At 46.0% G+C, this 72089-nt stretch overlaps 1 long non-coding RNA gene across 1 annotated transcript; it reads right to left on the bottom strand.

Moving 5' to 3' along the window:
• Positions 1-50752: 50752 nt before the first annotated feature.
• On the bottom strand, positions 50753-67142 carry LOC134356505 (uncharacterized). The gene is made up of 3 exons (XR_010020374.1): positions 67017-67142; positions 59555-59866; positions 50753-51274 (listed from the first exon to the last, which is right to left on the bottom strand). It is a non-coding gene; the product is annotated as an uncharacterized LOC134356505 (long non-coding RNA).
• Between the last annotated feature and the right edge of the window lie 4947 nt (positions 67143-72089).

Raw genomic sequence — 72089 nt, 5'->3', positions numbered from 1 at the left:
TATTCCATCTTTTCCCTCTTTATGACTTTTCTAGTTGCCTTCTGTTGGTTTTTAAAACTTTCCCAATCCTCTAACTTCTCACTAATTTTTGCTCGATCAAATACTCTCTCTTTGGCTTTTATGTTGGCTTTGACTTCCCTTATCAGCCACAACTGTGTCATCCTGCCTTTAGAATACTTATTCTTCTTTGGGATGTATATATCCTGTGCCTTCCAAATTGCTCCCAGAAATTCCAGCCATTGCTGTTCTGCCGTCATCCCTGCTAGTGTCCGCTTACAATCAATTTTGACCAGCTCCTCTTTCATGCCTCTTTAATTCCCTTTACTCCACTTTAATACTGATGCAACTGACTTCAACTTCTCTTTCTCAAGTTACAGGGTGAATTCTGTTATATTATGATCACTTGTTCCTAAGGGTTCCTTTACCTTAAGCTCTCTAATTAATTCTGGTTCATTGTACAACACCCAATCCAAAATATCTGTTCCCTCTAGAGGGCTTAACCATGAGCTGCTCTAAAAAGCCATCTCATAGGCATTCTAGAGATTCCCCCTCTTGGGATCCAGCACCAACCTGATTTTTCCAATCTACCTGCATATTGAAATCCTCCATGACTATTGTAACGTTGCCCTTTTGACATGCATTTTGTATCTCCCGTTTTAATTTGTAGACCACATCTTTACTACTGTTCAGGGGTCTGTATACAACTCCAATCAGGATCTTTTCCTTAGCTCTACCCACGATGATTCTACATCTTCTGATTCTATGTCACCTCTTTCTAATAATTTGATTTCATTTTTTACCAACAGAGCCACCTCAGCCCCTCTGCCTACCTGCCTGTCCTGTCGATAAAATGTGTATGCTTGAACGCTATAGCCACAATTCAGTGATGGCCACAACATCATTCCTGTCAATCTGTAATTAGTTCATGTACCTCATTCCATAATTTTTTTTTGTATATTACATTTGCATCCTGTATGATTGGGAGGTTTAGTATGTGTCAACTGGGTTTATATTTAACTATGTCAATCATAACAATGTAATCCCAACAACTTTGTATCAATACTATAGTATGTTTAGCATTATAAAACTAATTAAAAGATTGAAAAAGAAAGAACTGCCAGTGGAAGTAGAAGATGCAAGTTCAACTGTAATGCTTATGCGAAGTTTGGATAGGTATATGGAAGGGAGGAGATTGTAAGGATATGATCCAGATGAAGGTAGATGGGACTAGGCAGAAGCTCGTCAGCATGGATTAGATGTACCAAAGTGCCTGTTTCTGTGCTGTGGTATAACTACAACCTAACTTCCCAACTCCTATACTCAATGCCCCACCTAATGCTCCAGCATGCTGAGCATAAAGGAACATGAACATACATTTGAACATGAAGGATTTCCATACATTTCCAGTTGTGATTGCTGAATATTGTGGCGCTCCGGGGGAAGGGAGGGGGTTGTGGTCAACAGCCCACCCAGCATTCCTAATGACCAGTGCTATTTATTGTTCCTGTGTTAGAATGCTTTCGTGAGATTATGGTGGAATATTCAAGTTCATTTATTGTACATTTTAGCTTGAGTTATACAGTTGTTGGTATGTGTGTTTGTTGGTCACCCTGACTGTAACTGGGGTGTGTAATAATCACTTCCCCTGTCTGTATGTGACTGAGTGGGTTCCCTCCTCAGGTCATAGTGCCTGATCTGTTTTTTTGATTGTCACAATAAGAACGGCTGTTGAGTTAAACAACTTTTCTTGTCTGTCATCATGGACCAAATGCTTGCCACAATATATTAATTGATAAACTCATGAGATTTCAATTTCCCAATTTTGTTAACTAATCTCGATAACTTACAATGATATCAAACCATCTTTTGGATACATATAATTTTGGATACATCTCAAACAGGGTAATTCAACATATTTAATGTTCCATAATCCAATTCTAGCAAATTACAAATTTGCTACATGCAGATCTGTCCATTGTAACATTATAATTATTAATTGCAAAACTAATAAGATCCTCAACAAAACAAGTCTCTCTCTTCCTGCATTGAACTAATAATGTGGGTAATATTCATTACAAATGGACTAGACCATCCTCTGTCTGGTTGACTGGTAGAAGTAAATACAATACCATTTATAAGTAGTTTGAGACTCCATTGCAAAACTTTACCCCTTGGAAAAATAACAAATGTTTTGAGTATAACAAGCTTTTAAGAACACTCTTGCAGCAAAATGCAATTTTAATATGAGGCAGGAGCAAGTGGATGTAATTTTTGTCTGCTGTAGCTATTGGCTGAACCCCAAATATGACAGCTCATTTGACCACATATGCACATTGAAACTCCTTTAAAAAAGGAACAGTATATCCAAAATGCAGTATAGCCCAGATTTTGCAGGAGTAATAATGTTGAAACCATTACCTAGTTGGTTTGTTTTCTATGTGTAGCTTATGTGGAACTCCCTAAGTCATTGTTGGTAATCAACATACCTTCATAGGTTGTTTTTTTGTCACTTTCTCCAGCGTAATCAGCCTTAGTACTTTTCAAGAGGTGTTACTATTTGATTGAAGTGTGTTAAATTCTGAGATATCTACATGTGGAGCATGTTTCTTCTGTGAGGTATCTAGTACCAGGAAGCCCTGTTTAAAAATAAGCAGATCACCCATTTAAGACAGAAATGAGGTGATTTTTGAGGTTTGTGAGTCTGTGGAATTTACTTCCTTAAAGGAGGATGGAAGCATAGTCATTTTATAGCTTTCAGGTGGAGCTGAATAGATTAGTGATGATCAAGGTGGTGTAGGCCTTCTATTGGTAGAAAGGAAAACAGAACTGAGTTTTCATTTGGAATATCTGTGACATTATTTAATGGGAAAGCAGACTTGAGGGACTAAGGAGCCTATTCTTCTGATTTCTAACCACATCATCTCTCCCCTCCTATCCTATCAGTCCTGTATACCTATCCTATCAGTCCTGATAAAGGATCTTGGCCCAAAACCTCGACTGTTTATTCCCATCCACAGATGCTGCCTGACCTGCTGAGTTCCTCCAGCACATTGCATGTATTGCTCTAGGTTTCCAGCACCTGCAATATCTCTTGTTCTATTTGATGACTCTCAACGTAAAGTGGTGGCGCATTCAGTCGCGGTGGCCTCTCTGGCTCCATCTAATGGTGTAATTGTTTGTCCTTTATGTCTTTCTTTTGATCGCAAGACACTTCTGGATATTAAGAACACTAAATACTGCAAGTCTACCTCACTAGCAAGTTGTTGGATAGCATATGAGCTCCACAGCATGGGTTTATTGTGTACTGTGTTGTCACCTGCTACAGCCATCCAGCGTTGGAAGTGGTGCGCAAGTAAACGGAAGCGTGGAAAACACGCTGGAATTTGTGCGAGACTAAAGGTAAAAACCTATAGGCCAGCTCTCCCATTGGCTTTGCTTTCAAACATTTGATTCCTTGAAAGCAAACGAGGTTACCTGTGTCTGGGACTGAATCAACGTGAGATGAAGGACAGCTGTGCGCTCACTCGGACTGAAACGTGGCTCCAGGATACCACCCCTGAAGCAGCCTTTCAGCTAGACGGTTTCCTTTCTTTTCAGGCCAACAGAATTCCTGCAACACACACAAAATGCTAGAAGAACTCAGCAGGCCAGGCAGCATCTATGGAAAATAAGTACAGTATTGTTCCGTAGATGCCGCCTGGCCTGCTGAGTTCCTCCAGCTTTTTGTGTGTGTTGCCTGGATTTCCAGCACCTGCAGGTCTTCTCTCAATTCTGATAGAATCCCTGTGCTCTCTGGCAAGACCCGTGTTGGCGGTGTGTGTACCTATGTTAAGAAGAATTGTTGTGTGAACACTTTGGCAGTGCTCCCCTTTGGTAGAGTTCTTAATGGTGAAGTTCGGGCCCTTCTATTTACCGAGAGAGTCTAATGCTATTGTGACTGTGGCTGTATATAAACCCCACTTCCCCCGCTAATTCTGGGAAAGCACTGCATGAACTGTACGGTGCCATCAGTGACCACCAAAACCACACACCCCCGCGGTTTATTTATTAAACTGGCGACTTCAACCATGAGGATGCATTAGACATGGTGCATACAAAGCTGCTCCCTCCAATTTGGTAACACTGACCACTTATCTGTTAAGTTAATTCCTGCACTGATTAAAGGAGTCAAACCAGTTCAAAGGGAGGAAAAGACCTGGCCAAAAGGAGCAATCTCAGCATTATGGGCCTGTTTTGAAAGCACGGACTGGAGGATGTTCAGGGGGCCAGCTACCTCTGACCATCACATTAACATTGATGAATACGTGAGATCTGTGGCAGGCTACATAGACGTGCATTGACGATATCACTGTATTAAGCACATCTTTGTGAGGACAAATCAGAAGCCATGGCTGACAGCTGAGGTCTGGGCATGGCTGAGAGATTGGGATGCTGCCTTCAGATTGGGGGATAAGACAGCACTCGGGTCAGCAAGAGCTCCATCAGGAAGGCAAAATGGTATTATTCACAGAGAATATGCAGTCATTTCTGTGAGACCAGAGACATGAAGTGCGCGTGGCAGGGCATTGAGAGCATCATGGACTACAAATCCACTCTGCGTGTGAATGACAGTGACTCCTCTCTTCCCAGTAGGCTGACTGTACTTTACACTGGGTTCGATGCATGGAACGAAATGCCGGTGAGGAAGGCCCCTCCTTCCCCGCGCCTCCCCCCCCCCAAAGAGCAGACACTCTCTCTGACCGCAGTTGATCTGAGAAAGATGCTAGCCAGGATCAATCCACACAAAGCTGTAGGGTCTGATAACACACCCGGCCGGGTGCCGAGGGATTGTGCAGCCCACTTGTCAGAGGTTCTGACAGACATCTTCAACATCTCTCTAGATCAGTCCACTGTCCCCTTGGGCTTCAAGGTTGCCACCATCATCCTGGTGCCCAAGAGGGTGACAGTAAACTGCCTTCATGACTACCGTCCAGTAGTACTGATCTCAACAATAATGAAGTGCCTCGAGTGGCTGGTTATGAATCGCATTAAATCCCATCTTCCTGCTATATTGGACCCTTTCCAGTTTGCTTATTGTTCATATTGTTCCCTGATGATACCATAGCCTCTGCCCTCCACTCGGTCCTTTCCCACCTGGAAAATGGTACCTCATACACCGCGATGTTGTTTATCAAATTCAGCTCGGTGTTTTGTACGATCTTCCCTCAGAAGCTGGTGGGTAAACTGTCCTCGTTGGGTCTCAGCACCTCTCTCTGTAACTGGATCTTGGATTTCTTGACAGAAAGGCCACAGTGAGTCCACGGTGATGGAAATCATCTCCAACTCCATCACACTGAGCATGGGCACTCCCCAGGGCTGCATGCTCACTCCGCTGCTGTTGGTACTGCTGATGCATGACTGCATTATTAGATCCAGTTCAAACTGAATAGTCAGGTTCGCTGGTGACACCCTCATCAACTAGGACGAGACAGTGTACAGGGAGGAGGAAGAGCAGTTCAGAGAATGGTGCGAGCACAACAACTTGACTGTCAACATGGACAAGACCAAAGAAACGATTGTAAACTTCAGAAAGGTGCAGGCTGAAAGGACCACTCCTCACTGCGCATAAACGAATCCTCGGTGGAGGGAGTTAGGATCACCAAGTTTCTGGGAGTGCACATAATGGTCGGTCTCATCTGGTCCCTCAACAGCACCTCTTTGGTCAAGAAAGCACAACAGCGCTTCCACTTCCTGAAGAGACTGAGGTGAGTGAAGATACACCCGCCTCCCCCCATTCTAACCAATTTTTACAGGAGCATCATTGAGAGTGTCTTGACCAGCTGCATTACCATCTGGAATGGGAATCACAAGGCATCTGACCGAAAATCCCTACAAAGCATTGCGAGGACTGCTGAGACAAACATTGGGGTCTCTCTTCTACCCTTCAGAGATATTTATCAGGAGTGCTGCACACACAGGGTCCTTAGCATCATCAGTGATGCCTTCCTTCTGTCCAACAATCTCTTTGACCCCCAAACCATCAGGCAGGAGGTACCTTACCATGAAGACAAGAACTGTTAGGATAGGAAACAGCTTCTTTTCCAAGGCTGTTAGATGACTGAACTCCCTGCCGCTACCCAGGCCTCATCGTGTTTGAAGTGCCAGTGGCATTATACTCACATGATACAAGAAAATATGCAGATGCCGGAGATCCAAAGCAACACACACAAAATGCTGAAGGAAATTAGCCAGCCAGGCAGCATCCATGGAAAATAGTAAACAGTCAACGTTTCAGGCCAAGACTCTTCTTCAGGACTGAAAGGGAAGTCAGAGTAAGAAGGGAGGGGGAGGGAAGGAAGAAGCACGAGATGGCAGATGGTAGGTGAAACCAAGAGAGGGGGAATGGGATGAAGAAAGGAGCTGGAAAGTTGATCGGTGAAAGAGATAAAGGGTAGGAGAAGAGGGAATTGGATAGGAGAAGACAGAAGATGATGGAAGAAAGAGAAGGGGGAACTGATGGGCAGGTAAGGAGATAAGGTGAGAGAGGGAAGCAGGAATGGGGAATCGTGAAGGAGAAGGGTGGAGCATTACTGGAAGTTCAAGAGATCAATGTTCATGCCATCAGATTGGAGGTTACCCAGATGGAATATAAGGTGTTGTTCCTCCAACCTAAGAGCGGCGTCATCCTGGCTGTAGAGAAAGACATGAGAATTTTACTGTTTACTTTTTAACTGGTATCATAAATACACATTATTATTTGTTAATTTATTTGTAGTGATATTACCTTATGCGTGTGTGTGTGTGTGTGTGTGTGTGTGTGTGTGTTTTATGTACCTCTTTGTGCACCTTAGTCCGCAGGAATTCTTTTCATTTGGTGGCTTACAACAGTGATTGTATCTTGTATCCAGTGCTACCGGCCAGGGATGAACTTCTAAGCTATAGTTTGCAAAGTACAATGCCAATCTTTGCAATAGATGGCTGTAACCCTCTGAGGATTTTGCAGATATTTAATGAAGACAGATGTGTAAATTTCTTCATACTCCTGCTAGCTACGCAGTAGAGTTGACACAGTTGATGAATTTACAAGTCAGGATGGTTTTTATATTTCCTCACGAAATAGGAGGAGGCTATTTTGGCACATCTAGTCTATGCCAGTCACAGGGTAATCACATTCCCCCACTAATTTTCACAGTAACCAATTCATTCCATATTTCCATCAACTGCCCCCGTGTTCTATCCCTCATCTACACATCAGGACCAATTTACAGTGACCAATTAACCTACAATATATTTTTGGGAAGGAATTTTCTGGGAATGCTAAATATACCCATTGTCCTTGACCTTCAAGGATGCTGAGGTCCCAGTTTAGGAACTGGTTTTACATAATGTTATTTCAGAGATCTATGAGAGTATTGAATTTGGGTCACAACAAGCATAGGCAAAATACAGTAAAAAAATTGCTTCAAAATTATTGAACAATAAAAATATTACTTATGTATAAGTAGAAAATACTGGAAAACTTTGCAGGTGAGGCCTCATTTGTGGAAAGTCAACAGTTTATGACCCTTCTTTAGTATTAGACACAAAGACAAACTAGCTTTCAGTCAGAAAGTAGGTGGAGGAAGAGGGAATGTGGAACAATCCTGTGTACATGTATAGAGGGATTGTCCCTGACAGGGTGAATCAAAATTATTTAATAGGAGTAGTGATCAGCACAATAAGCTTTCTGGTTTCTATAACAGCAGAGTTCTTGTACCTCCCCATTGTATATTTAATATTTCATGAATATTTGAGTAATATTTTATATATGTTGTTTCAGTAAGCATTTTTGTTGAGAAAATAATTCATGACAGGTTATATGTAAAATACTTCATGAAGCTACCACATGGTATGTACATGCCTCACTTAAGTAAAACCAATGTAGAATCTCATTTCGGATTCCCAACTTTTCCTTTCAATTAGTTTGATGTTTTGGTGTTACGAAACCATATAACCAATTACAGCACGGAAACAGGCCATCAAGGCCCTTCTAGTCCATGCCAAACTCCTACCCTATCCTAGTCCCACCGACCTGCACTCAGCCCATAACCCTCCATTCCTTTCCTGTCCATATATCTATCCGATTTAACTTTAAACGACAACATAGAACCTGCCTCAACCACTTCTTCTGGAAGCTCATTCCACACAGCTACCACTCTCTGAGTAAAGAAGTTCCCCCTCATGTTACCCCTAAACTTTTGTCGTCTAATTCTCAACCCACGTCGTCTTGTTTGAATCTTCCCCACTCTCAATGGAAAAAATCTAACCACGTCAACTCTATCAATCCCCCTCATAATTTTAAGCACCTCTATCAAGTCCCCCCTCAACCTTCTACGCTCCAAAGAATAAAGACCTAACTTGTTCAACCTTTCTCTGTAACTTAGGAGATGAAACCCAGGCAACATTTTAGTAAACCTCCTCTGTACTTTCTCAATTTTATTGACATCTTTCCTATAATTTGGTGACCAGAACTGTACACAGTACTCCAGATTTGGCCTTACCAATGCCTTATACAGATTCAACATTACATCCCAACTCCTATACTCAATGCTCTGATTAATAAAGGCCAGCAAGCCAAGAGCTTTCTTCACCACCCTATCCACATGAGATTCTATCTTCAGGGAACTATGCACCATTATTCCTAGATCCCTCTGTTCTAAAGCATTCTTTAATGCCCTACCATTTACCATGTATGTCTATTTTGATTAGTTCTACCAAAATGTAGCACCTCACATTTTTCCCCATTAAACTCCATCTGCCATCTTTCACCCCACTCTTCTAACTGTCCTAAGTCTCTCTGCAAATTTTGAAAACCTACCTCATCATCCACAACACCACCTATCTTAGTATCATCTGCATACTTACTAATCCAATTTACCACCCCATCATCCAGATCATTAATATATATTACAAACAATATCGGACCCAGTACAGATCCCTGAGGCACACCACTACACACCGTCCTTCAATCTGACACACAGTTATCCACCACTACTCTCTGGCGTCTCTCATCTAGCCACTGCTGAATCCATTTTACTACTTCCATATTAATGCCTAACGATTGAACCTTCCTAACTAACCTTCCATGTAGAACCTTGTCAAAGGCCTTACTGAAGTCCATATAGACAACATCCACCATTTTACCCTCGTCAACTTTCTTAGTAACCTCCAAAAAATTCAATAAGATTTGTCAAACATGACCTTCCACGCACAAATCCATGTTGGCTGTTCCTAATCAGACCCTGTCTATCCAGAAAGTTATATATACCATCTCTAAGAATAGTTTCCATCGATTTACCCACCACTGATGTCAAACTCACAGGCTGATAATTGCCAGTTTTACTCTTAGAACCCTTTTTAAACAATGGAACCACATGAGCAATACGCCAATCCTCCGGCACCATTCTCGTTTCTAATGACATTTGAAATATTTCTGTCAGAGCCCCTGCTATTTCTACACTAGCTTCGCTCAAAGTCCTAGGGAATATCTTGTCCGGACCCGGAGACTTATCCACTTTTATATTCCTTAGAAGTGCCATTACTTCCTATTCTTTAATTGTCATACTTTCCATAACTACCCTACTTGTTTCCTTTACCTTACACAATCCAATATCCTTCTCCTTAGTGAATACCGAAGAAAAGAAATTGTTCAAAATCTCCCCCATCTCTTTTGGCTCTGCACATAGCTGTCCACTCTGATTCTCTAAGGGACCAATTTTATCTCTCACTATCCTTTTGCCACTAACATAACTGTAGAAACCCTTTGGATTTATTTTCACCTTACTTGCCAAAGCAGCCTCGTATCTCCTTTTAGCTTTTCTAATTTCTTTCTTAAGATTCTTTTTACATTCTTTATATTCCTCGAGTACCTCATTAACTCCAAGCTGCCTATATTTATTGAAGATCCCTCTCTTTTTCTGAACCAAGTTTCTAATATCTCTTGAAAACCATGGCTCTCTCAAACGTTTAACCTTTCCTTTCAACCTAATAGAAACATAAAGATTCTGAACCCTCAAAATTTCACCTTTAAATGACCTCCATTTCTCTGTTCCATCCTTCCCATAAAACAAATTGTCCCAATCCTCTCCTTCTAAATCCTTTCACATCTCCTCAAAGTTAGCCTTTCTCCAATCAAAAATCTCAATCCTAGGTCCAGTCCTATCCTTCTCCATAATTACACTGAAACTAATTGTATTGTGATCACTAGACCCGAAGTGCTCCCCAACAAATACCTCCGTCACCTGCCCTGTCTCATTCCCTAACAGGAGATCCAACACTGCCCCTTCTCTAGTTGGTACCTCTATGTATTGCTTCAAAAAAACTATCCTGCACACATTTTACAAACTCCAAACCATGCAGCCCTTTTACAGAATGGGCTTCCCAGTCTATGCGTGGAAAATTAAAATCTCCCACAATCACAACCTTGTGCTTACTACAAATATCTGCTATCTCCTTACAAATTTGCTCCTCCAGTTCTCAGTCCCCATTAGGTGGTCAATAATACACCCCTATAAGCGTCATAACACCTTTCCTATTCCTCAATTCCACCCAAATAGCCTCCCTAGACGAGTCCACTAATCTATCCTGCCAGAGCACCGCTGTTATATTATCTCTGACAAGCAATGCAACACCTCCCCCTCTTGCCCCTCCTATTCTATCACACCTGAAGCAACAAAATCCTGGAATATTTAGTTGCCGATCACACCCCTCCTGCAACCACGTTTCACTAATAGCTACAACATCATATTTCCAGGTATCAATCCATGCTCTAAGTTCATCCACTTTTCTTACAATGCTCCTAGCATTAAAATAGATGCATTTAAGAAACTCTCCACCTCCCACTCTCTGTTTACCCTTAATTGAGCAAACAACTTTGTTATCTTCTTCTTCTTTTTCCCCTACATCAACCTCAGTAGCCCTCGCAAATCTTCCCACCAGGATATTGGTCCCCCTATGATTCAAGTGCAACCTGTCCCCTTTGTACAGGTCATGCCTGCGCCAATAGTGGTCCCAATAATCCAAAAACCCGAATCCCTGCCCCTGCTCCAATCCCTCAGCCACACATTTATCCTACATCTCATTGCACTCCTACTCTCACTGTGGCATAGCACAGGCAGTAATCCCGAGATTACTACCTTTGCCGTCCTTTTTCTCAACTCTCTTCCTAACTCCCTATATTCTTCTTTCAGGACCTCTCCCCTTTTCCAACCTATGTCATTGGTACCTATATGTACCACGACAGTGGTGATGGGGTATTTTTACCCTGAACCTGAGGTGACTACCTACCTGCGGAAACGCAGCAAGACATTTGAGTTTTAAAAAAGCAGCAGAGCACGTGTTCTTCGGAAGGGAAGATACGATTGAGTTTTTAAAAAATGGTGAAAAAGGTAAGAATTCACGGTTTCGTAAACAATGAGTGCCGGGTGATTTTAACCTTTAAAAAAAGAGCCACATCAGATGGAAGCATTACATTAGATAACTGGATACTGTATATAGATAAATACTTTATTGATCCCAGAGGAAACTACAGTGTCATAGTAGCATTACGGCTATGCAAATAGACAGATATTAGAAGAGAAGTAAGAAAGTATAAAAAATAAGTTACCTCAAGCAGTCTAACAGGAGGGAGTCATCACTTCCCTGGCTATAGGTTGACTCATTATAGAGTGTAATGGCCAAGGGTAAGAATGACCCCGTATGGCACTCTTTGGAGCAGCACAGTTGTCTTAGTCTGTTACTAAAAGTGCTCCTCTGATCAGCCAAGGTGGCATGCAGAGGGTGAGAAACATTGTCCAGAAGTGCCAGGATTTTCTGTAGGGTCCTTTTTTCTACGACAGCCTCCAGTGTGTCCAGTTTGATCCTATAACAGAGCCAGGCTTTCTAATCAGTTTATTGAGCCTGTTGGCATCACCCGTGTTGACACCAGTGGCCCAGTACACCACTGCATTGAAGATCGTACTGGCGACAACAGACTGGTAGAACATGTGAAGGAGAGGCCTGCATACTTCAGAGGACCTTATTCTCCTCAGGTAGTAGAGGCGACTCTGGCCTTTCTCGTACACAGCCTCTGTGTTGGTGCTCCACTCAAGTCTGTCATCCAGGTGCACCCCGGGTACTTGTGGGTCCTGACCACATCCACATTATCACTGTCAGTAATAACAGGGAGCAGTGCAGGCTTAGTCTTCCGAGAGTCCATCACCATCTCCTTTGTCTTACTGATGCTGAGCTGCAGATGATTCAGCTTGCATCACTTGACAAGGTCTTCCCCAGGGCCCTGTACTCATCCTCCCGTCCTCCCTTAATGAATCCAACTATTGATCAGTCATCAGAGAATTTTTGCAGATGTCATGACTCAGTGTTGTATCCAAAGTCGGAGTTAGACAGGGTAAACAGGACGGGAGCCAATACAGTCCCCTGTGGCGTCCCAGTGCTGCTTATAGCCATGTCTGACTCTGAAGCCGCACAAACTGTGGTCTGTCAGTCAGGTAGTCCATTATCCAGGATACAATGGAAGTGCCAATCAGCAATGAATGGAGCTTTTCCACACAGCAATGAGGGCTGTAGGGTATTGAAAGCACTTGAGAAATCAAAAACACACGATCCTCACAGTGCTGCCCTGCTTAGCCAAATGGGAGTAGGCTCTGTTCAGCAGGTAGATGACAGCATTGCCGACTCTAGTGTGCTCCTGGTAGGCAAACTTTAGGGGATCGAGAGCTGATCTAACCAGGGGTTGAAGGTGAGCCAGGACCAGCCTCTCTAGAGTCTTCATGATGTGTGAAGTCAGAGCCACTGGGCGGTAATCATTCAAGACTTTCAGTTGGCCTTTCTTGGGTATTTGGATCACACGTGATGTTTTCCACTCAGTCAGGACCCTTTCCAGGCTGAGTCTCAGATTGAAAATTCACTGGAGAGCTCCACACAGCAGTTCAGCACACGCCTTCAGGGCCTTGGGAATCACACCATCCAGTCCCAGTGCTTTGAGTTTCCCCAGACCACCTCTCACCTGCTCAGTAGTGAAGGTGAATCCATAATGATTGGGGAGTTGATGGAAGGTAGGAGCTGGGGGAGGTGAAGATCGGGACGATAGTCGTTGGTATGTGGAGATGTGGATAGTAGGTGCAGGGCAAGGAGGGGATGTAGACAGTGGTAGCCTGTGTTGTTCATTCATGTGTTGAACTGGAGGAGGAAGTTGGGAATACATTGGTGCTGAGGGAGCACTGGGTGCCTCAGTACCTGGACTGGTGTGCTGAGGAGGGGTGTGAACAGAAGGGCAATTGTCAAACCTATAGAAGAATTGGTTTAACTCTGTATCCCATTCACGGCTGCATTCCAGGGCTCTACAGCCAGGCTGATTGAAGCCAGTGATGTTCTTTATGCCTCTCCACACCCCCCATGTGCTACTCTGCCCAAGCTTGTTCTCCAGCTCGCTCCTGTATGCCTCTTTAGTCACCTCGAACTTCTCCTTTAGCTTCATCTGCGCATGTTTCAATTCCTCCCCACCCCGCCTCCAGATCTGAAGGCTCTCTTTATGTGGTTGAGGAGAGCCTTTAGATCACTGGTGACCCATAGTTTGCTGTTGGGGAAGCAGCAAACAGTCCTTGATGGTGTTACAGTGTCCACACGGAAGTTGATGTAGCCATTGCTGCAATCAGTAAGTCCGTTGATGTCCTCTCCATACGATTCACAAAGCACATTCTGGTCAGTAACCTCAAAGCAGTCCTTCAAGGCTCAATGGCCTCTGGAGACCACTTCAAAGTTTTCAAAGGTATATTTGATGTCAGAGAAATGTATACAATACACATCCGGAAATTCTTTTTCTTCGCAACCATCCACAAAAACAGAGGAGTGCCCCAAAGAATGAATGACAGTTAAATGTTAGAACCCTAAAGCCCCCCCAGCTCCCCCCCATGCATAAGCAGCAGCAAAGCAACGATATCCCCTCCCCTACCCGCAAAAAAAAATGCATCGATGCCCCCCACTGAGCACTCAAGCAGGCAGCAAAGCATTTCAATAAAGACACGGACTTGCTGTACCCTAAAGACTACTCATTCACCCGGTAGTTGGACATACCACAGGCTCTCTCTCTGTTTGATAAGGGAAAAGAGATGTCTCCATTTCACAGCAAGAGGGGAGATATAACAAACAATTCACTGAAATACGACGTTAAAAGGCTGTTGCACCTCTTTTTCCGAGCTCTGTGCCCAAAGAACTCAGGTCTCTGGGCACACAGCCAGCAGCCAGCTCGCTGCTTTCAATCTTCCATCTCCCACGACACACCGTTTCCTGCAGAGGCACCGACCAAAAGTCCGCCCGCCTCCAGAGCCATGAAATTCCAGAACCCTGAAGGCGCACTAGTCTCCTAGGCCGCGTCCTTGGTATATCGAATAACAGCCAGTCGTGAGACCCCGAGAGTGGGTCCCATTCCCACAAAGAATCAAAGTCAGTGTGTAACTCCAGGTCAAGGTCTTCAAAAGAAGTCTGAAAGGGAAAAATAACAAGCAACGGAGTGGCTGTTAAGCACCATCGTTCTCCTAAGCTCCACCATTTCTTTACCATCTTAATGGTAGCTAGCTGTTGCTGCACTTTGGGCTTATACAAGGACATGAGGTGAACCAGGTTGTGATTTGATCTTCCAAGTTGGGAGAGAGCTGTGGAGCTTTATGCATCTTTAACATTTGCATACCAAGAGAGCCAATGTTTTATTTTCTCTGGTATGACACTTGACAAACAGATCGAAGGTGAGTAGGATTGTCGTGAAAGAAACATACCTTCTCCCTCTCAAGATGTAGAGTAAGTTCATTCATATTGTGATCACTGCCTCCTAAGGGTTCCTTCACCCTAAGTTCCCTATCATATCTGGTTCATTACACAACACTCAATCCAGAATTGCAAACACGAGAAAATCTGCAGATGCTGGTAATTCAAGCAACACACACAAAATGCTGGTGGAACGCAGCAGGCCAGGCAGCATCTATGGGAAGAAGTACAGTCGACGTTTTGGGTCAAGACCCTTCGTCAGGACTAACGGAAAAAAGACCTTCCGTCCTATGACCTCCCCCTTTCTTTCTTCCATGACCTTCCATCCTAGGATACTCCCCCTTCTCCAGCCATGTATCCCTTTTGCCAATCAACTTCCTAACTCTTTGCTTCATCCCTCCCCCTCCTGTCTTCTCTTATCATTTTGGGTCTCCCCCTCCCCCTCCCACTTTCAAAGCTCTTACTACCCCCTTTTTCTGTTAGTCCTGATGAAGGGTCTTGACCTGAAACGTCGACTGTACTTGTTCCTATAGATGCTACATTCCACCAGCATTTTGTGTGTTTTACTCAAGCCAGAATTGCTGTTTTCTCTAGTGAGCTCAACCACCAACTACTCTAACAAACATCTTGTAGGCATTCTATAATTTCCTTCTCTTGGGATCCAGCACCAACCTGATTTTCCCAATCTCTCTGAATATTGAAATCCTCCATGACCATCGTAACCTTGCCCTTTTTACATTCCTTTCTATTTCCTGTTGTAATTTATATCCCACATCCTGGCTACTATTCTACTTTAATCATAGGGACTAAATACACTTTACTTTAATAAATATATAATAAATATTCTACTTGGGCTAAATTCAACCTTATTCAACAAGGGACGGAGAACATTATATTTCCAAAATATAAAAACAAACACACAAAATTGGATTGTTGGTCTTTGACATGTAATTAGTGCTCTTGAAAATATTTTTTCACAACATAGTGAATGTTATGTCATAACAGTTATTGCCACATACAAGAACAACATCAGGGATATTGTCAGTTAATGGAAAAGGGATATAGAAAATGTCCTTGTTCCATTAACTGACATGCATGACTTTGAAGTTGTTACCCACCTGCCTTCCCTCTCACTTGGCTTCATCTATCACCTTCCAGCTTATGTTCCTTCCACTCCCTCCACCTTCTTATCGTTGCTTCTTCCCCCTTTCTTTCCGGTTAACTGTCTCGGCATGAAACATCAACTCTTTGTTCCTCTCCATAGATGGAGACTGACCTGCTGAGTTTCTCCCGCATTTTTATTATACCCTACTTCATGAATTCACCACAAATCATGGCACTCATACGGTGTAGAACAAATGACCTCATACAAATTTACCTCAGCAGATCAGGGACAATAACGAAATGATGGTGTGTAGACACTAACCCCTTTATATCAGTTAACTGCAAGTTGAAAATGAAATGAAATATTGCATTATTGTAAACACAAGCGATTCTGCAGATGCTGGAAATCCAAAGTTCAAAGTACATATATGTTCCCACATATAACCCTGAGATCCATTTTCCTGCGGTATGCCCAGCAAATCTGTAGAAAATTAGCTGTAACATGATTAATGAAAGATCAGAATAGTAAAAACTAAATACTGGAGGAATTCAGCATGTTGGGCATCAGTATCAGAATCAGGTTTAATATCACCAACATATGTCATGAAATTTGTTAACTATATGGCAGCAGCACAATGAAACAAATGACAAATAAATCTAGAGAAAAAACTGAGTTACATAAAAATATATACCTATCTATTAAATAGTTAAGTTAAAATAGGTAGTACAAGATAAGAGAAATAAAAAAGTAGTGAGGTGGTGTTCATGGGTTTAAAAATTGGATGGCGGAGGGGAAGAAGCTGTTTCTGAATTGCTAAGTGAGTGCCTTCAGGCTTCTGTACCTCCTACCTGACAGCATCTATGGAAAGGAATAAATAGTCAACTTCCAATCCTGATGAAGAGTCTTGGCCCAAAATATCGATTGTTTAACCCTTTCCATAGATGCTATCTGACATGCTGAATTGCCTTAGAATTTTGTATTTGCATTATTGTAAGATGGCAAATATTCCATATCTCTTTAGGCTGCACATGACTGTGAGTACTTTTCAATTATTGTTTCAGCTTTATTATATGTCCTCAGTTTAAAACTAACTCCACAATGGTGAAAGCATGCTGCTATGCCTATACTAACAAAAACATATTCCATGCTGCGGGTGCCTTGGCTGTAAGGCTTCCTTCAAACAATGATCATATCATTATTGATCACTTCGGTTGGATCACCTATAATACTTGTCCATCTTGGCTTGACTTCTTGAATGCAGAAACCCAAAGGAGTTAACACCAGAGCAGATGGAGTGAGCCTAGTGCAGCAAATGGTCTCAGCCATAATAGATTTAAATGGTTACTCTTGTATTTAAATTCAGTTTGCAATAAAAGGTCAACCCTATTTGAATTCCTAACTTAATGCTGTACCTGGATGTTAACTTTCTGTGGCCATATACAAGGGTTTCCAGGTCCCTCTGAATTAACATCTTTCAGTCTCTCTCTGTACTCTGGTTCAATTCAACTGAAATGAATGTCCTCACAGTTTTCCACGTTATTGTCCACCTGCCATGTCCTTATCTTAGACTGTTAATATTCTCTTAAAACCTCTTTGCTCTCACCTTTATAGTCGATATTGCTACCCAACGAAGTATAATGAGTAAAACTGGATACTTGTCCCTCATCCAAATCACTGCTAAAGAGTAGAACAGCTAGATCCCACCACAATCCCTATAGCATCTGACCGCCTGCTGCTTCTCAACCTGAACTTACCAGTTCAATCCCACTCTCAATTTTCTGGCTGTTAAATGAACTTCAAGCCTTGTCGGCATGTTACCTTTAATTCCACATACTCTAATTTTGTTCAATAACTTCCTGTGTAGTGTCTTATTAGAGCTCACCTGAAAGTCCAAATAACCCACACTAACTGATTCTCCCTCATTTATACTTCCAGTTAGATCAACAAAAAAATCTCAAATTTGCCAAATATGATTTCCCTTTTCTTAACCTGTATCGACTGTGCATGATGCTTTTATTATTTTCTCAATGCACTGTTACACGTCCTTAATAACTTCTTAGCACTTTCTACTGATGTTCTACTGATATCAGGCTACCTGATTAATAGTTCTCCATATTCTCTCTACTTCCTTTCTTAAAAAACGTCTTTATGGTTGTTACCTTCCAATTATTGAGAAATCCAGAATCTGTGGAGCTTCGGTTGATGGCAATCAGCACAGCCAGTATCTCCATCACTATCTCTTCAATGGTACTGGTGAATGTGAACCCATACTCTGCCACACCTTTGAAGAATGCATTCAAATTAATCTCATTGATCTTATGCAATTTAATTCAACTATCCAATTATCTTAAAGCCGAACACAAGTGAATTCCTGGTGCAATCTTGAGACATTATCAAAATATGTAGCTCAAATATACAGTATTTAACGATGATTGTTTCCCTTTCTACGTATAGGCCTTCTACATGCTGAAGGTTCCTTAAGGTTGTTATAGCTGGAGGTGGTAATGGGTCAGGCTGCCACCACCTATTAAATGCTCCCAACGGCATGTGCCTCAAATAGCCTCTGACAACCAAGTCCTGCGCCTGTCTTTCATGTTCGGCTTAGCTACTAATCCCGGCAGATCCCTTTCTACTGACAGGAAAAAGGGCACAGGAGGGTTACCTTAAAACCAGTTGCTTTGGGTGGATGGGGCTCATCGGCCAAGGTTGGAAGCTCACCTAGGGGAAGGAAAGGTCTGATCTCAAACCTCTACTGCTCTGCAACTATACATGTTCATAGGGAAGGCTTTGGGAGTAAACCCTGAGGGAAAGAGCCAGAGCTGGAGTCCCTAGGGTAGTCCAGCGTTGAGCTCAACGCCCACAGGCAACTCCTGTTGCTGCTGGTACCAACTGTATCGGTCTCTGCCATTCCTTTGTACGGAGAGGGGGAGCTTGCATGGGCAACAGCTTGCTCTCCACATCGTTCTGCCCAGGCTGGTGTATCTAGACAGCAGGATGCAACTTCTTTGGTCGACCCTGATCGACAGAGGCCTCACTCACTCACTACCTACTGATTAATCAGATTGAAGCTAACCCAGCCTGCAGGAAGGGTGTGCCAGAAGTTCAAGAATGTCAGGGGAGAGAAGTGAGTGAAGTTGCCTTTACGAGGGAGAAGGTGCTTGGGAATCTGAAAGGTCTGAAGTCAGATAAGTCACCTGGACCAGATGCTCTATACCCCAGGGTTCTTAAAGAGGTGCTGAAGAGATTGTGGAGGCATTAGAAATGATCTTTGGATTCTGGCATGGTTCCTGAGGTATGGAAAATTGCAAATGTCACTCCACTCTTCAAGAAGGGAGAGGGGGAGAAGAGAAGAAATTATAGGCCAGCTAGTCTGACCTCAGTGGTTAGGAAGATGTTGTCATTGATTGTTAAGAGTGTGGTTTCGGATACTTGGAAGAACATGATGCATAGGCCAGAGTCAGCGGGGTTTCTTTTAGGAAAATCCAGCTTGACAAATCTTTTGGAATTCTTAAAGGAAATGACAAGCAAGATAGACAAAGAAGAGTTGGTGGATATTTTGTACTTGAATTTTCAGAAGGTCTTTGACAAGGTGCAATACATAAGGCTGCTTAACAAGTTAAAAGCCCATGATATGACAGAAAAGATACTAGCATGGACACAGCATTGGCTGATTAACAGAAGGCAAAGAGTGAGAATAAAGGGAGCCTTCCCTGATTAGCTGCCAGAGACTAGTAGGGTTCCACAGCGGTCTGTGTTGGAACTGCTAATGTTTACGTTATATGTTAATGATTTGGATCACAGAATTGATGGCTTTGTGCCCAGGTTTGTGGACGATATGAAGATAGGTGGAGGATAAGTAGTGTTGAGGAAGCAGAGAGACTAGAAAAGGACTCAGTTTGGAGAATGGACAAAGAAGTGGAAGGTGGAATAGAGTGTCAGGAATGTATGCCCATACACTTTGGTAGAAGAAATAAAAGAGTAGATTATTTTCTAAATGTAGAGATGTAGAGAAAATTAAAATATCTGAGGTGAAAAAGGACTGTGGAGTCCTCATGCAGGATCCCTTAAAGGGTAATTTGCAGGTTGAGTTGGTGGTGAGGAAAGCAAATGCAAGGTTAGCATTTATTTTGAGAGAACTGAAATAGAAAGGCAAGGATGTAATATTAAAGCTTTGTAAGGCACTGGTGAGGCTTCACATAGAGTATTGTGAGCAGTTTTGGGCCCCTTGTCTAAGCAAGGATGGGCTGACAGAGGAGAGGGTTCAAGGGAAGTTCACGGATATGATTCCCGGATTGATAGGTTTATCATATGAGGAGCATTTGATAACTCTGGTCCAGTATTCTCGGGAATTCAGGAGAAAGAGGAGGAATGTCATTGAAACCTATTGAATGTTGAAAAGCCTCAATAGAGGGGATGTGGAGAGGGTGTTTCCTGTGGTAGGGGAGTCTAAGTCCAGAGCAGACAACCTCAGAATAGAAGGACATCTATTTAGAATGGAGATGAGGAGGAATTTTGTTAGCCAAAGAGTGGTGAATCCGTGGAATTCGTTGCTACAGGTGGCTGTACATTTAAGGCAGATGTTGATAAATTCTTGATTAGTGAAGGGATATAAGAAGAAGGCAGGAGATTGGGGTTGAACTTGAGAGGGAAATGGATCAGCCATGATGAAATGGTGGTGCAGGCTTGATGGGCCAAATGGCCTAATTCTGCTCCTGTATCTTATTGTCTTATGGGTACTTGTTTTCAAGGTATGACTAAGCAAGCTGTAGGTTGAAGGCCTGAGATCACGTTGGAGGAAAAGGACTGATTTCTGGAGTGAGGAGCACACTTTTGCTTGCTCAATATCAGTGGAACTTGCAGGGACTAGGTATATAGTATATCTATTATGGCACACTTGGCAAAATAGTCTTCAGATCTGAACACAGAAACCAAAAACCACATCCTGAATATGACTTCAGCCTTCTCTTGAAAATCTGCTTTTTATTTTAAAAGATTAGTAATATCCTTCCAACAATTAACAATGTGTCGCTGGATGGCATCTCTCTCCAACTGGAAAAAAACTGAGGAGTTCATGTCTCCATTTTTAGGAAATGTAAATCTGCTAATAATTAGCATGTCTTTGTTCTTTCATGAAGAGAATCTGCACCTGAGTTACAGTTAACATCAACTGAAAGACTGATACCGAACAAAAACGCGCCTAGCCACGAGTGAAGCCCTCCGGCAGATCACCCATGGCCAAGGCCGTTTTCAGAGGGCTTCGATTACCGCGAGCGCTGGCTTGTTGGAGAGGTGTGTGAGGTTTAAAAGCAGCTCGGGGCCTTTTGGGTCTTTTCAGTGGATTTCAATCATTGTCAGCACTTGATAAGTGACACGAGGTTTAAAAAGAGCTCGGGGCCTTTTGGGGCTTTTTGGTGGGCTTCATTCGTAACAATTTGTTAGGGACTTGGCAAAGACCAGTGAAAAGAAGCGAGGTGTAAGCGGAGCTGCCGTTGTGTGAGTAGGCAGTGTCAAAGTGGTTGGGCTTTGGCTCAAGAGGCTTATGCGAGACAAGGTAAAGGCTCTAAATCAGCTTCTAGTAAACATTTTCTTTATCTACTACTGCACAGCTAGTGTGGTGATAATGGGTCCAGGATCGTTGGAATGTTCTTCGTGTGAGATTGGCAACTCTTGGAGATCTCCAGTCTCCCTGATCTGCATGAAGTGAATCGCCGTGCAGCTCCTTAGAGACCATGTAAGGGAACTAAAGCTCCTTACAGACCATGTTAGGGAACTGAAGCTCCTTGGAGACCATGTTAGGGAACTGAAGCTCCTTAGAGACCACGATAGGGAACTGAAGCTCCTTAGAGACCACGGTAGGGAACTGAAGTTCCTTGGAGACAGTGTTAGGGAACTGAAGCTCCTTAGAGACCACGTTAGGGAACTGAAGCTCCTTAGAGACCACGTTAGGGAACTGAAGCTCCTTAGAGACCATGGTAGGGAACTGAAGTTCCTTGGAGACTATGTTAGGGAACTGAAGCTCCTTAGAGACCACATTAGGGAACTGAAGCTCCTTAGAGACCACATTAGGGAACTGAACTTTCAACTCATACGGGAGAATGTGGAGGTGATAGATCAGAGCTACAGAGAGGAAGTCACCCTTAAGTTGCAGGAGGCAAGCAGATGTGTGACTGTCAGGAGAGGGAAAGAGAATAGGCAGCCAGTGCAGAGTACCACTGCGGCCGTTCCCCTCAATGATAAGTATACTGCTTTGAGTACTGTGTAGGGGATGCCCTACCAGGGAAAGCCACAGCGAATGGTTCTCTGACGTTGAGTGTGGGTCTTTGGCTCAGAACAAAAGTGGATGGGGGGGTGGGGGGAAAGGAGACTGCAGTAGTGATAGGGAATTCCATAGTTAGAGGAGCAGGTAGGAGATTCGGTGGATGTGAAAGGCACAGGGTCAGGGATGCCTCAGACTGGGTCCACAATATTCTAAAGGAGGAGGGGGAAACAGCTGGAAGTTGTGGTTTTATTGCTACCAATGACATTGGTAGGAAAAGGGATGAGGTCTTGAAGACACAGCGTAGGGAGTTAGGTAGAAAGCTGAAAAGAAGAACCTCAAGTGTAGTAATTTCTGGATTGCTGCCTGTGTCATGTGCCAGTGAGGGTAAGAATAGGATGATTTGGCAGATGAATGTGTGGCGGGAGGGAAGAGTTTCAGATTTCTAGATCACTGGAATCTCTTCTAGGGAAGGGATGACCTTTACAAAAAGGACAAGTTACACCTTAATTTGAAGGGTCCATTATCCTTGTGGGCAGGTTTGCTACAGCTATTGTATAAGTTATTTGGCAGTGGGATGGGAACCACAGTGATAGGGCTGAGGTTAGGGCAGTTGGTATACAAGTAGATGCAATGTGTAGTGAGCCTGTGAGGAAGGACAGGAAGATTATGGAGCAAAATTGCCAGCAGTGGGATGAGTTGAAGTGTAACATGAAGCAGAATCATAAGAGGTGATAAATACAGGACTGAAGGTGTTATATTTGAACGCACACAGTATACGGAATAAGGTAAATGATCTTGTAGCACAGTTAGAAACTGGCAGTTATGAATTGTGGCATCGCTGTGTTGTGGCTGAAAGAAGATCATCATTAGGAGCTTAATGTCCAAGGATTCATGTTGTATCGAAAGGACAGGCATGTAAACGGAGGGGGTGGGGTAGCTCCGTTGGTAAAAAATGAAATCACATCCTTAGAACAAGGTGACATAGGATCGGAAGACATACCTTGTGGTTAGAGTTCAGAAACTACAAGTGTAAAAAGACCTCAGTGTAAGTTATATACAGGCCTCTGAACAGTAGCCAGGATGTGGGGTACAAATTACAATGGGAGACAGAAAAGGCATGTTAGATAGTCATAGGGAATTTCAATATGCCGGTACATTGGGAAAATCAGGAAAGTGCTGGATCACAAGAGAGGGAATTTGTAGAATGCCGATGAGATGGCTTTTTAATGCATCTTGTGGTTGAGCCCATTAGGGAAAAGACAATTGTAGAATGTGTGTTGTGTAATGAACAAGATTTGATTAGGGCAAAGAACCCTTGGGGGATAATGGTCATAATATGATAGAATTCACTCTTCAGTTTGAGAGGAAGAAGCTAAAGTCAGATTTATCATTATTATAATGGAGTAAAGGGAATTATAGACATGAGACAGGAGATGGCCTAAGTTGATTGGAAAGGGACACGAGCAGGGATAACGGCAGTATGGCTGGAGTTTTGGGGAGCAATTCAGAAAGCTCAGGGCAGATAAATCCCAAAAAAGTATTCCAAAGGGAAGATGAGGCATCGTGGCTGAGAAGGGAAGTCAAAGACAGCATAAAAGCAAAAGAGAAGGCATGATGCTCTCTCCAAACAAAAATAGCCCATACCAATGAATTTCATCATAGCTGAAGACTACAACCAAGCTTGTTTGAAGAAAACCCTGCTCAATTATCGTCAACATTAGCACCAGAGATTCCAACACATTAAACCACTGTTATACTAGGATAAGGAATGTCTACCATTCCATGCCTAGACTGCATTTCGGAAAATCTCCTACCTGCATATAAGCAGAGACTAAAGAGCAGTGTCCAGAGATTAGGACAACAAAGAGGCTGTCGCAGGAGACAGAGGAGCAGCTGTGGGGTTACTTCAAGTCGGTCAATTGGGCTCTGTTCAAGAACTCATCAATGGATCTGAGTGAATACACCATGGTTGTCATGGACTTTAATAAAACAGATGCAGATGAGCGTGTCACCATAAAATCATTCCGAGTCTTCCCCAACCAGAAGTCCTGGATGAATCATGAGACCCACAATCTACTGAGGGTCATATCAGTGGCATTCAGGTCTGGTGACCAAGAAAGTTACAAGAAGTCCTGGTACAATATCCGGAAAGCTATTTAACAGGCAAAACGGCAATTCCAGACTAAACTGGAATCAATGAAGAATGTGTGGCAGTTGTGGCAGGGCTCGAATGCTATCACCTCTTGCAAAATTAAATCAAGCAACATAGGTGACAACAGGGCTTCGGTTCCAAATAAGCTCAATGCCTTCTACGCTCTCTTTGATTGTCAAAACATGGAAGAACCATCACAGACTCCCACAGAGCTCAATGATCCTGTGATTTCAGTCTCCGAAGCCATCATGCAGTCAGCCTTCAGGAAGGTGAACCCATGAAAAGCATCTGGCCCAGAGGAGGTACCTGGCCAAGTGCTAAAGACCTATGCTGATTAACCAGCTGGACTGTTCACTGAGATCTTTAACCTCTTCATTTGGCAGTCTGAGGCACCCACCTGCTTCAAGCAGGCTTCAATTATATCAGTGCCTAAGAAGAACATGATAAGCTGTCTCAATGACTATCACCTAGTAGCAATTGCATCCACAGTGATGAAATGTTTTGAGAGGTTGGTGATGAAACATATCTACTCCGGCCTGAAACGTGACTTGGATATGCTCAAATTTGCCTACCAGAGCAACAGGTCCACAGCCAATGCCCTTGTTGGCTCTTCACTCACCTGGAACATCTAGGCAGCAAGGATGCATACACCAAGATGCTTTTTATGGATTACAGCTCAGCATGCATTACCATCTTCCCCTCAAAACTAATCAATAAGCTTCAAGACCTTTGCCTCAATATTTCCTTGTGCAATTGGATCTTGATTTCCTCATTTGCAGACCATAGTCAGTTTTGATTCACAACAGCATCTCCCCCATGATCTCCATCAGCACAGCTGCACCATAAGGCTGTGTGCTTAGTCCCCTGCTCTACTTGCTTTACATTAATGATTGCGTGGCTAAGCACAGCTCCATTGCCATATTCAAGTTTACCGATGACACCACTGCTGTTGGCCACATCAAAGGTGGTGACAAATTAACATATAGGATGGTGATTGAAAACCTGACTGATTCCTGCAACTTTATCCTTGTTGGACAAGTTTAGTAAATTTTCTGGTTACAAACTGAATCTTAATAAGAGTGAACTTCTTCCATTAAATATGATGGTTCCAATCTATAAATATTTACCATTTAGATTAGTTAATGATCAATTTACTTATTTAGGAGTTAAAATTACTAAGAAGCACAAGGATTTATTTAAGGTTAATTTTTTACCCTTACTTGATCAGATTAAAGGTTTGATAACTAAATGGTCATCAATGTTTTTGTCATTAATTGGTTGGATCAACGCTGTTAAGATGGTTATTTTACCTAAGTTTCTATATCTATTTCAAGCATTGCCAATTTTTATTCCAAAATCCTTTTTTGATAATGTTGATTCAAAAATTTCCTCATACATATGGCAGAATAAAAATCCTAGACTAGGTAAAAGGCACTTACAGAAGCCCAAAAAGGAGGGTGGCTTAGCATTGCCAAACTTCAGATTTTACTATTGGGCGATTAATATTCGTCATTTAAAATTTTGGACGTGGAATTGGGATACAGTTCCAAGTCCACAATGGGTCAATCTTGAATGTAATTCTGTTTCAGGATTTTCATTGGGTTCTAATTGCTCTAACTCCTATCATCATGAAATGTTTTGAGGGACTCATACTGTCTTATATTAAGTCTGCCATACCTGCTGACCTTGATAAATACCAGTTTGTGTATCGTGCAACAGATCGACAGAGGATGCAGTCATCACCGCTCTCCACACAGCCCTTACAAACCTGGATCACGATAACACCTATGTAAGAATGCTGTTTGTGGACTACAGCTCAGCTTTTAATACAGTCATCCCCTACAAACTGGTGCAGAAATTGAGCAACCTGGGCCTTGGCTATTCACTGTGCTCGTGGATACCGGATTTTCTGAGTAACAGACCCCAATCTGTCAGGATGGGAGAACACACATCATCTACTGTCATCCTGAACACCGGTACACCACAGGGGTGTGTTCTCAGCCCCATCCTCTATTCTCTTTTCACCCATGATTGCTCTACCATTCACTCCACCAACACCATTGTCAAATTTCCTGACGATACCACCCTAATAGGTATCATATCAGACTGCGATGAGACAGCCTATAGGGAGGAGGTACAGCATTTGACAGAATGGTGTTGTCATAATAACCTGGACTTGAACATCACAAAAACCAAGGAGCTGATAGTAGACTTAAGGAAATCAAAGCGCATTGAGCACTCTGCTCTGCACATATACGGGAAAGAGGTGGAGAGAGTAGAGAGTTTCAAGTTCCTCGGCGTCCACATCTCGGCTGACCTCACCTGGACTGCCCATATCTCTTATCAGGTGGGGAAGGCCCAACAGAGGCTCTACTTCCTAAGGAAGCTAAAGCACGCTCTCCTCCCTCATCACCTGCTGATCAACTTCTATCGGACAACTATAGAGAGCCTCCTGACGTATTGCTGTGCAGTGTGGTTTGCCAGCTGCACGGAACAGAACAGGAAGGACTTGCAGCGGGTGGTGAGGGTAGCAGAGCGGGTTATTGGCACAACATTACCCTCCCTCAGAGACATTTATACTGGCAGACTTCAAAAGAAGGCTACTTGTATTTCAAAGGATTCCACTCATCCTGGACATAACCTGTTTTCCCCTTTACCTTCTGGGAAGAGATACAGAGCATTAAGGACGAAAACAAAGAGACTCCTTAACAGCTTCTACCCATAAGCGGTGAAATGTATAACACCCCCTTCCCTTCTCCTGCCCCCCTCCTAAGATAGCGGCAGCTAAATGCATCACACTTCCAGGAATGGCAGGTGTGCAATAGTCCTACCCCCCCCATCCATATATTATTAATTTTGGACGGCACTCCTGAGGTTTTAGAGTTTATTTTATGTATATATTCTTTGTCATGCTGCAAAACGTTGAGCTGCGAAACTGTGTTTGATTGCTCCACAACAATGACAATAAAGATAGAAACAGAAACATAGAAAATAGGTGCAGGAGTAGGCCATTCGGTCCTTTGAGCCTGCACCGCCATTTATTATGATCAGGGCTGATCATCCAACTCAGAGCCCTGCACCAGCCTTCCCTCCATACCCCCTGATCCCTTTAGCCACAAGGGCCATATCTAACTCCCTCTTAAATATAGCCAATGAACTGGCCTCAACTGTTTCCCGTGGCAGAGATATTCTTCTTCTTTTTTCTTCTTCTTCTTCTATTTTAGGGACCCCACTTCCTTTTGACTTTTCTAAACTGGACAATCAGATGGATAACCCTGTCAATGTCCAGTCTGTGAAATCTGTATTCCGGTTCATGGTCCGGTCCATCGACCCTTGCTCCAGGTTTTCCTATCTACCCTGTTTCTGTCCTTGTTGAGCTAATTGAGGCAGCTGATGCTCGTTGGGGCTGGCTGCATAAATACCTTCAGAGACCTAGGTGTGTTTGCTGGATTGTTCTTGTCCTTACTCCTTGTATCCCTTGCTCTGCCTTCTGTTTCCTCGCCTGAAGCCAAGCCCTGCCCTGCCCTGCCCTGCCCTGCCTTGCTGGTATCTCTTGCCTCACTTGAAGTTCTCATCTCGCCTTGCTTTGCCGGTAACTCTTGCCTCACCTGAAGTTCTCGTCTCACCTTGCTTTGCCAGAAGCCTTGCCTTGTCTTGCTGGTAACTCTCGCCTCACCTGAAATTCTCGTCTCGCCTTGCATTGCCTGAAGCCTTGCTTTGTCTTTCTGGTAACTCTTGCCTCGTCTCGCCTGCAGTCTTGTCCTGGAGCCACCCTGTACCTAGTTCCCTTCCTGTCCCTTGCCTCCACCCAGGTAAGCCAGGCCGTCTTGCTGTTACCTGTGGTTAGTTCTGTCCCTTCTTGTCCCTTGCCTCTGTTGGGCAGTGATCCACGCCCTGCCCAGGACTCGCCTCCTGCCTCCAGCCCCGCCCCACCTCAAGTCTCCTGCCTCCAGCCTCCGGCCCCACCTCGCCTCAAGTCTGCAGCCTCCGGCCCCGCCTCGCCTCGAGTCTGCAGCCTCCGGCCCCGCCTCGAGTCTCCAGCCTCCAGCCCCGCCTCGAGCCTCCAGCCCCGCCTCGTCTCCAGCCTCGCCTCGTCCCCTGCCTCCAGCCTCCAGGCCCGCCTCGAGTCTCCAGCCTCAAGCCCCGCCTCGCCTCGAGTCCCTGCCTCTAGCCTCCAGCCCCGCCTCGAGCCTCCAGCCCCGCCACGAGTCTCCATCCTCCAGCCCCACCTCAAGTCTCCTGCCTCTAGCCTCCAGCCCCGCCTCGAGCCTCCAGCCCCGCCACGAGTCTCCATCCTCCGGCCCCGCCTCGTCTCCAGCCTCCGGTCCCGCCTCGCCACGAGTCTCCAGCCACCGGCCCCGCCTCGCCACGAGCCTCCGGCCCCGCCTCGCCCGGAGCCTCCAGCCTCCAGCCCCGCCTCGCCTCCAGCCTCCAGCCCCACCTCAAGTCTCCTGCCTCCAGTCTCCAGCCCCGCCTCACATGGAGCCTCACCTCCGGCCTCCAGCCCCGCCTCGCTTCAAGCCTCCAGCCCCACCTCGCCTCCAGCCTCCAGCCCCGCCTCGCCTCGCCTCCTGCCTCCATCCTCCAGCCCCGCCTCGCCTCAAGTCTCCTGCCTCCGGCCTCCAGCCCCGCCTCACCTCCGGCCTCCAGCCCCGCCTCGCTTCAAGCCTCCAGCCTCCAGCCCCTCCTTGCCTCCTGCCTCCAGCCTCCAGCCCCTCCTTGCCTCCTGCCTCCAGCCTCCAGCCCCGCCTCGCCTCCTGCCTCCAGCCTCCAGCCCCTCCTCGCCTCCTGCCTCCAGCCTCCAGCCCCTCCTCGCCTCCTGCCTCCAGCCTCCAGCCCCTCCTCGCCTCCTGCCTCCAGCCTCCAGCCCCTCCTCGCCTCCTGCTTCCAGCCTCCAGCCCCTCCTTGCCTCCTGCTTCCAGCCTCCAGCCCTGCCTCGCCTCCTGCCTCCAGCCTCCAGCCCCACCTTGCCTCAAGTCTCCTGCCTCCAGCCTCCAGCCCCACCTCGCCTCCAGTCTCCAGACTCCAGCCTCCAGCCCCGCCTCGCCTCAAGTCTCCTGCCTCCAGGCTCCAGCCCCGCCTCAAGTCTCCTGCCCCCAGCCTCCAGCCCCGCCTCCCCTCAAGTCTCCGGCCTCCAGCCTCCAGCCCCGCCTCGTCTCCGGCCTCCAGCCTCCAGCCCCGCCTCGTCTCCTGCCTCCAGCCTCCAGCCCAGCCTCGCCTCCAGTGTCCAGCCTGCAGACCCGCCTCGCCTCCAGTCCCAGCCTCCAGTCTCCAGCCTCCAGCCCCGCCTCGCCTCCAGTCTCCAGCCTCCAGCCCCGCCTCGCCTCCAGTCTCCAGCCTCCAGCACCGCCTCGCCTCCAGTCTCCAGCCTCCAGCACCGCCTCGCCTCCAGTCTCCAGCCTCCAGCACCGCCTCGCCTCCAGCCTCCAGCCCCGCCTCACCTCTAGCCCCGCCTCGCCTCCAGCCTACAGCCCCACCTCAAGTCTCCTGCCTCCAGCCTCCAGCCTCGCCTCGTCTCCTGCCTCCAGTCTCCTGCCCCGCCTCGCCTCGTCTCCTGCCTCCAGCCTCCAGCCCCGCCTTGCCTCAAGTCTCCTGCCTCCAGCCTCCAGTCCCGCCTCGCCTCAAGTCTCCTGCTTCCAGCCTCCAGCCTCCAGCCCCGCCTCGTCTCCTGCCCCCAGCCTCCAGCCCCGCCTCGTCTCCTGCCCCCAGCCTCCAGCCTCCAGCCCCGCCTCAAGTCTCCTGCCTCCAGCCTGCAGCCCAGCCTCGCCTCAAGTCTCCTGCCTCCATCCTCCAGCCCCGCCTCGCCTCGTCTCCTGCCTCCATCCTCCAGCCCCGCCTCGCCTCGTCTCCTGCCTCCATCCTCCAGCCCCGCCTCGCCTCCTGCCTCCAGCCTCCAGCCCCGCCTCGCCTCGTCTCCTGCCTCCAGCCTCCAGCCCCGCCTCGCCTCGTCTCCTGCCTCCAGCCTCCTGCCCCGCCTCACCTCGTCTCCTGCCTCCAGCCTCCAGCCCCGCCTCGCCTTGAAACTCCAGCCTCCAGCCCCGCCTCGTCTCCAGCTCCACCTCAAGTCTCCTGCCTCCAGCCTCCAGCCCCGCCTCGCCTCGTCTCCTGCCTCCAGCCCCCAGTCCCGCCTCGCCTCAAGTCTCCAGCCTCCGGCCCCGCCTCGTCCCCTGCCTCCAGCCCCCGGCCCCGCCTCGTCCCCTGCCTCCAGCCTCCAGCCCCACCTAGCCTCAAATCTACTGCCTCCAGCCTCCAGCCCCGCCTCGCCTCAAATCTCCTGCCTCCAGCCTCCAGCCCCGCCTCACCTCCAGTCTCCAGCCTCCAGCCCCGCCTCGCCTCCAGCCTCCAGCCCCACCTCGCGTCAAGTCTCCAGCCCCGCCTCGCCTCAAGTCTCCAGCCTCCAGCCCCGCCTCGCCTCCAGTCCCAGCCTCCAGCCCCGCCTAGCCTCAAATCTCCAGCCTCCAGCCTCCAGCCCCGCCTCGCCTTCAGTCTCCAGCCTCCAGCCCCGCCTCGCCTCAAGCCTCCAGCCTCCAGCCCCGCCTTGCCTCAAGCCTCCAGCCCCGCCTCGCCTCAAGTCTCCAGCCTCCAGCCCCGCCTCGCCTCAAGTCTCCAGCCTCCAGCCCCGCCTTGCCTCCAGCCCCGCCTCGCCTCCAGTCTCCGGCCTCCAGCCCCGCCTCGCCTCCAGTCTCCGGCCTCCAGCCCCGCCTCGCCTCCAGTCTCCGACCTCCAGCCCCGCCTCGCCTCCAGCCCCGCCTCGCCTCCAGCCCCGCCTCGCCTCCAGCCCCGCCTTGCCTCCAGCCTCCAGCCCCGCCTCGCGTCAAGTCTCCAGCCCCGCCTCGCGTCAAGTCTCCAGCCCCGCCTCGCGTCAAGTCTCCAGACCCGCCTCGCCTCCAGCCCCGCCTCACCTCAAGTCTCTTGCCTGCAGCCTCCAGCCCCGCCTCGCCTCCAGTCTCAAGACTCCAGCCCTGCCTCAAGTCTCCAGCCTCCAGCCCCGCCTCGCCTCAGGTCTCCTGCCTCCAGCCTCCAGCCCCGCCTCGTCTCCTGCCTCCAGCCTCCAGCCCCGCCTCGTCTCCTGCCTCCAGCCTCCAGCCCCGCCTCGTCTCCTGCCGCCAGCCTCCAGCACCGCCTCGTCTCCTGCCGCCAGCCTCCAGCCCCGCCGCGTCTCCTGCCGCCAGCCTCCAGCCCCGCCGCGTCTCCTGCCGCCAGCCTCCAGCCCCGCCTCGTCTCCTGCCGCCAGCCTCCAGCCCCGCCTCGTCTCCTGCCGCCAGCCACCAGCCCCGCCTCGTCTCCTGCCGCCAGCCTCCAGCCCCGCCTCGTCTCCTGCCGCCAGCCTCCAGCCCCGCCTCGTCTCCTGCCGCCAGCCTCCAGCCCCGCCTCGTCTCCTGCCGCCAGCCTCCAGCCCCGCCTCGTCTCCTCTCCAGCCTCCAGCCCCGCCTCGCCTCCAGCCCCGCCTCAAGTCTCCAGCCCCGCCTCCACCCTCCAGCCTCCAGCCCCGCTTCCACCCTCCAGCCTCCAGTCCTGCCTCACCTCCAGCCTCCAGCCTGCCTCGCCTCGAGTCTCCTGCCTCCAGCCTCCAGCCCCGCCTCGCCTCGAGTCTCCTGCCTCCAGCCTCCAGCCCCGCCTCACCTCGAGTCTCCTGCCTCCGGCCCCGCCTCAAGTCTCCAGCCTCCGGCCCCGCCTCGACCCTGCCTCCAGCCTCCGGCCCCGCCTCGTCCCCTGCCTCCAGCCCCCGGCCCCGCCTCGTCCCCTGCCGCCAACCTCCGTCCCCGCCTCGTCTCAATCCACCAGCCTCCGGCCCCGCCCCGCCTGGAGCCTCAAGTCTCCTGCCTCCAGCCTCCAGCCCCACCTCGCCTCCAGTCTCCAGACTCCAGCCTCCAGCCCCGCCTCGCCTCAAGTCTCCTGCCTCCTGCCTCCAGCCCCGCCTCGTCTCCTGCCTCCAGCCTCCAGCCCCGCCTCGTCTCCTGCCTCCAGCCTCCAGCCCAGCCTCGCCTCCAGTGTCCAGCCTGCAGACCCGCCTCGCCTCCAGTCTCCAGCCTCCAGCCCCGCCTCGCCTCCTGCCGCCAGCCACCAGCCCCGCCTCGTCTCCTGCCTCCAGCCTCCAGCCCCACCTCGCCTCCAGTCTCCAGACTCCAGCCTCCAGCCCCGCCTCGCCTCAAGTCTCCTGCCTCCTGCCTCCAGCCCCGCCTCGTCTCCTGCCTCCAGCCTCCAGCCCCGCCTCGTCTCCTGCCTCCAGCCTCCAGCCCAGCCTCGCCTCCAGTGTCCAGCCTGCAGACCCGCCTCGCCTCCAGTCTCCAGCCTCCAGCCCCGCCTCGCCTCCAGTCTCCAGCCTCCAGCCCCGCCTCGCCTCCAGTCTCCAGTCTCCAGCACCGCCTCGCCTCCAGTCTCCAGCACCGCCTCGCCTCCAGTCTCCAGCCTCCAGCACCGCCTCGCCTCCAGTCTCCAGCCTCCAGCACCACCTCGCCTCCAGCCTCCAGCCCCGCCTCACCTCTAGCCCTGCCTCGCCTCCAGCCTTCAGCCTCTGGCCCCGCCTCGACTGCTGCCTCCAGCCTCCAGCCCCACCTCAAGTCTCCTGCCTCCAGCCTCCAGCCCTGCCTCGTCTCCTGCCTCCAGTCTCCTGCCCCGCCTCGCCTCGTCTCCTGCCTCCAGCCTCCAGTCCCGCCTTGCCTCAAGTCTCCTGCCTCCAGCCTCCAGTCCCGCCTCGCCTCAAGTCTCCTGTCTCCTGCCCCCAGCCTCCAGCCCCGCCTCGTCTCCTGCCCCCAGCCTCCAGCCCCGCCTCATCTCCTGCCCCCAGCCTCCAGCCCCGCCTCGTCTCCTGCCCCCAGCCTCCAGCCCCGCCTCGTCTCCTGCCCCCAGCCTCCAGCCTCCAGCCCCACCTCAAGTCTCCTGCCTCCAGCCTGCAGCCCAGCCTCGCCTCAAGTCTCCTGCCTCCAGCCTCCAGCCCCGCCTCGCCTCGTCTCCTGCCTCCATCCTCCAGCCCCGCCTCGCCTCGTCTCCTGCCTCCATCCTCCAGCCCCGCCCGCCTCGTCTCCTGCCTCCATCCTCCAGCCCCGCCTCGCCTCGTCTCCTGCCTCCATCCTCCAGCCCCGCCTCGCCTCGTCTCCTGCCTCCATCCTCCAGCCCCGCCTCGCCTCGTCTCCTGCCTCCATCCTCCAGCCCCGCCTCGCCTCCTGCCTCCAGCCTCCAGCCCCGCCTCGCCTCGTCTCCTGCCTCCAGCCTCCAGCCCCGCCTCGCCTCGTCTCCTGCCTCCAGCCTCCAGCCCCGCCTCGCCTCGTCTCCTGCCTCCAGCCTCCAGCCCCACCTCGCCTTGAAACTCCAGCCTCCAGCCCCGCCTCGTCTCCAGCTCCACCTCAAGTCTCCTGCCTCCAGCCTCCAGCCCCGCCTCGCCTCGTCTCCTGCCTCCAGCCCCCAGTCCCGCCTCGATCAAGTCTCCAGCCTCCGGCCCCGCCTCGTCCCCTGCCTCCAGCCTCCGGCCCCGCCTCGTCCCCTGCCTCCAGCCCCCGGCCCCGCCTCGTCCCCTGCCGCCAACCTCCGGCCCCGCCTCGTCTCAATCCACCAGCCTCCGGCCCCGCCCCGCCTGGAGCTTCCAGCATCCGGCCCCACCGCAGCTTGAGCCTCCGGCCCGCCTGGAGCCTCCGGCCTCCGGCCCCGCCCTGCCTGGAGCCCCTCCAGCCCCGCATCGCCTCCAGTCTCCGGCCTCCGGCCCCGCCTCGCCTCCAGTCTCCAGCCTCCAGCCCCGCCTCGCCTCAAATCTCCTGCCTCCAGCCTCCAGCCCCACCTCGCCTCCAGTCTCCAGCCTCCAGCCCCGCCTCTCCTCCAGCCTCCAGCCCCACCTCGCGTCAAGTCTCCAGCCCCGCCTCGCCTCAAGTCTCCAGCCTTCAGCCCCGCCTCGCCCCCAGTCCCAGCCTCCAGCCCCGCCTAGCCTCAAATCTCCCGCCTCCAGCCTCCAGCCCCGCCTCACCTTCAGTCTCCAGCCTCCAGCCCCGCCTCGCCTCAAGCCTCCAGCCTCCAGCCCCGCCTTGCCTCCAGTCTCCAGCCTCCAGCCCCGCCTCGCCTCAAATCTCCTGCCTCCAGCCTCCAGCCCCGCCTCGCCTCCAGTCTCCAGCCTCCAGCCCCGCCTCGCCTCCAGCCTCCAGCCCCACCTCGCGTCAAGTCTCCAGCCCCGCCTCGCCTCAAGTCTCCAGCCTCCAGCCCCGCCTCGCCTCCAGCCTCCAGCCCCACCTCGCGTCAAGTCTCCAGCCCCGCCTTTCCTCAAGCCTCCAGCCTCCAGCCCCGCCTTGCCTCAAGCCTCCAGCCTCCAGCCCCGCCTTGCCTCCAGCCTCGCCTCCAGTCTCCGGCCTCCAGCCCTGCCTCGCCTCCAGTCTCCGGCCTCCAGCCCCGCCTCGCCTCCAGCCACGCCTCCAGCCTCCAGCCCCGCCTCGCCTCCAGCCCCAGCCCCGCCTCGCCTCCAGCCTCCAGCCCCGCCTCGCGTCAAGTCTCCAGCCCCGCCTCGCCTCCAGCCTCCAGCCCCGCCTCGCGTCAAGTCTCCAGCCCCGCCTCGCGTCAAGTCTCCAGCCCCGCCTCGCGTCAAGTCTCCAGCCCCGCCTCGCGTCAAGTCTCCAGCCCCGCCTCGCCTCCAGCCCCCGGCCTCCAGCCCCGCCTCGCCTCCAGCCCCCGGCCTCCAGCCCCGCCTCGCGTCAAGTCTCCGGCCTCCAGCCCCGCCTCGCGTCAAGTCTCCGGCCTCCAGCCCCGCCTCGCGTCAAGTTTCCGGCCTCCAGCCCCGCCTCGCGTCAAATCTCCAGCCCCGCCTCGCCTCCAGCCCCCGGCCTTCAGCCCCGCCTCGCCTCCAGCCCCCGGCCTCCAGCCCCGCCTCGCCTCCAGCCCCGCCTCGCCTCCAGCCCCCGGCCTCCAGCCCCGCCTCGCCTCCAGCCCCCGGCCTCCAGCCCCGCCTCGCCTCAAGTCTCCGGCCTCCAGCCCCGCCTCGCCTCCAGCCCCGCCTCGCCTCCAGCCCCGCCTCGTCTCCTGCCGCCAGCCTCCAGCCCCGCCTCGTCTCCTGCCGCCAGCCTCCAGCCCCGCCTCGTCTCCTGCCACCAGCCTCCAGCCTCCAGCGCCGCCTCGCCTCCTCTCCAGCCTCCAGCCCCGCCTCGCCTCGCCTCCTCTCCAGCCTCCAGCCCCGCCTCGCCTCCAGCCTCCAGCCCCGCCTCGCCTCCAGCCTCCAGCCTCGCCTCGCCTCCTGCCTCCAGCCTCCAGCCCCACCTCCAGCCTCCAGCCCCGCCTCACCTCCAGCCTCCAGCCCCCCCTCGCCTCGAGCCTCCAGCCCCGCCTCGCCTCAAGTCTCCAGCCCCGCTTCCACTCTCCAGCCTCCAGCCCCGCTTCCACCCTCCAGCCTCCAGTCCTGCCTCACCTCCAGCCTCCAGCCTGCCTCGCCTCGAGTCTCCTGCCTCCAGCCTCCAGCCCCGCCTCGCCTCGAGTCTCCTGCCTCCAGCCTCCAGCCCCGCCTCGCCTCGAGTCTCCTGCCTCCAGCCTCCAGCCCCGCCTCGCCTCGAGTCTCCTGCCTCCAGCCTCCAGCCCCGCCTCGCCTCGAGTCTCCTGCCTCCAGCCCCGCCTCGAGTCTCCTGCCTCCAGCCCCGCCTCGAGTCTCCTGCCTCCAGCCCCGCCTCGCCTCGAGTCTCCTGCCTCCAGCCCCGCCTCGCCTCAAGTCTCCTGCCTCCAGCCTCCTGCCCAGCCTCAAGTCTCCAGTCTCCAGCCTCCAGTCTTGCCTCGTCTCCCGCCTCCAGCCTCCAGCCCCGCCTCGCCTCAAGTCTCCAGCCTCCAGCCCCGCCTCGCCTCATGTCTCCAGCCTCCAGCCCCACCTCGCCTCAAGTCTCCTGCCTCATCCTGCCTGCCTGCCAAGTCTCCAGCCTCCTGCCCAGCCTCAAGTCTCCAGCCTCCTTGTCCAGTCTCTGGCTCGGAGTCCAAGCCCGGGCTCCTAGCTCTCTTGTCCAGTCCTGTTCCAGGTTCCTGGTTTTCGTGTCCATGTCCTTGCCATCATCCTGATTTCTAGTCCTGTCCCTAGTACTTCAGTGTCTGTGCCTTGCACTTGGGTCCGTCCCAGCCACCTCCTTATGACAAACCCAATAGTTAAATATACTCTATGAATATGGTTTCAGTTTTGAAAATTTTTTGGACTGAATCAATTTATTTTAACTAACCCTGTTATATCCAACTTTCTTTTTCAACCTTTTTTGGATCAAGCATATCTGGTTTGGAAAACAAAGGGTATAATATGTTTTTCTGATTTATTTTCAGATAATTGTTTTATGTCACCTGAACAATTATATAATAAATATAATTTACCTAGATCACATTTTTTAGATATTTACAGATTAGAAACTTTTTAAATATTGTTCTTACTACCTTTCCGATTTCATATTCCACTGATATATTGGAAAAAATTTTGTATTTAAACCTTTTTCAGAAAGGTTCAATAGCAATTATTTATAATATGATAAGGAAAATAAATCCAGATATTTTCAATACAATTAAGAATGACTGGGAAAGGGAACTTAAGCTTACCTTATCTACTGAGAAATGGCAAAAAAAAATTTCAATTAGTTAACTCTTCCTCTGTTTGTGCTAAACATGCGTTGATACAGTTTAAAGTTGTACATAGGGCTTGTATGTCTAAGGATAAACTAGCTCGTTATTACTCTCATATAAACCCTATCTGTGATAGATGTCATTCTGAGATAGCTTCATTAACTCATATGTTTTGGTCCTGCCCTTTATTGAAGGAATATTGGGACGATATTTTTGATATTATTTCCACTGTCTTGAACATTGATTACAACCTCATCCTATTACTGCCATTTTTGGTTTACCAATGATAGAAAAACATCATTTGACCTCTTCAGTTTGTTGGATGATTGCTTTTGTTACTTTAATGGTTAGAAGATCTATACTACTGAATTGGAAAGAGATTAATCCTCCTCCTGTCACAATGGCGGGGGCATAGGGAGCAAGGGTGGACCCAAATGCAAGACACATCTTGTGAGGTTACTTAGATTTAGTTTATTGTTCGATACCAGGAGAGCAAGGCAGGAGCAGGAAACAGCGAACTGGACAAGGACTCAGGACTGCGACTAGGCTGGGACCAAGGGTCTGGGCTTGGACTCGGAATTGGCTCCCAGAACTAGAGGAGACATGAAGAGGCTAGGGTATGGACTCCAAGCCCTAGACTGGGCAAGGACCCAGTACCTGGGTCTTGCGTCGGGCTCGGACCCCAGAACCAGGCATGGACATGACATGGGCTAGGAAGAGGAGGAACATGGGAACGCAGAGCCTCAGTCTCAGGAATGAAGAAAATCCTACAAAAAGTATGGCCCAGACAATCAAGAGTAAAGCCCTTCCCACCATTGAACACATTTACATGAAGAGTTTTTGCAGGAAAACAGCATTCATCATCAAGGACCCCCACCACCCACTGCTGCCATCAAGAAGAAGGTACAGGAGCCTTAGGACTCACATCATCAGGTTTAGGAACTGTTATTACCCCTCAACTATCAGGCTCTTTAACCAAAGGGAAAACCTTCACTAGCCCCATCATTGAAGTGTTCCCACAACCAATGGACTCATTTTGAAGGACTCTTCACCTCATATTCTCAATGTTTATTGTTCATTTATTATTATTATTATTATTCCTTTCTTTAGTATTTGCATAGTTTGTTGACTTTTGCACACTAGTTGATCGCTGTAGTTGGTACAGTCTTTCATTGCTTATGTTTATTATTCTATTATGGATTTATTGAGTATGCCCACAAGAAAACGAATCGCACAGTAGTATATGGTGACATATATGTACTTGGATAATAAATTTAATTTGAACTTTTGAGCTTAGCTATAATATAGCAAAAATTAGTAGGAGCTTAGGGGATTAGGAAGCATTTTTAAAAACTCACAACGCGACTACAAATGCAATAAGGAGAGAAAAGATGAAATATGAAGCTAAGTTCGCCAATAATGTAAAAGGATACCAAAAGATTTTTTCAGGTGCATAAAGAATAAAAGAGCGGCAAGGGTGGATATCAAACCACTGAGAAATGATGCTGGATAGGTAGTAAAGGGGGATAAATTAATGGTGGATGAACTTAATCAATATTTTGCATCAGACAACACTGTAGAAGACACCAGCAGTATGCCAAAAATTCAAGAGTGTCAGAGGGCAGAAATGAGTGAAGATGCTATTACTAATGAGGAGGTGTCTGGGATGTTGAAAGGTCTAAATATAGATGTGTCACCAGGACCAGATGGACTACACACCAGCGTTCTGAAAGAGGTAGATGAAGAGATTGTGGAAGCATTAGTAGCAGACTGGAAAATTGTAAATGTCACTCCACTCTTTAAGAAGAGAGAGGCAAAAAAAAGGAACTATAGGTCAGTTAGCTTGAGCTCAGTGATTTATGGTGACAAGTGGTGTACCGCAAAGGTTGATGTTGGGACCACTTCTTTTCATGTTATATGTCAATGATTTTAATGACAGACTTGATGGTTTTGTGTCGAAGTTTGTAGGTGATACAAAGTTAGGTGGAGGTGCAGGGAGTTTGCAGAAGGATTTACTGTAGATAGATTAGGACAAAAGACAAAGAAGTGGCAGATGGAATATAGTGTTGGGAAGTGAATGGTTATGCACTTTGGTAGAAGGAATAAAGATGTGGACTATTTTCTAAATGGGGAGAAAATTCAGAAATTAGAGGTGCAAAGAGACTTGGGAGACCTCATGAAAGATCCTCTAAAGATTAATTTACAGGTTGAGTTGGTGGTGAGGAAGGCAAATACAATGTTAGCATTCATTTTGAGAGGACTAGAATATAAGAGCAAGGATGTAATGCTGAGGCTTTATAAGGCATTGGTCATACCACACTTAAATTATTATAAGCAGATTTGGGTCCTTATGTTAGAAATCTTTTCCTTTCTAAGAAAAATATAAGAAAGGATGTGCTGGCATTGGCGAGGGTCCAGAGGAAGTTCACAAGAATCATCCCGAGAATGAAAGGGTTAATGTACGAGGAGCATTTGATGGCTCTGTACTCATTGAGGTTTAGAAGAATGAGAGGGATCTCATTGAAAACCTATTGAATATTGAAAAGCCTAGACAGAGTGGATGTTTACAATAGTGGGAGAGTCTAGGACCAGAGGGCACAATCTCAGACTAGAGGGATGTCTCTTTAGAACAGAGATGAGGAGAAATTTCTTTTTCAAGGGGGTTGTGAATCTATGGTATTCATTGCCACAGTCAATTGTGGAGGTCAATACATTGGGTATATTTAAAGCAGAGTTTGATAGGTTCTTGACTAGTAAGGGTGTCAAAGTTTATGGAGAGAAGGCAAGAGAGTGGGTTTGAGAGATATAATAAATCAGCCATGGTGGAATGGCAGAACAGGTTTCTTGGGCCAAATAACCTAATTATGCTCCTATTTTTATGTCTTTTAAAAACATGAAGATTTCATAGAAGCTAATACATATGACCTGTCAGAAATTGTACAAAGGATGTGCTGACAGATCCAGCCACAGAAGCATGATTCATCTCCAGAGTGAAAGCATTGTTTTGTGTGAGATGTTGGAATGAACTTTACCATGCTCTTTGCCATTTCAATCCCATGCATTTGGTAAGGCAAGGTGGACAAAGTAGCTATCATCTCAGTAGGCACATGCACCAATCTTCTGTAGTTCTTGCAAGCTATCGCAGTCCTCAGGAGGATGTCTGATTTATGCATTCTTTGCCTGGACAACAGTTACATTAGATTTTCTTCACTTCTTGCATGATGAAAGCCCAGTAGTGCCTAGCATTCTCCAGGTCCAAAGTGCCTCTCGAATGTATTGTTTTTTGTCCATGTGATACGTGAGATGACGAGTAGGTGTCTTCCTTCTACATCTTCTTAGTCTTCACAATCTCCTCACCCTCCATGGTGGTTGGAATTGCGTTGGGGTCTGTGGGTGTCTCTGTAAAGCTGGTATGAGCCATACTGTGTGCTTAGTTTTTGCAGTGTTAAGGATCATTTGGCACCAAATTTACACAAGGGATGCCAATACATTTCTCTTCATGGAAACAAACAGTATAAATTGTAAGATTTGAAAAATTAGAATGTGAACTTTCTAGCATGTTTTAAAATCCCAAAGTATTTTACATTTAATTAAGTTCTTTGCAGTATAGTTGCTGTTGTAATATAGATAAAATGACTCGCTGATTTATGCCAATGAAAGTCTGACAAAGAGTAATGAGTTAACAACCAATAGCAATAAAATAGAAAATAAATTTTGCACTAACTGCAATAGCACCATTATAAGTTCCAGTCAAAAGAAACACATTTATCTTTGTTTTCTTGAATACCAGTCCTTATTGCTTTGGCACCAAAGTTTCATGGCTGAAGTACATTAAGTTATTTTCAGTGGGATTTCTTTAATTACTTTAGAACAAATCAAACAGGGTAGTATAGAAAGTTAGTTAGAGGACAGTTCTCAATGGGCTTACCCTTAAGTTATTACAAGCATTTTTGGTCCTGATTTGATTTACTAGAATTATTTCCAATGAAAATATTGCTTTGGTGGTCTACAGTGTCAATAATGACCTTCTAGTGAATAAACTGAGGAAGTATGGATGAGGTAATAATGTCTGCTCCTCATGAAATACCAGCATTTTTACTTTTTCATAAGACACATAGGGCCAGAACCTTCCAAACAATGCAACATGTTTGTGCAACTGAATCCTGTAACTATGATGAATAAATGTATCCAAGGGCTTGGTATGCACGCAAGTAAGAATGCCAGTGTGAATTGCATAAAAAAGTCATCTTCAAGGTTCACCATTACTTTGGCCGTTTACATGGAAGTAGGTTTAATTCGCTGTGGTTTGAAATGAACTGACCTTACTTGGGCAGGAGTTGAAGATGCCTCTTCTCATGTGTGTAATCCTTCCTTCGATTGAGTTTGATGCATATTTTGATGTTCTTTGAGACCCTGTTTGCATGCCCCTTTGAACTCAGACTGTGATTGGTTCAGCCCTGCACTCTCACCCACATATGATTCCCCATCATCAGTCCAGTGATGGTCTACACCCAAATGCACTCAATTAACCAATTTGATAACACCTACAGTACAAGTTAGAGAATAACTTCTAAATAGTATTAAATCATTCCACCATTTCTACTAACTCTTCCAATCTTAGTACCAAACTTCCCTGTCAATCCCAACCTGTTGTAACTCTTTCTGTTATTCATTCCTCTGCAAGCCACAAGCTCCATTGTGAAGTTAGCAAAGGACAGGGTTTTCTCATACATATTGTACAAACCCTCTTGCATTGTCAGGGGGGTAATGGAACTGGGAGGAGAATCAAGAGGTGAATGAGGGATAGGTGAGGTCGGGTGGAGGTGGAAAGGGTCAAAGTAAGTAGGAAGGGAATAAAATGAGAGAAGAGAAGGAAGGTGAGAAAGAACAGGGAGGGGAGTGGAGTATGAGGAGAGAAGGGAGATGGTAAGGGAGAAAGGAAGTGGAATGGGGAGAAAGATAGTGAAGCAAGGAAGGAAGCAGGGTAGAAGGTAATGCGATGGAGGGGAGAGAAAATGGGAAGGGTGAAGTAAGGTGGGAGGGATGATAAGAAAGAAATGGTGATAAGTGAGGAGGTGGGAGGTGATGATGAGGAGAAGGAAATGAAGAGGTAGAGGGGGTAAAAGGTGTAAAAATGTCAGATGGGAAAAGGTGTTGGGGCTGAAAAGGAAGTTGGGAGGTAAGGAAAGGTGGTCAAAAGAGAGGTGGGAATATAAGAATATGAATTGGGAAAAAGAATAAGGCCATTGATCTGTCAAGTAGCTGATCCAATTACAATCTGAACCTCATATTCAAGGCACCTCTCACCCTTATTTAAAGTAAACAGAGGGTTGGGGTGGGGGAAGAACACCGAGAATGGGATGTTTAATTAATCAAGAGGAAATGACATAGCAGTGGAAATGGAAATAAAACAGTGAAGGGGAAATTGAGAAGGAAAGTCTGATCAGCTGGATCAAAACTAGGAACAAAAAATGCAGCACAAAGCAAACCTGAGTTAGTCAAAAAAAATCAAAGAATCAAAGCTTAAAAATCTTTACTTAAATTCAGGTAGTACTTCCAATAAGGTGGATGAGTTGACACCACAATAGAAACATACGAGTACTGGAGTCTGATCATTATTAATAAGACTTGTTTGCAGGGAGACAGGATTGTGTGCGTCGTACACCAGTCTTCGTGATGTTGCAAAAGAACAGATCAAAAGAGAATGGAGACTGTCAATCACAGTGCGGCTGAGTCATGGTAAACAGGCAGCTGAATAGTGGGGGAAAGAAAACAAAAGGTGGTTATGGATTGTAGGCCCCTCAATTAAAACCTATTCATCAGGCAGAACATAAATGGGGAAATAAAAAGGGTGCGTGTTTGAAGGAAAGTGCAATGGAAGATTTAAAACTACATATTGATTAGAAGAAGCAATCAGTAAGCAGGGGTAAACTGAGAAGAGTTCTATTGATATATAAAAAGGAAGTAGGGGGCTAGGTAAGGTGTATGAGCTTTAGAGAATTAATAACAAGAAATAAAAGTAGACAGCTTAAATTAATTTATCACATCAATCTTCAATGCACAGATCACAGCAAATATCCTGAAGGTAACATGGGCTAATTTTAAACATCAAGGAAGAACTTGTAAAGATCAGAAGACTGGAAAACACTCAGTTTGACTTCCTTGTTCATGTAGGGAGGAAGACAGTAGGCGTGAAACTATTAGTACCAATTAGTTTAAGATTTCTTTAAAAAAAAACAACAGAATGCCAGAATTATTGATCAAAGGGAAATTACATCAGGAAGAATCAGGAAGCTTTGATGCAGCTTTACAAAACTCTGGTTAGACTTCATCTGGAGTATTGCATTCAAATTTTATTGCTCCTTGTATGATGGATATGCAGGCTATACCGAAGCTGCCTGAATTAGAGGGTGTGTGCTAGGAGGAGCTGGACAAACTAGGGTTGTTCCTGTTATGTTTTGTAACTTCAAAACATTAAAATCATTCAGAGGAAGACACGGGAGTACGAAATGTGAGTCTAACCGAGTTTACTTTCAGCAAGACACGCGTGTATCACATGGTAGCGTGATGACGTATGTAATTCATGTATTTATACATACAGTATAACCTGTAATGAGTTATTTAAATGAACAAGAATGCTGGGTTAGCCAACATATATACACGACTATTCAAACATTACTGAAATATTAAATACACAACAGTTTTCTCTAAAGTAGCTAAGACTGAGGGGACAAGCATAGATAGAGTAGCTAGCTGGTATCTTTTTCCTAGGATCAAAATGTCTAATGCCAGTGCATTCATTTAAGGTGATGGAGGGGGGGAGTTCAAGGGAGATGTGTTGGACAAGTTTTTAAAAAAAACACAGTAGTGGATACCTGCAATCCACTGCTGGGGAGGTGGTGTTGGCAGGCACAATAGAGCCTTTCAAGAAGCTCTGAGATATGCACGTGAGCATGCAGAGAATAGAGAGATATGGCCCATGTACAGACAGAAAGGATTAGGTATCATTGATTTCAGCACAACCTTGTGGGCTGAAGGGCTCGTTCCTGTGCTGTACTGTTCTATGTTCTATAATCGAAATAACTAATCATGTAGTAAAGCTGAATATAATCAACATGGTTTTAATCATGTTTGACAAAGTTATTCATATTCTTTGAGGTTGTGACAGGGAGAATTGATGACAGAAAATCTGCAGATGTGGTATATTTAGATTTCCCAAAAGCATTTGACAAAGTTCCACATAAGAGGGCGGTATCTAAATTCAGACCCCAGGTTTGGAAATATAGATTGAAAGTTGATTGTTACATAGAAAACAGAGTTGGAATAAATTGGTATTTTTCTGACTGAAGGGCCGTAAATAATTGAGTACCCCAGGATTGGCTCTTGGCCATCAGTTGGTTCCTTTTTACTTTAATGACCTAAAGGAGAGAACAAAATATAAGATTTGCAATTTTACCATTGATACAAAAATCGGTGGAATGGCAGGTTGTAATAGGGACAATTTGATCCTGCAATGGGATAAAGGTAGAATGAGAGATTGGGCAAAATCCTGACAAATGGAATTTAATGTGTAGAAATGTGAGGTAATGCAATTCAGTAAGAGGAATCAAAAGGCAGTTAAGTATCTGATGCACCTTCAATAACTCCAAAAGACTGGAAGTAGAGTAAGTACTGAAAGGCTTTTATTAGCAGTAAAATGTGACTTCCAGCATGCTGAGTATCTGCCCCTGGACTGAGGGGGAGGGGCAAGGCGAAATCACCTTTATTCAGGGGTCTGTGGGAGAAGCCACAGGGGCAGTGTCCAGACAGGTAACCCAGTTACAACATATATATATGGTTTACCACATTCACCCCTCCTTTTAAAAGAGTCCCGTGGGGTGAAGTGACTGACAATATTTAAAACAAGTATATTTACAGGTTAAGTCTATCAGGCGGTCGAGTCCGTCGCTGTGATCTACGTAGCACCGGCGGTGATTGCACCGGCGATGGTGGTTGTGCTGGCTCCGGCCTGACTTGAGGTGTCAGCACGTTAGGCGTCGGTAATCCCTCATGCATGTGCGTCGCACCTGGTATGGGAGTGTCGTGTGGTGTCTGTGTAGGGCTTGGAGTGCACGGTGTCTGGGTATATATCGGTGGATATGGGGTTAATAGTCAACATGGAGTTTTCAGAGTAGGGGCCTGGAGCTCCTGCGGGCGCCAGGTCGCGGATGGAGACCGTGTCCTCCCGCCCATCAGGTAAAACCACATAGGCATACTGGGGGTTCGCATGAAGTAAGTGAACCCTCTCGACCATCGGGGAGAATTTATTGCTCCTCGCATGTTTCTGGAGCAGCACTGGCCCGGGGGACGTCAGCCAAGTTGGTAGGGTGGTCCTAGTGGTCGACTTTCTGGGAAAAGAAAAGAGCCGCTCATGAGGGGTGGCATTGGTGGACGTACATAACAGGGAGCGGATGGAGTGGAGTGCCTCGGGAAGGACCTCCTGCCAGCGGGAGACCGGCAGTCCCTTTGACCTGAGGGCTAAGAGTGTGGCTTTCCACACCGTGCCATTCTCCTTCTCCATCTGTCCATTCCCCAGGGGATTATAGCTCGTGGTCCTACTAGTTGCAATACCCCTAGCCAGCAGGTATTGGCGCAGCTCATCACTCATAAACGAGGACCCTCTGTCACTGTGGATATAGCATGGGTATCCGAACAGAGTGAAGAGCTTGCGCAGGGCTTTATAACTGACGTGGTAGTGGTGTCGGGGCAGGGGATGGCGAAGGGGAACCATAAGTACTCGTCGATAATGTTAAAAAAGTACACATTGCAGTCAGTGGGGGGAAGCGGGCCCTTAAAGTCAACACTCAGTCGCTCAAAGAAGCGGGTGGCCTTGATTAGTTGTGCCTTTCTGGGTCGGTAGAAGAGTGGTTTGCACTTTGCGCAAACTTGGCAGTCCCTGGTCATCGTCCTGATCTCCTCAAGGCAGGTTCCGGGCTTTTACGAAGTGGAAAAGCCAGGTGACTCCCGGGTGGCAAAGATCTACGTGTAGGGCATATAGCTGGTCAATCTGCGCACTGGCGCACAATCCCCGGGATAGGGCATCGGAGGGCTCGTTGAGCTTCCCAGGCCTGTACATGATGTTATAGTTGAAGGTGGAGAGTTCGATTCTCCACCTCAGAATTTTATCATTTTTGATTTTGCCCCGCTGTTGGTTACTAAACATGAATGCGACTGAGTGCTGGTCAGTTAGCAGGGTGAACCTTTTGCCGGCGAGATAGTGTCTCCAGTGCCTAATAGCTTCCACTATGGCCTGGGCCTCTTTCTCCACTGCGGAGTGCCGAATTTCAGGGCCTTGAAGGGTACGGGAGAAGAATGCCACTGGTCTTCCCGCCTGGTTGAGGGTAGCAGCCAGCGCAAAGTCAGAGGCGTCACTCTCTACTTGGAAAGGAATGGCCTCATCCACCGCATGCATTGCTGCTTTGGCAATGTCCCCTTTTATGCGGCTGAAGGCCGCGCGGGCCCTCGACTGAGAGGGGGAATGTGGTGGACTTGACCAGGGGGCGGGCCTTGTCTGCGTAGTTAGAGACCCATTGGGCGTAATATGAAAAGAAGCCCAGGCACCTTTTGAGGTCTCTGAGGGTGTTGGGAAGAGGGAGTTCCAACAGGGGACGCATACGGTCGGGGTCAGGGCCAATGACTCCATTCTCCATGACACACCCAAGGATAGCAAGTCGGGTGGTCCCAAACACACACTTGTCCTTGTTATAGGTGAGGTTGAAAGCTTTGGTCGCTTAGAGAAATTTTTGGAGGTGGTTGTCGTGATCCTGCCAGTCGTGACCGCAGATGGTGATGTTATCCAGATATGGGAACGTGGCCTTCAGTTGGCAGTGGTCCACCATCCGGTCCATTGCCCTCTGGAAGACAGATACACCATTCGTGACACCGACGGGGACGTGCAGGAAGTGATAAAGCCTGCCATCCGCCTCGAAGGCGGTGTAAGGGCGGTCCTCCCGGCGGATGGGGAGCTGATGGTAAGCGGATTTTAGGTCAATGGTCGCGTACACCTTGTACTGTGCTATCTGATTGACCATATCCATGATGCGGGGTAGAGGGTATGCGTCGAGCTGCGTGAACCTATTGATGGTCTGGCTATAGTCCACAACCATCCTATTCTTCTCCCCATTCCGAACAACCACCACCTGCGCCCTCCAAGGACTTGTGTTTGCCTCAATGACCCCCTCCCTGACCAGCCGCTGCACCTCCGACTTAATGAAAGCTCTGTCCCCCGCGCTGTACCTCCTGCTTTTAGTTGCCACAGGTTTACAGTCAGGGGTCAGGTTGGGGAGGGATCTTGAGGGTGGAGAGGCTGCAAGTGGTGTCGGTAGTGCAGCAGTTGGCATGATGTTGGGTGGGATATGCAGGTTGGTGTGTGTGGGTGGTCAGTAGCATGGTATATGACGTATTCCTACAAAACTGGGGATTTACGACAGTGGGAGGGGCCCATCATACTCCATTGTCAGGCTTTTCAGGTGGCTCTGGAAGTCGAGCCCCAATAGCACAGGGGCACACAGTTGAGGCATGACCAGTAACGTAAAGTCTCGATATTCTGTGCCCTGCACCACTAGCGTCGCTACACAAGCCCGCCCCCCCCCCCGGATGTCTGTTATATATGACCCAGAAGCCATGGCGACCCTCTGACTTACTGGCCATTTTGCAAGTCCGCAATGCTGCACCGTGTCTGGGTGGATAAAACTCTCCGTGCTGCCTGTGTCAAACAGACAGCTTGTCCTGTGCCCCTCCACCAGGATGTCCATCATTGACCGTGCGAGCTGGTGGGGAGCGCTTTGGTTGAGGGTCACGGAGGCCAGGGTTGAGTCACTGTCTTGGTCCGGCATGGTGGAGTGCCCCGTGAGCACCCATTGGTCGTAGGCGGTGGGAGGTGGTGCCGACGAAGATGGCCACCCTCATGTCTCACACGTGGTGGCGGCGCGCAGGGAAGATGGCGGCAGGCAAGATGGCGACCCCATGTCCCGCAGATGGCGCTGCTCGATCCCGCTCGCAGTTTGGACTTACAGACCTTGGCGAAGTGGCCCTTCTTTCCGCAGCTGGAGCAGTTAGCTTCTCGGGCCTGGCAGCATTTCTGGGGGTGCTTCTCGAGTTTGCAGAAGTAGCACTTCGCGGACTTGCAACTGGCAGCAGCCAAGGTCGATTCGCTGGCGGGTTGCAGGGTCTGTGGCGCCCACGAGGCCATCGGGGGATCGCGTGTTTGGAGAGCCTCAGAGTTGTGCAGAGCGGCCTCCAGCGTGTCGGCCAGCTTGATTGCCGAACTTAAGGTAAGATCAGCTTTTTCCAACAGCCACTGGCGCACATACACTGACCTGGTCCCCGTGACGAAGGCGTCTCTGACTAGAAGCTCTGCATGCTGTACTGCCGTCAGCCCCTGGCAATCGCAGGCTCGCACAAGTGTCTGTAGTGTCCGGCCAAACTCGGCACTCGATTCCCCAGGCCGCTGGTACCGTGTTGCTAATCGGTGCCGCGCATAGATGGTGTTTACCGGCCGCAGGTATTGTCCTTTGAGTGCGCTCATCATGCCGTCGTAGCTCAGGTACCCGTGGACTGACCCTGGAGAGTAGAACTCTGCGCTTCACTCTGGGGTCGGTCGCTTTAATCTCCTCTAGGTATGATTCAAAGCAAGCCAGCCAGAGTTCGAAAGCGTTTCCAGCTTCAGGTGTTTGCGGGTCGAGGTCTAACTTGTTGGGTCTCAGAGCACATTCCATGCTTTAAAATTACTGCGAATAAAATTGATGCACCTTCAATTACTCCAAAAGACTGAAGTACGGTAAATACTGAAAGGCTTTTATTCGCTGTACAATACGACTTCCATGCTGAGTGTCTGCCCCCCGGACTGAGGGGGAGGGGCAAGGCGAAATCACCTTTATTCAGGATCTGTGGGAGGAGCCTCAGGGACAGTCAGCAGAGGGGCGTGTCCAGACAGGTAACCCAGTTACAACATTTATATATATATGGTTTACCACAGCATCTAAATAGAGAGCAACTGGAAATGAGTGAAGTTTAACATTTTACAGGTGTGTTAGGCATGTGTCACAAAAGCACATCAGGCAGGCCCAACAAGCAGTTAAGAAGGTAAACTGCATGTTGGTCTTTATTGCATCGGGGTTAAGAGATTAAAGGGGTGGGTTTGTTACAGGAGAGACATAGGGCTACGGGTGCTGGAATTATCAGCAAAAGAAAACAAATTGCTGGCGGACCTCACACGGTCAGGCAACATTTATAGAAGCAGAGAGATAGTTGACATTTTGGGTCAGGACCCAGTATCAGATCTGAAACTGTAGAGGGGAGATAGACAGTGTGAAGAGATGAGGGGGAGATTGGGGAAGGAGCTGGCAAGCAATAGATGGATCCAGGTAAGGAGGGGTTTGTGAGCTGATGAAGCCATTTGGGGAAGGGGTGGGAGCTTACAGAATGTTGGTGTGGCCAATCCTGGAAAATGGTGCACTGTTTCGGTCCACTTACCTAAAAACACATAAAGTATTGGTCTGTTGGTTCATTATTGTCACATATACCAGGATACAGTGAAAAGCTTGTCTTGCATATTGTTCATGCAGATCAAATCATTACACAGTGCATTGAAGTAGAATAAGGTAAAACAATAACAATGCAAAATAAAGTATAAAAGCTACTGAAAAAAGTGCAGCACAAGTAAATGATAAAGTGCAAGATCATAACAAGATAGTTTGTGAGGCCAGCGTCCATCTTATCATACAAAGGGCAATTCAAGCATCTGATAGCAATGGCACAGGAGCTGTCCTTCAGCTTTGTGGTACATGCTTTCAGGCTTGTGTATCTTCTACCCAATGAGAGAGGGGAGAAGAGAGAAGAGTGAATGTTAGCGGCGGGCAGGGCTTTTGATCCTGACTGCTTTACCGAGACAGCGAGGTGAATTGACTGAGTCCATAGAGGGAAGTCTGATTCCCATGATGTGCTGGTAGAACTACAGGCAGTCTGAAGGAGATTCACCAGAGGAAAAATTCTGGGATAATTATTTTATCAAGAAAGGCCAGATCTGTATTTAGACTTTACTCAAAACCCAAGGGGGCTTTAAAGGGTGGATGTTAAAATGTCTTCACTAAAAGAGAGTTATAAATGAGGAAATAGTTAGAAACTAAGGGGCTAGACATTTAAAACTGAGGTGCACAGAAATTTCTTGTCTCAGAGGGCAATGAATTTCTGGAATTCTCTGCCCTGAAGGTAGTAGAGACCAGATCAATAGATGTCTGTAAGGTAGAGATAGATAAATATTTGAAAACTCAAGGAATTGAGCGTTATAAAGAACTGGCACAGAAAAGGAGTTGACACCAGTATATATCATAGACCATTTAGCTTAGGAGTTGAAATGCTGTATTGCAGCTGTACAAGATGTTATCGATGCTGCACTTGGAGTATTGTGTTTAATTTTGATCACCTGGTTATAGGAAAAATGTTAAACTGAAATGAGTGCAGGACAGATTAATGAGGGTGTTACCAAGATTCACGGGGCTGGGTTATAGAGACAGGTTAGGCTGGCTAAGACTTTATTCCTTAGAGTGTAAGAGGGGCATAGATAGGGTAAATGTACACAGGCTTTTTCCTCAGGATTGGGGAGTCAAGAACTGATGGGTGTAGGTTTAAAGTGATAGGGGAAATATTTAAAAGGAACTTGAAAGACAATTTTTCCCCACACAGATTGTGGGTACATACTCAATGTGGAACAAGTTGTCAAAAGAAATGGTCGAGGTAGATACAATAATAACTTTGAAAATGCATATCGCCAGATATTTGGATGGAAGTGTTCAGGGGCACATAGGTCAAATATGAGCAAATGGGACCAGCATAGGTGGAATCTACAACTTGGGACAAAGGGCCTGTTTCTGTGCTGTATCACTCTGAGTCATGGTCATATCGAATAGTGAGAAGCTTGAGAGGTCAGCTGGCTTCCTCCTGCTCCTATTTTCTTGTGTTTTTGTAAATTGTCATGGACACAAGCCAACCTTCTTCAATTCCTTCTCAGAAGACAACCCACCCAATCCAGATATTAGTCAAGTAAATCTTTTCCTGAGCTGCAAGGGAAACATTATCATTAAATAATACTAACAGTATTCAATCGGTACATTTAATGCCGGAGAAATGTGTACAATGTACGTCTGAGCTCTGGGCCTCTGGACACACAGCCCGCTACTTCTGATCTTCCTTGTTCTCCTGCAACGCATCAGTTGGTGGTGGTGGCACCAGCCCTGAATCCACAAGAATCTGGCAGCCTGAAAGCACGTTAGTCTTCTGGGCCGCGTCCTTGGTATATCGAAAAGCAGCTGGTCGTGAGGCCCTAAGAGCGGGTCCCATTCCTGCAAAGAACCGAGGTCAGAGTGTAACTCCAGGTCAAGGTCTTCAAAAGAACCTTGGAAGGGAAAAAAAAGAGATATCAAATATAGAAATAAAGCTGTTTCAAAAGATGCAAGCAAAGGAGTTGCTGTTTAGTGCTATCATCACTCAGCTCCACCAGATATACCTCAACAAAGTCCTATATAATTGAAGCACAACTTGTCAATTCCCCAAATCCCCCAGAAAGAAATGGTAACTAACGATATTTGATTACTTGCTGTTCCTGCATACAAACCTTTTACAAATCGTGCACTAGGATCCCCAGGTCTCTTCATATCTCAGAGTTCTGGGTCCTCTCACCGTTTATTTTATTCGCGTATTTTTATTTTTCCTGCCAAAATTAACAGCTTATTTTTTCATTATCTGCTCTATTTGGCAGACTCATTTAACCTAACTTTCCACCTCTGTAGCCTTCTTATCTCTTCTTTACAAATAACTTTCCTATTTACCTCTGTGCCATTGATAAATTTAGGAAGTATAATGTTGGAGCTTTCATCTACCACTTATATAAATGGAGGTGGCAAGTTCCTTAGGGAGAAGGAAGGTGGCAAGGGAGGTAGGAAGCAAGAAAGGAATTGGGTAAGGAGTTGAGTGGGGTATCCAGGTGGCTATGAATGGGAAGCAAGCATAGCAGGTCAGTGAAATGTCCAGAGGTGGAGGGGAAGGAAATGGGAGAAGAAACAGATGTACCTAGGAAAGAAACTCGAGGAGGATGGGTTGGATATGAAAGAGATAAGAAGGGAAGAGAGATGAAGGCAAAAAAGGGAATCTAGTGTGGAGATTTAGGGGTACAACTGACAGCACTCTTCCTTTGGGGAGATGGTGAAGATGACTGATGGTGAGGGGGGAAGAAAGAGGGGGATGATGACCAGCAATTTTTTTGAATTTTGAACTAGACACCATGTGGTGCCATTCTGGAGTATAAACTCAGATATAAAGTCATGATATAGAACATGTCAACTCTGAAAACCTGCTGTTGTTTTTAAAGAATCATACTGCAATGAGCTCTTTGGGATTATACGGGGCACTGGAGAGCATTGGTCTCAGAGGTTTTTAGAGCTCCGAAATTGGTTAATTGTTATTTAGTGAGAGCCGTTAATCATTTAGAGTTCCAAGCGTTTTTCTGAAGTAACTCACTCTTTGTAATGCAGTCTCGTGCTTTCTGTTTAAGCTTGTTAATTTTATTTGGATAGGCTCAGGGATTCTGTGTAACTGGTATTATTTAGGCAGATGCCCCATTAATGCTAATCACAGGGTCCTAGTTCTGAGAATGTTACTTCTCATAGAGTTGCTCTGCCGAGTCACTGATGTTCTTTGGAATTATTATGAATAAACTCTGATCGCTGTCTCTACGTTGAAGTCTGTCTTCCCACTGCACCTGGGTTCCAATATTGGCGGTGCACATTGTGACAGAAGCACCCGCCAAGTAATGAACACAGTGGAAACTGAACAGTGGCATTTTGATATTGGTCAGCTTTCTATTCTCAAATCCATGTTCCGAGTTTCTCAAGTCAACGTTCCCAGTTTCTCTAGTCTCCATTCGAGCTTCTCAAGTTGTAAGTACCCAGGTTCCCAGTTTCAGGGACCCATGCATAACAATTGAGTGCTTCAAGTAAGCTTATCAATAAAGTTTGTTTGATTCAGCAAATCAGCATTCAAGTCTATAGTGTAAGTTTTGGAAGAACTTGCCCTTTCTTGATGTTATTCTTTAGTACCAAGTACTGGGTACGCCTTTGTTAATGTTAAATCAATATTCGAAAGGGCACTATTGGGAATGATTGAAATAAGATTACATGCCAACAACTCCAGTGGGATGGAATAACCTTTTACAATACTCAATTCCCATCTGTCTGTTCTGATGAGTGATGCTAATGGTAGCAAATGTTCCAGTGCACAAGTGTCTTATGAAATAGTAATTTGTGTTTGCAACCCTGAAGAACCCTACACCAAAAGCTGATCCCTGGCTGGAGTGTGCAAGCACACAAGTAAAGTACCCTGTCAAGAGTAAGCTGCCTTATGTTTAATCTTTTGATGAAAATCATGGTACAGTCTGTGAAAATTGAACTTTCAAGTAACAAATGAAACAGATCTACAGAGAGCCAGCTAGTTCAGTGATAAGAAGAGCCCGTCTATGCTGTCTCAACCTGTAAGATTGAGAGTACAGCCTTCTGTGTCCTAATTGCCTCTGGAAAAACAGTGAAGAGTAAAACACCGTGAGCAAGCTCCTTCCGTGATCCTTCCTTAGGTTTCAAGTTTCATGTTTTCAAGGACTCAACTTTTCGGGTCGCAAGGTTCTCCAGGTTGTCAAGTTTCTCTAGATTTCCAAGTCTCCTGAGAGTCTCCCTCAGGGGAGGCCACAGGGAAGGTGGTTCTGTTGTGAGCCTTTGGGCCTGTGCAGGGGGCTGGAGAGCGCTGGGCTCTGAGGTTGTTTTAGAGCTCCTAATTTATTGTTTAAGGAGAGTCGTTAGTCAGTTAGAGTTCCTTGTGTTTTTCTGAAGTGAAATGCAGTCTCCTGGTGCTTTCTCTTTAAGCTTGTTAAGCTTGTTCGACTCAGGGATTCCCTGTTTCTTGGGTTATTTCAGTGGACACCCAATTAGTGCTATTCACTGGGTCGCAGTTTTGAGAATGTTACTTCTCGAGGTGTCGCACGGCTGAGCCACTGATTTTATTTTTTTTGGCAATATTATGAATAAACTCATGTCGCCGTCTCTACATCACGGTCTGTCTTTCCTCCGCACTTGGGTTCTGATATTACCAGCACGCATTGCAGCATAGAGTCATGGAAAAATACAGCTTGGAAACAGGCCCTTCAGACCATCGGGCTCATGCCAGCCACAGCGTCCTCCCTACTAGTCCCAGTTGTCCAGGGACCGCCGTATCTTTAGAAGAAAGTTGCTAGTTTGGCCAGAAATTGTATTGAAACTTAATACAGTTCTAATAATTTTAACAGCTTTATGAAAATTCAACTTACACACAACCCTCTGAAGTCTTATTCTTTCCTTTAAGATTCTGAAGTGCCTTCTTCTGTAAAAATCCGCATCAGAAGCTTCAGTTTTCTTAATTGTCTTCATTAGAGCTGACATGCCTGGTGATTTTTTTTAAAACAGTCTTTCTTTGTATAATTGATTATGATCACTGGGGACAGATGGCATCTGCTCAGACGCTGCACATCTGTACTTGGTAGATGAAGGGCTGAAAGGCAGATCAGAAATCTACAACTGGAGTTTGAGACAGGAACAGGAGTTTTGCTCTTAGCACTCTCATGCCATAAATAATTAAAAAAGTTAATGCATATTCCTTACAGTCCACAAAAATGTTAATTGTCATGAGAGTGAAAATAGTTAACCTATGATGAAAATGTACAAAACCCTGGCATGAACGAAGTGTTAAAATCCACCTCCAGTTAAGAGCAGAAAGGTTGATCCTATGAAAGAGAACTGATAGTTCCAAAACGCAAAAGATTTAATATCATAAAATATGAAGAGACATGGAACTTCTCCAAAATCAAGAAAACTCTTTTCCAATCTGAATAATTTACCTCTATGTTTTTTTTCCCGTAACAGTGTCGTGTTTGTCCGTACAAGAATGATAGATGCATCATAAAAAGTTATACATAAAATTTGAAGTTCATCTAGAAATAACTACAGAAATGTAAATTTGTTTGTTCTTTCTTTGGCAATTAAGCAACAATGAAACTTAAAGTGGGCATATGTCATGCTGGATGTGATGTTGAATCAAACTGTGGAATGAAAACCATGATACATTTCAGATAGAAGCCACTGCAGATGTGGCTATCATATTTGCAGAAGCTCCACCAATTCCATCTGGAGTGAAAATGCAGCATACCTATCACACAAAATGATACATGTGTTTATTTTACAGAATCTGATGATACTTAGGAGACATTAGGGGAAAGTTTCAATTCAGAGACTTGCCTGAGTACTTTAGATAATCTAAAATTAAATCGTTGTCATTGCCGGTGGGCTGAGATCAAGTTCTAGCTTTCCAATCTAATTTCAGTAGGAATCCTTCATTAAATCTTTTATAACAAAAGGAGTTTTCCATTCAATCTTCAGTTGCTCTTCAATCAAATCTAATATTCCCATTTGCCAGGAGGCTTTAGAATTTTCATTGAACCTCAAACCACAATAAACAAAACTTTTGCAATAAGTGATTTAAATTACGTATATACATGGTATTTATCACTCTCTTGTAAACTGCCAAGAGCATACATCTGTGTTCAATTTACACATGAACATTGCAAAGCAATTTTATCTCTTTTAGATGCTCTAATGACTATCATTTTTTATACTGCATAATCAAATTGGACTTGTTAAAATTGGATGGTTTCAGCCATGATTCACTGCACACAAATGATCAGGATATCTCTGCATCCTCTAGAATATCTAGGCCTTTGAAGGCCAATTTGGTAGAATATCATACAATGAAAGTCATCAAAATAGAACTTGATCGTGTGGATAGTCAAAGGCTTTTTCCCAGAACTGAAGTGGTTAGCACAAGAGGGCACAGTTTTAAGGTGCTTGGAAGTAGGTACAGAGGAGATATTGAGGTAAGTTTTTTTACGCAGAGAGTGGTGAGTGCATGGAATGGGCTGCCAGCACCGGTGGTGGAGGCGGATATGATAGAGTCTTTTAAGAGACTCCTGGATGGCTACATGGAGCTTAGAAAAATAGAGGGCTATGGGTAACTCTAGGTAATTCTAAAGTAAGTACATGTTCAGCACAGAAGTGTGGATCATAGGGCCTGTATTGTGCTGTAGGTTTTCTATGTTTCTATAAAACAACTTTCCTGGTTTAGTAATTTTTCTGTTGTGAAGTTTTTAATCAGAGCCTTTGACAAGGTCCTGCTGTAAGATTAGACCACATGGAATCCAATTGGATGAGCAGGCCAAGACAACAGGATCCAACTGAATAAGCTAGCTCTATCACAGGCGTTAGTTCAGGATGCACTGTTGTTCGTCATCTATAGTAATGATCTGGATGACAACGTTGTTAATAGGTTTGTGGATGACGCCAAAGTTAGTGATTAGTGATGCAGTGGAAAATGACGAGGTTTTCTAAGATTACAACAGGATCTGGAAATACTGGAGAAGTGGGTGAATGAATGGCAAATAGAATTAAACTCAGACAAGTGTGGGATGTTGCATTTTGGTACATGAATCAGGGCTGTACTTACACAGTAAATGGTAGGGCTCTGGAGAATGTTGTAGAACAGAAGGGAAACGGGGCACAGGTACATAATTTCCTGAAAGTGGTGACACAGGTAGTGTTGCCCTGAACACAGGGTGAAGGGGTATTTGGCATGCTTGTCTTCAATTTGGGGAATCCAGTACAGTGGCTGAAACTGTTGTTGCCATTGTTGGTGAGACCACACGGAGTATTGTGTACAGTTCCAGTTGCCCATAAAAGAAAGATGTTGTTAAACTGGAAATGATGCATAAAAGATTCACAACAATGTTACTGAGACTACAGATCTTGAGTTAATAAAGAGAGACTGGATAGGCTGGGACATATTTCCCTGGACTGTAGGTGGCTGATGGGTGACCTTAAAGAGAAGTAGAATTGTATGGGAAGTAAAATTGTGTGGGTGTATATAAGGTAAATGGTCATAGTCTTTTCCTGGTGTAGTGAAGTCTAAAACTAGAGGACATGGATTTAAGATAAGAGAAAAAAAATTGATTTGGATCTGAGGGGCAATTTTTCCCGAGAGTGTGATAGGTATAAGGAACAAGCTACTGGGGAAGCTGTAGAGACAGGTACAACCAAAGAGTTTAAAGAAAATTTTGACAGGTACAAGAATAGCAAAGATTTAGAGGCATCTGGAATATCTCAAGCAAAAGGATCTAGCTTGGATAAATATCTTGGACAGCATGGATGAACTAGACTGAAGTCCCTTTGCTGTATAACTTTATGAGATAACATTAATTTAGATTAGCGTCTACTTAAAAATCAATTATGCTTCTCTAATATCATCCTTTAGTTCAAAATACTTCAGTAAGGCTTTTAACAAGATCCCATATGGGAAACTAGTCCAAAAGGTGACAGCCTATGGGATCCAAGGCAAGTGGGCAAACTGAATCTAAAATTGCTTTGGTAAAAGGAGGTGAAAGAATAACGGAGCAGGATTAGAACTAATGATGTACCAGAAGGATAGGTGCTGGGCCTCTTTGTTTATTGAATTCATTTACACTTTGGATATAAATGTAAAAGGCATAATTATTAAGTGTGAAGATAACACGACTAGTGTTATTGGTAGTGAGAGGATAGTTGTAGGCTTATAGGATAGTGTTGGTAAAATGGGTAATGCAACAGCAGATGGAATTTAATCCTGATTAAGTGCAAGGAAATGAACTTTGGAAGTACTAATAAAATTCAAGAGTACTGAGGACAAGAAGGACCTTGGTGTCCAAGTCCAAGGATCAATCAGGATAGCACAGGTACATCAGCTGGTGACGAATGGTACAGAATACTTGTCTTCATTGGCCAAGGGACAGAGTATATAAGAGCAAGAAGATCATCATTCAACTTGACAGAATGATCAAGCTGAGGTATCATATACAGTTCTGATCAACTGCATGAAGGCTATGATTGGACTAGAAAAGATGTAGAAGAGATTTATCAGCATGTTGCCTGGGACAGGGCATTACAGTTTTAAGAAGAGGACAGGATAGGTTAGGAGTTGGTAGATTGAGGGTTGATCATTACCGTACAGGAGGTCAATTCAAGCAGAATAGGAGGCGTCCTTGAGCCTTTTGGTAAATGTGTTCACACTTTTCTATTTTTGCTAAGGCTTATAGCTGAGTGGTCCTGGTAAAATTGAGTCTGGGCATCAGTAGGTAGATTACAGATGAGTAGTTGCTGCCTGTGAGCTCTATCAATGATGATACTATCACCTTACTGATACTTGAGAGTAAACTGCCTGGACAGGCGTTCTTGTTCTGCTGGATTTGGTCTGCTTTTTGTTTTGTGAACAGGACATACATCAGCAATTTTTCATATACTTGTAACTGTACTGTAACGAGGCAGCTGGAGGTTCAGCAGATTCCGCAGGGTAGGTCTTCTGAGCAAAACCTGGGATGCTGTCTCGTCCCAAAGCTTTTCCTATATCCGTGCAGAAAAGAAGAGCTGAATTCCAGGGGTGGGGCGGGAGTAACTATCATTGACGTCAAGCCAGCAGTTGAATGACTGTGCCGTAAAGGTGTCAAATAAAACTGAGATCAATGTACGTTAGTCGTTGGAGCCAATCGCATGGCTGAGATTATCAGAAGTCAATCATTGTATCTTGGTACCATATAGAGTGATTTGAATAGGCTACAGTCTGGGTTTCTAATGGTCAAATATTTAGGGGAAGCTAAGATACATCACCAATTCTGCACTTCTGGTTGAATATTGTTGCCAACTCTTCAGCCTTTCCTTTATCATTCATAAACTGAGCCACACCATCCTTGAAGAGGGGAATTTTCTTGGAACCTTCTGCTGCTCCTGTGCAACTGGATCTTTGATTTCCTCACTTGCAGACTCCAGTCAGTTCAGATGGGCAACATCTCCTCCACAATCTCCATCAGCATAGGTGCACCACAAGGCCATGTGCTTAACCCCTGTTCTACTTGTTTTATATTTTTGACACTGAGGCTAAACAACAGCTCCAATGTCATATTTAAGTTTGCTGAAAACACTGCTGTTATTGGCTGAATGAGTTGTGTGACGAATCAGCATGCAGGAGGGAGAGTGAACATGTGGCCGAGAGATGCCAAAACAACAACCTCTCACTCAGTGTCGGCAAAACCAAGGAGCTGATTATTGACTTCAGGAGAAGGAAGCTAAAGGCCCATTGGTCAGCCCACATCAGAGGATCAGAGATGGAGAAGATTAGCAACTTTAAATTCCTTGGTATTATCATTTCAATAGGTTCAATAGGTACATTTAATGTCAGAGAAATGTATACAATATACATTATTCTTTTTCTTCATAAATATCCATGAAAACAGAGGAGTGCCCCAAAGAATGAATGACAGTTAAACATTAGAACCCTAAAGCACCCCACACAGCTCCCCCCTCCCACACACAAACAGCAGCAAGACAACAACCCCTCCCTCCCCCTCCAGCAAAAAAGCATCAGCTCCCTCCAGCGTGCAGCAAAGCATCAGACTTGCAGTACCTCAAACACTACTCATTCACCTTGTATTCGACATACCACAGGCTTTCTTTCTCCCTCATAAGGGAAAAAGAGATGTCCCCGTTTCACAGTGAGAGGAGAGGCATAACAAACAACTTACTGATTTATGATATTAAAATTCTGTTGTATCAATTCTTCCGAGCTCTGCTCCCGTAGAATTGGCCCCGGAAAGGCTCAAGAATCTGAACACACAGATCCCAATGTTCTGTGTTTTCCCACGATGCCTCAGTCAGGGGCACCGGCCTTGAATCAGTCCGTCTCCAGAGCCACAACAATCCAGCACCCTGAAGCGTGCGCTGGTCTTCCAGGCCACGACCTTGGCATATCAAAAAGTGAGATCCTGAAAGCGGGTCCTATTCCCACAAAGAACCAAAGTCAGAGTGTAACTCTAGGTCGGGGTCTTCAAAAGAACCTTGAAAAGGAAAAAAAAGGAGATACCAAAGATAGAAATAGAGCTATTTCTGAAGATGCAAGCAAAAGAGTTGCCATTTAGCGCCATCTTAACTTTACTCTGCCCTCCCATCTATCATGGGTCCAGCATGTAAGTGCCATTACAATGAAAGCACGGTAGTGCCTCTACTGCCTTAGAAGTTTGTGGAAATTCAGCATGCCATCTAAAACTTTGACAAACTTCTATCGGTGTGTGGTGGATATATACGGTATGGATTGGTTGCATCATGGCCCTATCCCGTGACTTCTATCACTTATAGCAGCAGGCTCATGGAACCACCAAAATCTGCTGTTTCTCCTCCAGCTTGCACACCATCCTGGCACGGAAGCAGATCCTTATTTCTTCTAAAATGCAGTATCCAAATCCTACAACTCCCTACCTGTAGGAGTACACTAACCAGAAGTACTCCAGTGGCCCAAGAAGGTAATTCATTTCCATCTTTTCAATTGCAATAGATGGTGGTCTGGCCAGAAAATGCAAAAATAAGAAAGACCATAGGATTTAGGATCTGCTTTGCAGCAGATTATGAAGAATGACTTATTCTGATTGTAACTGACATTTTATTGATTATTCTTACTCTTGTCTGTTTTCTAGGAACCTAGCAGTAGAACTGGGAGTTCTTTCACAGTCATTTTTGTGAATACTGAAATTATGCACCTCAGTGCTTCCCACCCAAGGTCAGATCCTGAGTATTAATTTTCCTGTTTCTGCGGATGCAAGGTAAATTTACCTGGATGATCAATTCCAGACTGGATAGCAGAACATTGTTAAAATTTATAAACACATCCCATGTGAACTTGTGTAAATAAACTTCTACTGAATAATAAAATTTCCCTATTAGCCAATTGATTTCAAGTCAATTATTCAGTCATTTACACACTTAGTCCAGCGGTCGTGGAGCATATGGATCTTGGACCTCCAAAAAGTGTCCACAGCATTGATGATAAGTTCATGGTCTAAGGTAGAAGGAGATGAGTTATACAGCTCTTGCTACATGCACATGCAGTTCAACTCTTCGTGTGATTATGCAGACAGTTTGAAGTCAATAACTCATTAGGGGTGATTAATAAGTTCGTGGCCTAAGGAGATGAGTTATTAACTTCAAGCTTTCAGACTAGCATTTTTTAATTGATTTCAGTGGTTTACAAGCATATAATTTGGGAACAAGTGTGACTTAGTTTGGGATTGGTTAGTGAAACATCTGGCCCCAGTAGTGGTTCAGAGTGGGTCTGGAAATCAGGGATCTCGCAAATGAAGACCATGGGAGAATGAAGAGGGTGACACATCCAGTATGGAATGAACCTTGTTGGCCTATTCATTGGAGTATTTGCTCCAATCAAGCATCTCCTGTCCTTACTTATCTAACTATTGTAGCATCAATCTCTAATTCCTTGTCATTCACTTACTAACCAGGTCTTCCATGATAGTATTGCATTGTTTATTTCAGTTCTGATGAAATTTGATCGACCTGAAACATTTGGCTTTTTGATTAACTTATCTACTTTCTGTTCAGATTTTCATTACACTAACTTACTTAATCATTGTCACTTCTGTCTAAGTTAGAACTGTAGATGTAGATCCACCATCATGGTGTGCTTGTGAACTAACATATATTGCAATGGATAACTGGTGTCCATGCTACAACTGACACATAATTTGACAAGGTTTTTTTTCCAAGAAGAAATTCTAGAAAATTTGTATCTCTTGTGGTTCTCTGCACTTACTAACGGCAACTCAGTATAGCAGTTGCATTAGGCAGCAGCCTAGACATTGCAAGAGATGTATGCAAAAGAGAACAAGAAAACATAAAATGGCGGCAGGAGTGGGCCATCTAATCTCCCACCAAGCCGTTATCCATTCTCAAAGAAGCATTTAAAAATGCTGCAGATCTCTGCCTACTCATGTGTCCTCACTTTAGCTATGTGTGTACCTCTCTGAACATCGTACAGCAACACAAGTTGAGACTGGTATCTGACAGAGGTAAACAACAGTCTTAACAACAGTTCATCAAAAACCTTAAATAATGCTTTGTTACATCATATGATGGCATATCCGTTAGTGCTGACATCACAGGACTGCATATAACTGAGATAGCATCATGAAGAATAAAATTTGGGAAAAAAAGAACTAATTAAGTTCAAACAGGATAGATCTCCCAGTTCTCTAGGAAAATAGTCAGAGGCTTTTTCCCAGGGCTGGAATGGCTAGCATGAGAGGGCACAGTTTTAAGGTGCTTGGAAGTAGGTACAGAGGAGATGTAAGTTTTTTTTACGCAGAGTGATGAGTATGTGGAATGGACTGCCGGCGGCAGTGATGGAGGCAGAAACAATAAGGTCTTTTAAAAGGCTCCTGGATCTTAGAAAAATAGAGGGCTATGGGTAAGCCTAGGTAATTTCTCAGGTAAGGACATGTTCGGCACAGCTTTGTGGGCCGAATGGCCTGTATGTGCTGTAGGTTTTCTATGTTTCTGTTTTTCGAAAATGTAATGGGGGGTGCTATTTAATTTATATGTACCTGTTTAGTAAAAGATATGGGGACAAAGGACAGATCTATTTAGCTAATATGATACCATTCCATTAGAAGAAAGGTATAGCATGTCTAGCCAACCCAAGTCCAGTCAACTAATATCAGTGGCAGAAAAAAATGTTGGGATTGCTTCCAAAAAAGAAAAACTAATGGAAAGATGAATTTTTGGCATGTTTTGCAAAAAGTAAGGCTTTGCTGAAAATACATTTCCAAAAAGAGATTTGAAAAGATGCCACATAATGTATTGATAAATAAGATCACATTATAAGGGTTTAAGAGAAAATTGCAACATCAAAATTATGTTAATTTAAAATTCGGAAGGAAACCATAGAGCTAAAAGGTAGCTATTCGCAGTAGTTTTGACAACTCACTATTATCTCTATTTTAGCCTGTTCCACAACTGCTTCTTTTATTTTGCCTGACTTTTTCTTCAGTATCAATTTCAGCCCTGTGCACTATCATTTTATGCTGGCCCTTGCAAATATGGTGTCATCCACACCCACTGAAAGCTTGAAATTCATGCCAAACTCAGTGTGATGAATTCCACTGACTGATCTAACCTTCAGGCTCCAGTAATTCACAAGACTGGCTGATCATCAATGAAGCCTTCAGATCTTTTTAATTTAGGTATTGGATTACAGGGAGTTGACAGAACTTTGACTTACATTGCCAGGTGAGACACGTTAAAGTTTTTTCAGTTACAGATATAAAGACATAATTATATATTGCCTCTTACAGTGTATAATTGAGTCACATTTTTATTACATAACTCTAAATTAGTCAAGTTAAGAAGAATCTAAAATTTAGGATGGTTAGATAATAGACCAAAGTATCTTGGAAATCCTGCATTGGCCTCTTCAACCATTTCAGAGCCTATAGAACTGTAAAGGAAGCAGGTCATCCTTGACCCTGAAGAATTGCTAAAGACAAAGTCAAAATCGAGTTTATCGTCATTTGCACAAGTACACTTATGCACAGGTACAATGAAAAACATACTTGCAGCAGCATCATATAAACAGTATTAATAAGAAAAACAAGAATTGTACAGGTACATACATTTTCCAAGAAAGAATGCGATTAGAACAAAAAACAGTGAGGTCTAGTTTAGTGCAATGTCAAAGTGGTGACAAAGAAGGCAGCTGTTGTATCTGGAACCTCTTCCTCTTGAATGGGTGATTTTGACATCAACATGCCAATTATGTGTTCCTCTTTGAACCTAAACTAAAAATATGTTTTAAATTTTATTAGATAATTTTGAGTAACTCATTTAACTGTGCTGCATTGCTCTTTGAAGTAGAGTAATTATTATACAGATTTCAAGCAAACCACTTTATAATTTTGCAGTACTTGTTATGTTGTCTCACTGTTTTCAGTACACGTTACAACAAAGGAACTCAATGTAAATCCAAACCTGGGGGCAAAGATGTGATATGTCATGAAATGTACAGTTAGATAGATGTACAGTTCAGAGCATTCTGATTGGTCATACCAGAGCTGGGTATGGAGACTCGAAGGCACAGGAATGCAAAGAGGGTTGTACACTAAAGCAGCCCCATCAAGGACACAGCCCTTCACACCATCGAGGATATCTTTAAGAGGCGTGCCTCAGGAAGACAGCATCCATCTCTGAAGACAGTCACAATTCTAGGACATGCCTACTTCCATTACTACCATGAGGAGGAGTAGCAGGAGCCTGAAAACCTACAATTTAGGATCAGTTTCTTCCCCCCCGACATCAGATTTCTGAATGGTCCTGGAACGCATCAACTTCATTACTCCAAACAAACAAGAGAAAATCCGCAGATGCTGAAAAGCCGAGCAGCACACACAAAATGCTGGAGGAACTCAGCAGGTCAGGCAGCATCTATGAAAAAGAGTGAACAGTCCATGTTTCAGGCTGAAACCTCGACTGTACTCTCTTCCATAGATGCTGCCTGGCCTGCTGGGTTCCTCCAGCATTTTGTGTGCATTGCTCAACTTCATTATTCGTTTATTTATTCTGTAATTTATAGGCACTTTTATGTCTTTGCTCTGTACTGCTGCTGCAAAACAACATATTTCATGGCATACAAGTCAGTGACAATAAACCTGATTCTGAAAGCAATATTTCAATACTTATTTAATGCACTCTTTGTTTTCTTCTGTTCATCCATCTGAATTCTTAAGGACTAACTGAAGAACCTTTCCCCTTGTAATTTGATCATGATCTTCCTTCAGTTAAATGAGGTTCCTTCTCTCATGGCTGGATTTTGCTCTGCATATGTTTGCTGAATTTGTTTGGAAAACAACATCAGTGCTGTTCAACATAATGTGGCATATGAGAAGTTTGTAATAAGACTGAATCCATGAACTTCAACGGCTGCATCAGAATGAATTTTTAAAAAAAAGTAATTGTTAAATACCAAGAAATTGAATTCAGTAGTAAATAGTTATTTTCGGTTTGGAAAAAAATAACACAGTGAGTTCTTCAAGATTCAATACTAGATCATTGATTCTCTTTATATGCAGTACATTAATAATTTATGCTTGGATGTAGAGCACACAACTACAAAATTTGGAAGCATAGTGAATGATGAGGAGAAAAGTTAGAGACGATGGAATTATAGATACTCTGGTGAAATGGAATGATGGGTACAATTTACTGGTGAAATATGCAATGTTACACTTTATAAAAACACATACTGGAAATCTGCAGATACCAGGTTTCCCCCGCTATCCGAAGTTAGAGGTTCCTATGAAACAGTTCGTAAGTCAGAATGTCGTAAAGTGAATAAGCAATTACCATTTAATAATATGGGGAAAATTTTTGAGCGTTCCCAGACCCAAAAAATAACCTACAAAATCATGCCAAATAACACATAAAACCTAAAATAACAGTAACATATAGTAAAAGCAGGAATGATATGATAAATGCACAGCCTATATAAAGCAGAAATACTTCTCTGCAGCACTGTCTAGCGCAGTGAAAATCTCACGGCAGCACTCTCAAGGGAAGCGTTCTCGGCAGAAACGCAGCGCAAGCGCTCTCGGCAGAAACACCCTCTCCAGTAACCTTTAAGCTATGAAGCTGCCAAATCATACCAAATAACACATAAAAATACACAGCCTATATAAAGTAGAAATAATGTATGTACAGTGTAGTATCACTTACCGGAATTGGGAAGACTCCAATAAATTGGCAGTTTCTTCACAGTTAAACACTTAGTTATACGAATAACCACCTTCAGTAATTATTTTCTTCAGTTCTGCTGGGAACTCTTCAGCAGCTTCAGTATCAGCCGAAGCACTCTCTCCGGTAAACTTTAAACCATGAAGCTGCCCTCACCTCAGAAACCGATCAAACCACCTATGACTACCTTTAAATTTCACTTTCACAACACTTTCATCCAGTGCTTTCTGTTTCAGCTTATTAAAAAGACTGACTGATTTCTCCTTAAGTATAAGAAAACTTAATGGAACACCACACTTTGTACACCCACCAATCCACTCAAGCAATAGACTTTCCATTTTATCCATTATTGGATGCTGACTAAGAGAGACCACTTTGCTAAGAGCAGAACCAACAGTAACATCGGCAGCTTTCAAAATTCTTTCTCTCTGCGTATAAATAGTGTGAATGGTGGACGCAGGAAAGTTCAACATGCGGACAATGTCCTTACTTCGATCACCACGATCAAAACGCTTAATTATGTCTAGTTTTACGCTGTGTAACACCCTTACGAGCTCTTGTGGGCTTTTCTGATACCTTAGAACTTATCTTGCTAATGGATGCACAAAATAAATCGAGATAAAGCACGTGTTTAAGCAACAGTTGCTAGAGTGCAGTTCCGGGGGAGGTGCTTGGCTGGTCGGGCGCTCGCTGCCTTTTTTCGTAACAGTGAAAACACCTTCTGTTAGCGAAAACAGGTAACTATGTAGATCTTACATAACAGCGAGGTGTCATAAAGCGAACCTTCGGAAAATGGGGGCTACCTGTACTGCAAATCCAGAGACACACACGAAATGCTGGAGGAACTCAGCAGGTCAGGCAGCATCAATGGAAATGAATAAGCAGTCGACATTTCAGGCTGAGGCCCTTCTTCAGGACTGGAAAGGAAGGGGGAAGAAGCCAGAATAAGAAAGTAGGGGGAGGGGAAGGAGTATAAGCTAGAAGGTGAGAGGCGAAGCCGGGTGGGTGGGTGTTAAGTCCCCCTCTGATTCCTAGCCCACCATGACCTACTGACTGCCGGATTCACTAAATTTGATAGTAAGACAGAAAATTACTGGGCTTGCAAGTCCATATTATCCAATGCCACTGAAGACCTCAACCTCAAGCCAAGTGAAGAATTCGACCTGCTGGCGAAGTGGCTTGGACCCAGATCTGCCGAGCATGCAAGCAGATTAAGGTCGATCACATCAAACACCCCAGTGCCTCTCTCACTTTATTCTGGCAAAGACTGGTACGGATCCTCAGAGGCAACTGAGTCTTCTCTCTTCAACAAACTCAAGTCCTTCCCCAAGATTTCTAGGAGGGAGCCCCAAGATCTGTGAAAGCTAGGAGACTTGCTGTTGGAGTTGGACGCAGCCAAACGCGAAGGCCACTTACCCGGCTTGTGTTGTTCTTCATAGACCAGGAAGGTGGGCCAATATGAAGAGCTGCAATGCGTTTGTCACTGAGCGATATCTGCAACAGTCCCTGCTTCCTGGATGGCTCATGGTCAAGCCAAATCACCATCACCCACAGTCTGTAACATGATGTGTCAGGAAGAAAACAAAGAGAATAAGGTTCAAAGATTCAAAGTACATTTATTATCAAAGAATGTATAAATTATACAACCTTGATATTTGTTTGCTTACAGACAGCTACAAAGCATGAAATCCAAAAGAACCCAATTAAAAAAAGCATAAAAACCAACGCCAATGCACAGAGGGAAAAAAACCACAATTCATGCAAACATAGAAGCGAGCAATAACAACAGCATTCCAATTCAAATTAAGTCCTTAGATCCAAATCCCCAGAGCAGTCCGGAGTAGGCCAAAGCCTTGGTACCATTTCATAATATTACAGGGCAAATCGCCACAAAGTTCACAGACATGAGACACAGCAGCTGGGAGCAGTCTCACAGTCTCAGCATCATGGAGGGAGGATTCCCCAGTCTACTTCGGTCGGTGGTAAGATTGTCCAAACAGCGGATCGTGCCTTACTTAGGACCCAGGCTCTGTCGCAGCAGATTGCTACAGGCCTCGAACTTGCCAACTAGCGATTCACTTCAGGCCTAGATTTTGCTGCCAAAGAAGCCGTTCACAACCTCTCCAAAGTGGCTTGGTGCTTAGAGTAATCCAGTCTCACACCCAGATTGGTTAGAGGGGCTTCATAATATCTTGATAGCTATATGGACAGGAAAGGAATGGAGGGTTATGGGCTGAGTGCAGGTCGGTGGGACTAGGTGAGAGTAAGAGTTCGGCACGGACTAGAAGATCCGAGATGGCCTGTTACCGTGCTGGAATTGTTATGTGGTTATATGGTTACAACTCCTTTGCCTCGGCTTTTCCAAGTGAATCGATCTTGCAGCACGTCTCTCAAATTCGCTTTGCCTTCGCTTTCCTCTTCATTGCTTGCAGTGATAGCTTACCACGATTTACCACAAAGCAAAATGTTATTAGTAATGTTTTAATCGAATTTCTTTGCTTCGTACTACCAGCAAGTTTCAGTAGCCCCATCTTAAACCAGAAGTTTAAGATGGATAAATGGAAAATAGACTGCTGTAAGTGATTGAAACATGAACTCAAGCTGTTAATCTGTAAAAACTAAACCAATATATTTCATTTGTAGAGATACTGGATTTGTTGTGGATTCTCTGTTGTATATTTGACGTGATCTAATGATCGTGTTTTGTACAAGTCTTTCTCCAGCCACATTTGCTACATGTATAATGTGAACTGAAACTATAGGCAGTTAGAGGAGGTGTATTCTCTACACCTTTTTATAAAAGGGGTTTGATGCTGGGGATGTGATTTGCTTTTTTTTAAAACCAGTATGTTGAGTTGCTTTCTGTCAGTTTATCGTAAACGTGATTTCTGAAATGTTGTGAAATGTATAATGCCTGTGGTACACAAACCTCAGTTTAGAAGAATACCTGTCCAAACCATTACATCAATTGGTGAACCAAATTGGTAAAGGTGCTGAGGAAGAGGATTTCTTGGAATGTATGCGGGATGGTTTTTTGAACCAACATGTCGAGGAACCGACTAGAGAGCAGGCTATTCTGGACTGGGTTTTGAGCAATGAGGAAGGGTTAATTAGCGATCTTGTCGTGAGAGGCCCCTTGGGTAAGAGTGACCATAATATGGTGGAATTCTTCATTAACATGGAGAGTGACGTAGTTAATTCAGAAACAAAGGTTCTGAACTTAAAGAGGGGTAACTTTGAAGGTATGAGACATGAATTAGCTAAGATAGACTGGCAAATGACACTTCAAGGATTGACGGTGGATATGCAATGGCAGGCATTTAAAGGTTGCATGGATGAACTACAACAATTGTTCATCCCAGTTTGGCAAAAGAATAAATCAAGGAAGGTAGTGCACCCGTGGCTGACAAGAGAAATTAGGGATAGTATCAATTCCAAAGAAGTAGCATACAAATTAGCCAGAGAAAGTGGCTCACCTGAGGACTGGGAGAAATTCAGAGTTCAGCAGAGGAGGACAAAGGGCTTAATTAGGAAGGGGAAAAAAGATTATGAGAGAAAACTGGCAGAGAACATAAAAACGGACTGTAAAAGCTTTTATAGATATGTAAAAAGGAAAAGACTGATAAAGACAAATGTAGGTCCCCTGCAAACAGAAACAGGTGAATTGATTATGGGGAGCAAGGACATGGCAGACCAATTGAATAATTACTTTGGTTCTGTCTTCACTAAGGAGGACATAAATAATCTTCCAGAAATAGTAAGGGACAGAGGGTCCAGTGAGATGGAGGAACTGAGCGAAATACATGTTAGTAGGGAAGTGGTGTTAGGTAAATTGAAGGGATTGAAGGCAGATAAATCCCCAGGGCCAGATGGTCTGCATCCCAGAGTGCTTAAGGAAGTGGCCCAAGAAATAGTGGATGCATTAGTGATAATTTTTCAAAACTCGTTAGATTCTGGACTAGTTCCTGAGGATTGGAGGGTGGCTAATGTAACCCCACTTTTTAAAAAAGGAGGGAGAGAGAAACCGGGGAATTATAGGCCGGTTAGCCTAACGTCGGTGGTGGGGAAACTGCTGGAGTCAGTTATCAAGGATGTGATAACAGCACATTTGGAAAGCGGTGAAATGATCGGACAAAGTCAGCATGGATTTGTGAAAGGAAAATCATGTCTGACGAATCTCATAGAATTTTTTGAGGATGTAACTAGTAGAGTGGATAGGGGAGAACCAGTGGATGTGGTATATTTGGATTTTCAAAAGGCTTTTGACAAGGTCCCACATAGGAGATCAGTGTGCAAACTTAAAGCACACGGTATTGGGGGTAAGGTATTGGTGTGGGTGGAGAATTGGTTAGCAGACAGGAAGCAAAGAGTGGGAATAAACGGGACCTTTTCAGAATGGCAGGCGGTGACTAGTGGGGTACCGCAAGGCTCAGTGCTGGGACCCCAGTTGTTTACAATATATATTAATGACTTGGATGAGGGAATTAAATGCAGCATCTCCAAGTTTGCGGATGACACGAAGCTGGGTGGCAGTGTTAGCAGTGAGGAGGATGCTAAGAGGATGCAGGGTGACTTGGATAGGTTGGGTGAGTGGGCAAACTCATGGCAGATGCAATTTAATGTGGATAAATGTGAAGTTATCCACTTTGGTGGCAAAAATAGGAAAACAGATTATTATCTGAATGGTGGCCGATTAGGAAAAGGGGAGGTGCAACGAGACCTGGGTGTCATTATACACCAGTCATTGAAAGTGGGCATGCAGGTACAGCAGGCGGTGAAAAAGGCGAACGGTATGCTGGCATTTATAGCGAGAGGATTCGAGTACAGGAGCAGGGAGGTACTACTGCAGTTGTACAAGGCCTTGGTGAGACCACACCTGGAGTATTGTGTGCAGTTTTGGTCCCCTAATCTGAGGAAAGACATCTTTGCCATAGAGGGAGTACAAAGAAGGTTCACCAGATTGATTCCTGGGATGGCAGGTCTTTCATATGAAGAAAGACTGGATGAACTGGGCTTGTACTCGTTGGAATTTAGAAGATTGAGGGGGGATCTGATTGAAACGTATAAGATCCTAAAGGGATTGGACAGGCTAGATGCAGGAAGATTGTTCCCGATGTTGGGGAGGTCTAGAACGAGGGGTCACAGTTTGAGGATAGAGGGGAAGCCTTTTAGGACCGAGGTTAGGAAAAACTTCTTCACACAGAGAGTGGTGAATCTGTGGAATTCTCTGCCACAGCAAACTGTTGAGGCCAGTTCATTAGCTATGTTTAAAAGGAAGTTAGATATGGCCCTTGTGGCTACAGGGGTCAGGGGGTATGGAGGGAAGGCTGGGTTCTGAGTTGGATGATCAGCCATGATCATAATAAATGGCGGTGCAGGCTCGAAGGGCCGAATGGCCTACTCCTGCACCTATTTTCTATGTTTCTATGTTTCTATCATGGCTACTCTATGTTTTAAATGTGTTGACTTTGAGCAGCTGTTATAACCATCAGGTACTGATCCCTCTAGCGGACAGAATTTTACTCCTGCATTTCAAATCTAGTTGATAGTCGTATTACTTTAGCATTTGACTGTGCTCTTCATTAATCAGGAGCATCAGCTCTAATTCTGTTTAATGATTTATTTTGTGAAAGCCCCGAGTTCAGCTGGTGGCATCTTTTACAGATACCAGGCGGGGAGTGTTAGGTCCTCCGTGATTTGGTTTGCTACTTTATTTCTCAATTGCTTAACCGTAAGTTTACAGCTGCTGTTGATAGCTCATTATTCCATTGTTAAGCAATTAACCTTTGACACTATGTTGGCTATCATATAACCACATGTATATTCATTTGGCAGAAGCACTTTTACGAGTCGAGGGAATTTTATTCAATATTTGAATCTATCTTTCCTGAGATCACTGCAAAGTACTGTCTTTTTATTCAGCGCTTTGCGTACTGTAGCGCACTGGTGAATAATAAAACCTCCTTCCAACTACAACCACGCTGGGATTGGAGTTTATCTGCTTAGCTTAGGAAAATGGGGCAACTCTTGAGCAAGGGCAGAATAGTGGATGAAGGAAGAAGATGGGAAGTGATGGGTAGAAAAGGAAAAGGGCTGAAGAAGAAGGAATCTGATAGGAGAGGAGAGTGGACCATGGGTAAAGGGAAGGAAGAGGGGTACGGTGGGGGAGGGGAGGCTGATATGCAGGTGAGGAGGTAAGAGGGGGGCCAAAGTAGGGAATTGAAGAAGGGGGAAGAGGTATGGTGAAAAATTACTGGAAGTTGGAGAAATTGATGTTCATGCCATCAGGTTGGAGGCCACCCAGATGGAATATGAGGCGTTGCTCCTCCAACCTGTGAGTGGCTTCATTGCGGCAGTGCAGAAGTCTATGGACCAACATGTCAGAACGGGAATAAGGTTTGCATTTAAAATAGTTGATCATTCAGGACCCAAACAGCCAAACAGTTGAGGCAACACTTCACCTGCGAAGCTGTTGGGGGTCGTCTATTG

Source organism: Mobula hypostoma, chromosome 14 (genome assembly GCF_963921235.1).
Source record: "Mobula hypostoma chromosome 14, sMobHyp1.1, whole genome shotgun sequence".
In the NCBI taxonomy this organism is placed as follows: domain Eukaryota; kingdom Metazoa; phylum Chordata; class Chondrichthyes; order Myliobatiformes; family Myliobatidae; genus Mobula; species Mobula hypostoma.
Note: the sequence above shows the minus strand (reverse complement) of the source record. Positions and strands in the feature narration are given on the sequence as shown.